Source organism: Solanum lycopersicum, chromosome 12, assembly GCF_036512215.1.
Source record: "Solanum lycopersicum chromosome 12, SLM_r2.1".
NCBI classification, from domain to species: domain Eukaryota; kingdom Viridiplantae; phylum Streptophyta; class Magnoliopsida; order Solanales; family Solanaceae; genus Solanum; species Solanum lycopersicum.
Window position 1 is genome coordinate 49315955 of NC_090811.1, and position 72089 is coordinate 49388043.

The 72089-nt window shown below is 36.5% G+C and overlaps 1 protein-coding gene and 1 long non-coding RNA gene across 3 annotated transcripts; one reads left to right on the forward strand and one right to left on the reverse strand.

Moving 5' to 3' along the window:
• Positions 1-2920: 2920 nt before the first annotated feature.
• LOC101262090 (kinesin-like protein KIN-14P) lies at positions 2921-31440 on the forward strand. Of its 2 annotated transcripts, none has more exons than XM_069292511.1 (21): positions 2921-2999; positions 3965-4106; positions 4200-4357; positions 4440-4550; positions 4928-5204; positions 5401-5528; positions 5644-5727; positions 5808-5885; positions 5971-6063; positions 6162-6191; positions 6826-7620; positions 7709-7790; positions 7917-8012; positions 8101-8280; positions 8370-8476; positions 8559-8737; positions 8947-9111; positions 9234-9487; positions 12415-12578; positions 30151-30271; positions 31224-31440. In XM_069292511.1, the coding sequence occupies exons 2-20, from the start codon at positions 4004-4006 to the stop codon at positions 30268-30270; spliced, it is 3204 nt and encodes a 1067-aa protein (XP_069148612.1). In that variant the 5' UTR covers positions 2921-2999; positions 3965-4003; the 3' UTR covers position 30271; positions 31224-31440. The 2 variants fall into 2 exon arrangements, with proteins under 2 accessions (XP_069148612.1, XP_069148613.1); XM_069292512.1 differs by lacking the exon at positions 2921-2999 and adding an exon at positions 3531-3865.
• On the reverse strand, positions 8588-11360 carry LOC112940466 (uncharacterized). The gene is made up of 2 exons (XR_003244688.2): positions 9745-11360; positions 8588-9357 (listed from the first exon to the last, which is right to left on the reverse strand). It is a non-coding gene; the product is annotated as an uncharacterized lncRNA (long non-coding RNA).
• Positions 31441-72089: the final 40649 nt, after the last annotated feature.

Here is a 72089-nt window from a genome sequence, read left to right on the forward strand (position 1 = left end):
CTCATATGACTCAGCCTTCTATGCCATAACTCTGATGAAGTATCATTCTCCGCCAAATTTACTGAGTCTCTGGACATGGAGCCCTGAAATACATACAAGTTAGACAACTTGTCACCACGGGCCACAACCATCAAACCTCTAGTAAGCTTCCACTGGCCAACACCAAATGTATTAACATAACCCTCATCATCAAGATATCCCACAGAAATCAAATTCAAGCGAACATCTGGAGCATGCTTGACATTATTAAGAACTAGTTTGGAACCATTGTTACTTTCCAAACAAACTGTCCCAATGCCAATAACTTCAACTTCATGATTATTGCCCATTTTCAACGTTCCAAAATTACCTGGAGTATAAGAAGAAAATAATTCCTTCTTTGGCGTGACATGAGAAGTAGCACCAGAATCCACAAACCAGCTAGACTCATCACGAACAAGATTAATGGCATTTTCATCACAAGAAACAAGAAGATCATTATTAGCAACAACAGCAACACAATTTTCATTATCGCCTTCTCTCTTTTGTTGTCTCATATCTCTCTTGTGCTTGTAACAATATTTCATGATATGCCCATTCTTGTGGCAATAGTCACATGTAGTATTCTTGTATTTAGACTTTGACTTGCTTCTACTTTTACCTCTATCATTTTGACCTCTGGACTTGTTTCTCCCCCTATCTTCAGTAACCAAAACATCGGAGTGTGAAGCTGAAGAAGATGAGGATTGAGATCTTCTTCTCATTTCTTCATTCAAGACACCACTCTTAGTATATTCCATGGTTACAACACCACTGGGAGCAGAATTAGTTAAAGAAACTCGAAGAGTTTCCCAAGAGTCTGGCAGAGTATTAAGAAGCCAAAGTCCCTGTATCTCATCATCAAACTTTACACCCATTCCGGACAGCTGGTCAAGAACACCCTGAAAATCATTAATATGATCAGAAATAGGAGTGCCCTCTTTATACCTGATATTCATTAATTGTTTCAATAGGAACAACTTGTTGTTGCCAGTCTTCGAAGCATAAAGTGTCTTGAGTTTGTCCCACAAACTTTTGGCATGTGTCTCATTCACAATATGATTTCTAACATTATCTTCAATCCATTGTCTAATATAGCCACAAACCTGCAGATGCTCAAATTCCCATTCTTCATCATTCAAAGACCGAGGCTTATTAGAAGCAAACACAGGTAAATGCATCTTCTTGACAAATAGAAGATCTTTCATCTTGCCTTTCCAAATATGATAGTTACTACCAGTTAAACACACCATTTTGCTCATATTTGCCTCCATCATTCAAAATGACAATCAACAATAACCAATGCTCTGATACCACTTTGTTGGGAAAGACAAGGCACTAACAAAGAATGCCTGACAGGATAATAGCGGAAGAATACCCAAGTCTATACTTTCCCTTTTCGATTTGAACCAAGAGAAAACAAACAACCACAAGCAATATGATAGTAAGACAGCAAGTAATTCAACCAAACAAATATAACAAGACAATAATAAACCAATCACACAAGACACCAAGATTTACGTGGAAAACCCTTCGATGTGAAGAGTAAAAAACCACGGGACCAAAAACTCCACTATAATCACCAAGATTTACAATATTGTTCTCCAAAATTGGCCACAAAACAAGTGTCAAACAACGAGCAACAACAAAATAAGATTGCACCAAATCTAGAGAATTAAAGGAGCAAAATCACCAATTTCGCAGCTACTATTCACGACAGCAAAACTGAAGCTGCAGGCCACCAAATCCAACTCTGTCAGTTCTTAATCAAAGATTGAGATGAAGTTAATATGCTGTCCAAAAATCAGCTCAATCGGACAAGAAACGAAGCGGGAATCGCAATTTGAAGTTGGCTGTTATGGCTGAAATTTGACTGCGAAAATCTGCTCTTTTTCTCTCTTTTTGGCTGCTAAAAAACTCTCTGTATATCTGAAAATAAGACCCTAAATAGGTTTATATTTGCCTCATAAGAATGGGCTTATGGACAAAAATGGGTTGGTCCAAATTGGGCTTTTATTTATCCACATAGGAAGGAAAAAAAGACCCATAACCCAACAATATATACATACATGCATACATACATACATGTGTGTGTGTGTGTGTGTGTGTTTGTGTGTGTGTGTGTGTATATATATATGTATGTGTGTGTATGTATGTATGTATCATTGTGTAATAAAAATATTTATATTTAATTAAATAATAAATTAAATTATAATTTATTAAAAGGGCAAAAGGGTAATTCAACTTTTCACTATAGAGCTTCCCACTTATATTAATATATGATATATGATATGATATGATATGATGATATGATATGTTGAGCCTTCATGTGTTTAGTTCTTCTTATTTTGAACCCCTATTGGCGAAAATCTTTGTTCTTCCATTGTTTTATTTAATATGTTTTTCTCACTGTTGTTTTGATTATTAATGTCTAAAAATGATATTTATGTGTTTAATTTTGTATTAGATGATTCATTGTTCATGTTGGCTATTTGTTTCAATTAAGTGATTTTATACACATAAATTTATGCTCAATATGGAAAGTGTTGGAAACGATAACATGAATGAGTCCTTGCTTGGATACACGTGCAACGCATGTACCCAAAAACTATTTTTTTTTTAAAAAAAACAAGCCTAAATTAAGGGGAAGTTTATTTATACACACCATTCTTTAAAATAAATTTGGAACTTTTTGGTCACCTTGATTCAATGACTCAATGGCATCGTTTACCTAATTTTAAGATGAGGGATCACATAAGCACAAATAAGAAGTGGAGAAAAAATGGACCTGAGATGTCCTATGTAAACGGAAAACGGTCAGGTATTGAATTAACGGTGCACAACATGCAATAATAACTGAAACTTCCTAATACTTACATCTCACTATCAAATATTCATGACACTATTTTCCAATAATAGCAATAAATAAAGATGTTGTTTTCTGAATAAGAAGCTGCACAATTTAATTTATGCCTTCACAGGTTCTTTTCTGTTTCTCCTCTTCCTTCAGAATATCAGTTGTTTAAAAAAAAAAATCTATTTGTTATTTTAGCTTTATTCATTCATGGGTATCCTAGATTTTTTGTTCTTGATTTCCATATTTGGTACGATTAATTAATTGTGTCACTATCTCATTTAAAAGATTATATTGTTAACAGAACGACAACGCTTGGGCCTATATTATTATATTTTGTTTAGGAGTGAGGGTGAAGCTCCAACGCTTGACCTTGCTCTGGTATCATGTTATTTTGTGACCATCTTATGATAAAAGTGGAGATTCTTTGAGTCTCAACTTTGAAGGGCAAGATTAATATTGACATTATTGTATATTGGGTGTTGAAATTAGTTATTTTAATTGCAATTTGATTAATTACTATAGTACTAAATTCATTAATTATGTACATTTGATAATTATTAATTTTACCATAAGTTGTAATCTTCACTTCAATAAAGTGCACTTTATTTCTTTCTTTTCGCTTCAAGATTAAACCTACTACTTGGGGTAGTTTGGTAGCTGGTATGGATGCGAGTTATGCAAGACCTGATTGTTGCACAAATAATACCACATTTGGTAACTCATTAGGAGATAAGCTATTCATCTATAAAATTAATATGGTGTTTGGTTTGCAGTTTAGAAATCCATACAACTATAATACATGTATAAGTTACGAGCGAATTTGTGTATTTTTGTAGACAGGATAGAAGGTGGAATTAAATATAATACATGAATAACATACATGACTAACCAGCTACCAAACGACCCCTTAGTCTACAAGTGAATACAAGGATTTCTTGCTTTTCGCTTCATTCAGTGATGGTCTAAACATTGATGAAAGATTGCAGTGAGGTATATTTGAGTTGAGCATATAGATGAAACAATCACAGACTGTTTCGCTTGTTATGACCTTCTTGATTTGAGCATTTCTACTTTATATATGTGATGCAGATATCTTCCGAATTGAATGTTGAGCACTAGTTTACCATCATGAACTCTATCCTGGATCGCGTAGCCAAAGATTATGGTAGACGGAACAACTCAAGTGTGTATAGTAGTGGGGACGTCTTTGAGCCTTTGTCAAGTGGTAATGGTGAGGATGAAGGGACAAACCATTTATTCCATATAGGCTGATCAAACTCTTGATCTGGCTAATTCCCCTGACTGTGCTTTATTGTTTCTACAGCTAAGCAACGGGCAAAATTGGTAGAATGGTTTAATAGTGTTCTTCCTCACTTGAGTTTGCCAATAAATGCTTCTGATGAGGATTTACGAGCATTGTTGGTTGATGGTTCTGTCTTATGCCAATTATTGAATAAGTTGAAACCAGGTTCTGTACCTGAGGTAGTTTATAATATTTTGATTTTACAGTATGCTGGAGTAATTATGTCTTTGTTTGTTGATTTAACTCTATCTTTTCTTCTAGTGTGGTGGTACAGTACATTCTCCACAGCTACGTTCAGAAAATATTAGAAGGTTTTTGTCTGCTATGGATGAAATGGGCTTGCCCAGGTTCTACATATCAGACTTGGAACAGGTTCTCATGTCATAACTAACTCATGTAGTTCATTTCTACTTATGATTATAGGAAGTCCTTGTTCTCCCGTTTGGCTATTTGAAGTTAAAACTTGAAAATTTGAGGCTTTAAAGTTGTGTTTGGACATGCATTTTACTTGGGGAAGTCTCAAAAATACAACAGGTCCGAGCCCACTTGAAATTTCATGGTCAAACAAATATTTGAAGATAAAAAAATCTGATCCCGAATATATGGCCAGACGCTAGCTTAACTCTGCAGGCCATTTGAGTTGTATAACTTTTTCCATTTGTAGAAAAGTGTTATCCTGCATTACTTGCATTTAGTTAATTGCCATCTATTTTTCATTTTAGATGTATTAACAATGATGAATTGTCCAGGGTTCCATGAAGATAGTACTGGAAAGCCTTTTAACACTTCGGGCAGAATTTAAGCTGAATGATGGAGGATACAATTCGAGCACAGTATTATCCAGTAAATATGGGGCTGATGCAAGCAGAAGATGGAAAGTGTTGGATGAAAATTCGGGATGTGGTGATGTTTCATACATAGAAGAATTTTCATCAAGAACTCACTCTACCCCATCCCCACGAGAACGGATGAAGACAGGTTCAGATTCAAAATTCCAGCGAGTGTTGAGAAGTCCTGTAGCGACAGGTATTGATGTAATATGCAACATAAAAACATGTCTACAGATTGTATAGCCGTTTGCTATTTTATTTGCAATCATTAATGCTCTTTTGCTCTTCTTGGGTTTTAAGAACTTAAGAAATTGTTAAATTAGGTAAATAACTCTTTGCTCTTGCTACTTCTCCAAACTCCACATGTCATGTCTTCATTCTGAACTTCGTAGAGCCATCAGCCGCTTTAATACACCACGTCGGACATAGGTTCCATGAAGTATTTCAGCTTAAACAAGGGAGCCACTCTGAAATTCCTGCTGCAAGGATTTCGGAAATGATGAGATCTAACAGTTTGAATGTTAGTAAAAAGTTCCACCCTCCCTTTTGTCAATGAAGCTATCTTGCTACTTGCATAAGTTTTATTCATAATTTGAGTTTGTACTTGTTCCACTCATTTCATTCTTTATTTTCAGATTGCCCCAACGCAGTCACTTCTAAGTGTTGTAAATGGGATTCTTGATGAAAGCGTTGAGAGGAAGAATGGAGAGATACCTCAAGTCTGCACTTAATTTGCATATGACTTTTGGAATTTCTATTCTATATGATCTAACATTAATTGGATGTCTAAATCTTTCAGCGTGTAGCGTGCCTATTGAGAAAAGTGGTGCAAGAAATTGAGCGGCGGATATCTACTCAAGCTGAACATCTTAGAGCGGTACAATATGTAACTGACCAGCTGTATTCTCAATTTCTCTTTTCAATGGATTTATTTCATATTATTTTTCTTTCTGTGCCTGCAGCAAAGCAATCTATTCAAGTCTCGTGAAGAGAAATACCAGTCAAGGATCAGAATCATGGAAGACCTTGCAACTGGGACTAGTGAAGAGACACAGGTAGTTATGGACTTCACATTCTAGGAAAAGTTCAAAGTTTGCGATTATTACGCTTCCACAATTACTGCCTTTACACGTCCACCTCTTCTGCATTTCAGATTGTCATGAACCAGCTTCATCAGATTAAGGTAATTTTCCAGTTTTCTTTCCGCCGCATTGCTAGCTCAATGTTCAGTAAGTTCTTCTTTAATTTCGTATGCTTTTACACTTACTATATCACACGAACCAGATATCCTGAAAATTAAACCAGCTATGCTTTATCCTATTTCTTCCTCTCATGATTGAGGACATTATCATTACTTTCTCAGATTAACAGTACTCTCTATTGCTTCTGTATAGAAGTGTCGTGTATAATTTGTTTGTTAATCTTGTCAAGTGAAATCCGTTATTGACTGTGTTGAATGCCTTGAATCCGTTATTGACCTGTCAATTCTGTATGTTGGGCCCAAGCCTGTTAGGGCGTAGCTTAGCAATATATATGTATAGACGCTATGGCAAACCCCATATTGTAATTCTGTTTTTGCCTCTCCATAATAAAACCGCTCCCTCTCTTCCCGTGGACGTAGCCAATTTATTGGTGAACCACGTAAATCTGTTGTCTTGTTTTTCGCGTTTATATTTTCTCGTATTATCTCAAATTCCCCACAACAGACTGCAAAGAATATGATGCTAGAATCTAGGTACTTCCAAAAAATTCAGCTCCATCATTTTTCTCTACAATCTTCAGTTTTACTATTTCTTTGTTTTTGAAATCGCATGCAGAATGAGAAGAGCAAAGCAGAAGAGAAGAAGAAAATTGAGGAGCAGGATGTGTCTATATTGAAAGAGAAGGACGATCAAATTGCCGCATTGAAGCAAGAACTGGAAATGGCTATGAAGTCCTATGAATTGAAAGAGAATGAAGATCATGGTAAAAGAATCACAGCATTGAAGAAAGAGCTGGAAGTAGTTAAGAAATCATATGAATCGAAAGAGAAGGAAGATAATAAAGAAATTACAGCTTTGAAGCAAGAAATGGGAACACTTAAGAAATCATATGAATTGAAACAGAAGGAAGATAATAGTCAAGAAATCACAGCTTTGAAGCAAGAATTGGAAATAGTTAAGAAATCGTATGAATTGAAAGGGAAGGAAGCTAATAGTCAAGAAATCACAGCTTTAAAGCAAGAACTGGAAATAGTTAAGAAATCGTATGAATCGAAAGAGAAGGAAAAACATAAACAAGAAATCACAGCTTTGAAGCAAGAATTAGAAACAGTTAAGAACTCGTATAAATCGAATGAGAAGGAAGATCATAGGCGAGAAATCGCAGATTTGAAGCAAGAAATGGAAATAGCTAAAAGATTGTATGAACAACACACCCTAGAAATGAAAGAAAAGGCTACAAAAGCTCAACAAGAACTTGAGGAGAAGTTGAAGGAGGCCATGAGCCTTTTGACAGAATCAAGAAATAGGATAAAGGAACTTGAGACATTTATTGAATCACAATCTCGCAGTTGGACGAAGAAGGAGCATATTTACCAAATATTTACAGAATTCCATCTGGGCGCACTGCGTGTATGCTTGATCTCATTTCTTCTTTTCAAATTTTTCCTAACATGTCATTTATGTAGAACGTATGACTTGGACCTCCATGATTGTTCAGGAACTGAAATTTTCTTCTCAGTCAATAAGGCAAGAACTGGTGAAAACTCAGCAGAGCTACGGAGAGGAATTCAATCAACTAGGTCATTTCAGCTGCTTGAAGTGTTATACTAATGTTGTTTACTGAAGGCCGTATAAGTATAAGATAGCAAGACAAGTTTTAACATGGACTTATGGATTTTCCTCATGAAATCAAATTTCGATTACAGGTGCAAAAGTTACAGCACTTGGACATGCAGCTGCAAACTACTCTGCACTCCTTGCTGAGAATCGCAAACTGCACAATGAGGTGCAGGAGCTAAAAGGTGTGATAACATAGTGATCTTCATAATTTTGAGGACCGAAAATTAAACACCGTTCTTGTTCATCTACTTACGTTTATTTTCCAATTAGGAAATATCAGAGTATATTGTCGAATTAGGCCATTCCTTCGTGGACAGAAGGAAAAGCAATCAGTTGTTGAATACATTGGAGAAAATGGAGAGCTGATTATTGTAAATCCTTCCAAACAAGGAAAGGAAGGCCGCAGGTCTTTCAAGTTTAATAAGGTCTATAATCCAGCTGCAACACAAGGTTTTCAGATTCTTCCATATTATGAATTCTTATATCTCTATTCTGCATAATGAATTCCAATATATATTCACCTTCCTACTCTTCTACAGCTGATGTATATTCAGATATTCAGCCATTAATACAGTCCGTGCTTGACGGATATAATGTGTGTATATTTGCCTATGGTCAGACTGGATCAGGGAAAACATACACCATGGTAAATGAACTTTGGTATCTAAATTTGTTAAATATGTTAAAGTTGTTTTACTTTCCTGAAGTCAAACTTAATTGACCTACAGACTGGCCCAGACAAAGCAACCGAGGAGAATTGGGGTGTCAATTATCGAGCTTTAAATGATATTTTCAGAATTTCTCAAACGAGAGTGAACACCTTCACATATGAAATTACAGTTCAAATGATGGAAATATATAACGAACAAGTTCGTGACTTACTCTCAAGTGATGGTTCACCAAGGAAATATCCTTTTATATTCTGCATGGTATCTACTTTGTTACTTTCAAACATCAAATGATCGACCAGTCTGAAATCTTCTACAGTTTTGATTCTTCCTTCCTTCCTCTTTGCTGTTACTGCTTTGTCTTGCATTTTCAATTTATTTCCAAAATGACCATCTCAGATTTGCTTATAACATGCATCCGGTTAACTGTTTTCCTTGATTTGCACACACTTGGGATAGTGTCCGCCCCCCAGCCTAACGGATTAGCTGTTCCAGAAGCAAGCATGCATACAGTAAACAAGACCTCTGATGTCTTAAATTTGATGGATATTGGACTAAGAAATCGAGCAAGAGGTTCCACTGCAATGAATGAAAGAAGTAGTCGATCGCACAGGTTCCGTATAACAACTCTACAGAGTTCATCTACATACTTTGAAGTTTGAAGTACATATCTTGTCTTTTTTGTTATGAGTGATTTACTATATCATACTGAGATTAGCTGCAATATGTGCACAGTGTTGTCACTATTCATGTTCGTGGGATGGATATTAAGAGTGGTTCATCCATGCGTAGTAGTCTTCATTTGGTGGACCTTGCTGGAAGTGAAAGAGTCGACCGCTCTGAGGTGACTGGCGATAGACTGAAAGAGGCGCAGCATATAAATAAGTCATTATCTGCCCTTGGAGATGTCATTTATTCTTTGGCACAAAAGAATGCCCATGTCCCATACAGAAACAGCAAGCTGACTCAAGTCCTTCAGACTTCATTAGGTACTCTTTTTTATTTATCCCCTACCTGAATGTTAGTGCTATTCTACAGAATTAATTCATTCCTGAATAAAGTGATCCATGCACAATCAGCAAACAAGTGGGAGCTAGTCTCCGAAGTCTCTGAGACATATCTCACACAGACAGACTGTGGAGGAACAAGAATTTTCACTAGTAGGGGTCAAAATATAAAGAAGTAAATCCTCGAAGAAGTGAAGGGACGTCAGTATGTCAGATATATACACTAAAAATATTTTTACCTGGTCACAAAGTTTAATTTTCTGAGTTAGGGTGTCGATTGAAACCCCTTATGTACATGTGACGCCAGCACTGCAGACAGCATCGATCATCCACTTGCATCTTTAGTATAACGAGTCTAAGCAGCATCCCCTAAAGTGCTAAACACAGTATAACTTTATGCCTTGGCTGGGCTACATATGTCCACACAAGATCTGCAACGTCCAGATCTTCCTTTGCTCCCCCATAAGATGTTAATAACTACTAGTGATGAAGAATAGCAGAATACTCCTTTAGCAGTTAATACCGTATGACCATCCTATCCTTCAAAGAGTTGATTTTCCTCCGGTAAAAACTACTACCCAGTGGAGCTTTATGTCCCTAGATACTATCGTCATTTTTCATATAAATCACATAGACAGCATCTTATCCATAGTGCATTCTTACCCACAACTAGCTTCCAAAGTAACTTCCCCACTGAATCTACATTCCAAGTTCTGCGTTCTTTCACATTTAAGTCCTCTATTCTTTCGTAGACAAACTTTGTCCCAAGAGACGACACATGGTTTCCTCGGTCCTTCTGAGATCCCGCACATATATTCCCTGCACTTTCTATCCACCTATTTCAATATGCTCTGCGGCAAGATAAAGGCAGATCCCCAAAGCTATGTATAGAGAAAAACGCAGCATTCAGAACTTGAAATCTTCCTGCATAGGATAATTGTTTAGCATAAGCAGTACTAAGCATGCTTGTAATCTTGTCAATTAGTTATTGACACACTAACTGTTTACACTTCTTAGAGGATATAGGCAGTGCCAAATATCTTATTGGAAATAGCCCTAGAGTGTAACCAGCAATATATCCTTGATTTGGTCAGTAGATCCCACTATATAGATACTAGACTTCTCAAAATTTGCAATCAAACATATGTAACCAGCAATATATCCTTCATTTGGTCAGAAGATCCAACTATAAAGATGCTAGACGTCTCAAAATTTGCAATCAAACATATGGCTGCACTCAATTGTTCCACTGCTTCCCTCGCCCTTAGCATAGAGTGTTCCTCTCTGTTGCAAAATACCATTAGATCATCAGCAAAAATTGAGTCAGTTTTACAATCTTGCACATGGGGTGATATTCAAGTCAGGCAACTGGTACAATACATTACAACATGAAATTGGTCTATGTTGGCTAGCACTGTCAGGACAGTCAACCTTTGGAATAAGGGCAGTATTAGTAGAGTTAATCAGGACAGTCTTTTGATTGCTTCAGAAACAATTGAGCATGAATCATAAGCAAGTGCATCGGAGGTATTTCAATGAAAAATAGAATATGTTTTGGTTGAGAACCTCCAATATGGTTCCGAAATAGATTTTGGCCACACTAGGTAGTTTCTATCTCCCTGCAATATTATCTTTTACATCTCGGGTACTTATCTGATGACTAGTCTTGCTTATTTAGTACTGAACTATTTGTTGGAATTTTGACCCCCAATTTTTCCTAAGGAATAGGTTTATTCTATATGTTCCTTTGCATATGAGTTACGTTTTGTGAAGCAAATAAAATAATAAAATAATATTTTATCGCGGAAAACCGCAACTCTCAAGGGTAAAAACCATGACCTACACTTCTATAGGATTTAACTCCACTTTACTAAACTTCAAGTCTCAACAAAAGATTACAAAGTTATGTAACCTAAGGAACTATAAACTATAATTCCTAAAGGAATTATAAACTCTAATTCCAAGCTAAGAAATTATAAACTCTAATTTCTAGCTACCCGAAAACACAAAAAACCCCGGTTTTATATCTTCTAATGTTCTTCAAGTTCCACAACTTGTCGAACAACTTCTGCTCACAAGACTCAGATTATAATCAAAACTCTTAATTACAATCTTACAATTTTTTCTCACAAATTGCAATACTCCCAATAAATCTCAAGAGTCTCTCAACCTCTTGATCGTGTTTTGATCTTCTCTCTATGTAAGTGCGCAATTATTCTGAAGCGAGGCGCTATTTATAGATTTGGACTTGAATCCAAAACCTATTTCACCTAGAAATCCTATTTGTGTCTGCTTCCTTTTTCTCATGAAACTTAGAAGCTCACGCGTAGGATTCCTACATTGTGCGGAACTCGTCTTCGCCGCATCTTCAACTCCTTCTTCAACTTTAACTTTGCTGCATCAAATCTTTGTTGAATTGTTGAACTCAACTTTGGACTTTGTTTCCACCCTTTGTCGCTGGAAAATTGTCACTGGAACAAAACCTTGTAGCATTAGGTCTTCTCTTTGTACTTTACATTGAAAGAAAATTCCTTGCGTGATTTTCCTTATTTAGCTTAGGAAAACAGATTTTCCTTATTTAGCTTAGGAAAAAGTCTGCATTCTACATAGTTTTCCTTAGTTAAATAAGAAAACATTATTGAACGCTAACGCTTTGTTTCACTAAAACGTGTAATCCTATTCAAACTTAAATTCGCTGGAACATATTCGATGGAACATGTTGACGTTACCTTTTCGATACAAATTTGCCATCTTTCAAAATACCATGAGTTTAACACTATTTATTTATGATGTTTGAGTACCCTCTAGGATATAAATTTATCCAACATTTGCAATTCTGCAATAAGTTCAAATGGATCGTTATATCCCCGGCTGTTGACACTTGCATATATTTTTATTTTGTTATACAGGTGGTCAAGCAAAGACACTTATGTTTGTACAGCTTAATCCTGAAGTTGGTTCACATTCAGAAACCACCAGCACATTAAAATTTGCTGAAAGAGCATCCAGAGTAGAGCTAGGTGCTGCTCGAAGTAGTAAAGAGGGCAGGGATGTAAGAGATTTAATGGAGCAGGTGTTCTTTTAACTTTAAATGCTTATTAGTAACTGCTAGAACTGACATTATTATATGCTTCCTCGTTAACTAACTTGTAACTATCTCAGTCTAATTATTAAGGTATTGTCTATTTTGGACCTAGACCTGCACAAATTTGTCCCTTCGATTTTAACCCAAAAGGAGCCTCAACAATTTTTTTAACTCATTCTTATAATGTCCTTAACTTTCTACTCCCGATCCACCTAAGGTGTAATGTGTTCCTCAACTTTCTGTTGGGAAAACGCGGACGAGCAAAAAAATATATATGGTAAAAGTAATGGAAATAAAATGAGAAAATAACGACACCAAGAATTTTATGTGGAAACCCTTCTGAATAAGGGAAAAAATCACGGGCCAAGAGGAGCAATTGATATTACTATAGTAAGGAATTTTACACTGTGTAGTCACGAATACAATACTCAAAGTGACTACTACACACTCAAAAGGAACAACACTCTTTTGGTTTCCGTCTTACTAAAATATCGCTCACACTCTATTTTTCTTCACAGACTATTTTCTTATATGGTCTACGAAATACCTCACTTTGCTCTCAAAATGGGTTTTCTCTCTAACTTGGTGTATTCTACAAAGAGCAAGAATGCTCTATTTATAAAAGGATAAAACCATGTCTATGTCACTAATGACATATGTAAATATAGCAAAGTCAAGAATGGTTGCGAATCTTACCAATTTGTCAACCACCAAATCTTTTATTTTCAACTCCAATTACTATTCCTTTTTAACAATTGCTTGTACCAATTGAATAGCTAAAGTTTAATAAAAAATGGGATGGATTCAATAAATCTCCCCCTCTAGTCCTAATTACTGGAAGAAGGTATCTTCAACTTTTTTAGAGAGAGATCATACCCACAAGTTCTTTGCATAACTCAAACTTGTCTTTCGGTATCATCTTGGTCAGCATATCTGCAGGATTTTCTCTTGTGTGAATCTTTTTGACGTGAAATGATTCATTCTCCACATTCTCACGAATCCAATGATATCTGACGTTGATGTGGTTTGTTCTTGCATGGTTCATGGAGTTCTTGCTTAAGTCTATTGCACTCTGGCTGTCACAATAGACAATATACTCCATCTGATACAAACCAAGCTCTTGAAGAAATCGTTTTAGCCATATCATCTCCTTGCCGGCTTCAGTAGCCGCAATACACTCAGCTTCAGTTGTAGATAGTGCAACACACTTTTGCAACTTTGACTATCATGATATAGCTCCCCCTGAAAAAGTAAGCAAATATCCAGTAGTGGATTTTCTGTTAATAAGGTTACCTGCCATATCAGAATCTGTATATCCTTTCAAGATTGGATTTGATGCTCCAAAAAACAAGCATTCATTTGAGCTTCCTATAAGATACCTGAGTATCCACTTCACAGCTTCCCAATGCTCTTTTCACAGATTTTCGAGAAATTTACTGACAACACCAACTGCGTGAGCAATATCAGGTCTAGTGCACACCATTGCATACATTAGACTTCCAACAACGGAGGAATTTGAAACTTTGCCCATGTTCTCTTTTTCCTTCCTAGCTGTAGGACACATCTTCTTGCTCAACTTCATATGACCGGCAAGAGGTATACTAATAGGCTTAGCATTCTTCATATTGAAGTGCTCCAGTACGCGTTCAATGTACTTCTTCTGGGACAAATAAATTTTCCTTTTATCTCTAAGACGAGTAATTCTCATGCCCAAAATTTGCTTGGCATGACCCAAGTCTTTCATTGATAAAGACTTACACAACTCTTTCGTCAGCTCATCAAACTTGGAAGTATTCTTGCCTACAATCAACATATCATCCACATACAACAAAAGGATAATAAAATCATTGTCAGAAAATTTTTGTACAAATACGCAATGATCTGAAGAAGTCTTCTTATAGCCTTGCTCCCCCATAATAGATTCAAACTTTTTGTACCACTGTCTGCGAGCTTTTTTTAGGCCATAGAGACTCTTTTTGAGTTTACATATAAAATTTTCTTTACCATCTAATTTGAAGCCCTCAAGTTGTTCCATATGAATCTCTTCTTCTAGGTCACCGTGAAGGAAAACCTTCTTCACATCCATCTGCTCAATCTCTAAATTAAGACTAGCAGTCAAACCTAGAACTGTGCGAATCGAGGAGATTTTCACAACAGGAGAAAATATTTTGTCAAAGTCAATACCTTTCCTTTGACTAAATCCCTTAACAATCAATCTAGCTTTGTACCTGGACTTCAAGTTGTGTTCTTCAACTTTAACTTTGAACACCCACTTGTTCTTCAAAGCTCTCATTCCCTTGGGAAATTTTACCAACTCATAAGTGTGGTTCTCATGGAAAGACTTCATCTCGTCTTGCATGGCTTCAATTCATTGATTCTTGTGCTCATCTTCCATGGCCTCCTCATAACATTCAGGTTGTCCCCCGCCAGTGAGTAACACATACTCATTGGGTGAATAACGAGAGGAAGGAAACCGCTGTCTTGTGGACCTCCAAAGCAGAATATTTTATTTGTCCACAACTTCATGAGCAACAGGATCATCAATAACAATATCATTGTTATTATCAACATCAACATGTTGATTCGATACATGATTCTGGGTGTCACCATGATTATCAAACCCAACAACATCACGCACACTTGTGTGAGGAACTTCATCATGATGAACTATACTATCAAAACTTGAAGATTCTACCTTCTCCGCTTTGTCAATATCTTAATTTTTTTTCTCCTCCATGAAAATAATATCACGGTTTCTCACAAGTTTCTTTTCAATTGGATCATATATCATGTAGCCAAATTCATCTAGGCCATATCCAATGAAAGTGCATTGTCTTGTCTTGGCATCTAACTTTGACCTCTCATCTTTTGACACATGTACAAAAGCTTTGCAACCAAATACTCTCAAATGGTCATAGGAAACATCCTTTCCATACCAAACACTATGAGGTACATCACTTTGCAAAGGAACAGCAAGAGATAGATTAATAACATGTGCAGCGGTCAATAAAGCCTCACCCAAAAAATGAGTTTGGCAACTTTGCTTCAGAAAGCAAAAATCTAACTCTTTCCATCAAGGTCATGTTCATCCTCTCAGCCGAACCATTAAGCTGAGGAGTCTTGGGAGGAGTCTTCTGGTGTCTAATACCTTGATGCTTGCAGTATTCGTCAAATGATCCACAATATTCACCACAATTATCAGTACGAATAGATTTCACTTTCTTCTCAGTTTCTCTTTCAACTGAAGCATGAAACTGCTTAATGACACCTAACACTTGGTCTTTAGTCTTCAAGACATAGACCCAAAGTTTTCTCGAGCAATCATAAATGAAAGTGACAAAGTAAAGTGCACCACCTAATGTATTTGTATTCATTGGACCACATAAATCAGAGTGCACTAACTCAAGCAACTCTGTCTTTCTCAAAGGAGGGTAGGTTTTAAAGGAAACTCTATTTTGTTTACCAGCCAAGCAGTGCTCACATTTTTCTAATTTAGCACTTTGGAAATTTGACAATAATTTCTTCTTGTCTAGAAAATTAAGTCCTTTCTCGCTAATGTGGCTAAGCCTCTTGTGCCATAATGTTGAAGAACTATCGCTCTCAACCGCATTCACCATATCAACACAAGTAGAGGTTGTAGTCTAGTATAGACCACTACGTTTGTTACCACGAGCCACAACCAAGGAACCGTTAATGAACTTCCATTTTCCATCACCGTTGGTACTAACATATCCTTCATCATCTAAAACACCAACAGAAACTAGGTGCAGACGAACATCAGGAGCATGTTTCACATTGTTCAAAACTAGTTTAGTTCCAACACTAGTTTCCAAACAAATTGTACCAATACCAAGCACCGTAGAAACAGTCTCCTTACCCATACTCAAGGTTTCAAAGTCACCAGGAGTGTAGGAAGAGAAAAAATCCTTCCTTGATGTCATATCATGAGATGCTGCACCAATGTCCACAACCCAGCTTGACTCATCACAAGCAATATTTCATGTTTGCATCAAGAATGGTAAAAGGATCTTCGGTGGTGACTGATACCCTCAAACTTACTTCTCAAATGAGAAGTAAAGCGGTCGTGTCAAGTAAATAACCCAACTAGTGAGGTTGGGATCGTTCCCACGAGGAAATAGTCTAGACTTAACTTCAACTTGTTATTACTATTGTTCGGTTGATGACTTCCTTAGAAAGTAAAAGCATAAAAAGGGGGGTTTGTATTTCCTAATGAGCAAAAATAACTAACAAATTTGAAAGAGACACTTAACAGCTTTTAATGTTGAGTTTTAATCAAGTAATCAAAGTAACTAGGGTTTACGTGTTCCCCACAGGTTCATAACTTGATAATTCTAACTATAACAATTCTTTCCTAGTATCTTGCATGTAAAGTGATAAGTTATGTATTTCTAAATCCTTGGTCCGACATCTAGAAAATCTCACTCCGCACCTTAGTCCGGCTACGTGTGTTGCTTTCCTAACCCTTATCCTTACCTCATATTAAGCATCGTATTCGATATTAGACTAAGTTATTACCTCGTACCAATCAATACTAGCCTATTAGATAGTATACACTAAATCTATGTTAATAATTCTTTTCCTATTATCTACCTCCTTGGTCCGGCAAGTAGCATTAAGGCGAGTTCTAACGTTGATCATCCGTTAAAAAGACTTCTAAGCGAAAGAATTATTAATACATGCAAGACACGATTCTAGAATTGTTATTTTAGCTAGGGTTTATCTCATTATTTGCCTATGGTTCCCACAACCCTAGTTATGGAGTTTAGTTCCTCATAGCTATAAACACAATATTCAAATATGGTAAACAAGAATTCATGTACTTACTTCGATGAGAAAGAATAAAGTTCAAAAATTTGCTTGATTAATCACCAAAAATCACTTGGAAGAATCTCTAACAATCAAGCACTCAAAACACAAAGTCTCACAATATAATGTTTAATATCACAGAGTCTGACCTCAAAAATGAGGTTTTTCGAACTATTTATAAAAAAATAAAAACCTAATTAAACAAGGATTCTAATTACTGGAAATCTGCCAAAACGCGGCTGGGTCGACGGACCACGCGACGGACCGTCGTGGTCATGACGGACCATCGTGGACTCCATCGTCCCATACTTGGTGCAATTCTTCTGCTGCTTTTTTCATTCCCCTCGACGGCAAGTGTGACGGACCGTCATAAGCACAACGGTCCATCGAGGGTCTCGTTTCAAAATACTTCAACTCTTGGAATCTGGGTACTGGGATCACTTCTCTAATCTTCACGATGAACCTGCAGGACGGACCGTCATAGCCATGACGGACCGTCATAATCTTCGTAACCTCACACTTGTCAGACTTCCCCATCTTCCTTCAGCAGCTTCTCTACGCTGCCACCTACGGACCGTCACAAGCACGACGGACCGTCATAAGCTCCGTAGGTGGTCTCTTCTGCAATTTTCGCTCAAAATCTCTGCGTTCAGCTTTGGACAGATTTCCTGCAAAACAAAGAGAAAATTATATTAAACTTAGCACAAACAAGGCTTTCGGACACACTAAACTTAAGGAAAAAGTATTAATTATACCGTGAAACCACGGTATATCAACACCCTCAACTTAAATTCGTTGTTTGTCCTCAAGCAACGCACTATGACTCACTACACAATCTTTGTACAATAGTATTCATGTTTTTATCCCTTGCAATCATTTGGCTATCAATCCCGATTACTCTCATCAAATCTATGTATGCTATCACTATTAGGCTTGAATTTTGTGGGATTCGAACATGACACAGACTCACCACTCACTAACACCTATCCTCTTCAATTTTTCACCGAGAGGCTAACAATTCTGGTATAGCAACTAGTGTCCTCACATTAGAACAAAATCCTCATTTTTCACACAATGATTTCAGTTTGAGTATAAGGATTACATTTCAACACTCGCTCTCAGAACAAAGTCACACTCATTCATAACTATTGCCATAAGCTTGCCCTTATTTTCACTGCCTTAAGTTCGCTATACAACCCTTAGGATCACGATAGGACTTTTTTAGCTTGTAACGTAGGCTCAGAGTCAGGTAGGGTATATTTAGGTATACTTTAGTGACTTTTTTTGCCCTCCTTGACATATCGGCTAAACCTTCCACTTTCTATCACTTTATCTCGCCCAGTTTCTCCTATTCTTTCACCTTGTTGTTTCCCTTCTTTCTTCATTTGTGTAAGTAACTCTTTTCTTTTCTTGTTTGTAATTCTTGAATATTTCTCTTTTTCTTTCCTTTTCTTTCAAAAAGTTCTTGAGTCACTTTACTTTTGTTCTTTCTCTCTCTTTGTTCTTTCAATCCCACTTTCCAGAGCATTCCTCAAAACAGTCACCCCAACTCATGGCTTTTCCATGAGTCAAGGTACACAATACCCAAAGTCGGGTCAGGGCCATAACGAAGGTTGTTTATACATTAGCCACCCTCAACTTATGCTTTTGGCATAGGCTGAGGTGCACATGTCCAAGGAGGGACCAGGGCCAACATATTGTTCCCAGAAAAGATCAGTTGGGATGAGAAAGAAAGGTCAAATTTTAAGCTCAAATTATTTGGATCAAAGAAGGATAACTTTCATTTGGTTTCTTTTATTTAGGCTAGAAATGGCTATATTGAATAAGGGCCTATGATCCTTTCCTAATTGTCTGTTACAACTTACTTTTAGCAGGAATAACCAGGCAAGTTCTAGCTCAATACCAATAGTGGACTATTTAACTTTCCTCACACTCACTTGACATTTCATCACTATACCAGATTATCAGACACCTAGTTTGACTTGAAGATTTAGGGTAATGCAATGGCGTAACTCTATTTCATGTTTAGAGCCACACAATTATCAGTTACTACGCCTAGTCATGCAACATTTTCCAGTTTTATCGGGATATCATTTTAGCCATCATGCTTCAAGGTTAAACTATGTACAAAAGATATAACGTGCCGGTTCAACAGAAAAAGTAATCAGTCTTTTGGGGAAAAAGAACACAGGCAAGAAAACCCCAAAAGAGGATAGTGAGTTGGGCTACTCAGACTTCACCCTAACACTCACTTTCCATTTACCCCACCCCCAACAAAAAAACATGCAATTGTCCCCAATGCATAAAAAAATATCTAAAGATTAGAGGGGTAGGTGAAGCAAACCTGTGGCGCATAGCGCCGTCGATCAACAAGCTGGTGGGTCTGTTTTCCCAGAACCCACATCCTCTGCAATCTAGACACCCTCAGTGATGTCCTCAGCAACAACCGCACCCTCAGTAGTGCCTCCTGCTGTCTCTACAGTGCGGGAGCTAGACGCCCCAGACGCTATCTGCGATGCTCTGATCTGGTGTGCCTCCACCTCAGCAAGTGAGGCTCTCCTCGCGGCCTCCATCTCTCGGCGCTCTTTCTTCCTTGCTCGCGCCTCATCCTCCGATCGACCCCTACGCCTCTTGGCACTCTCTCGAGGGGAAGATGGGGGAATGTCTGGAGTAGGAAACAGGGCCGCTAATACAGTATCCTCAGCCGGCTCGACAGACTCCGACACTCTTGCCCCTAGGATCGTGTCGATGTCTGCACAAAGACTGCCGACTACAACCTGGAGAGTTGACACATCTACCGGAGGGGCTGGTCGAGCTAATACTCTCACTTCAAAGGCATCGAGGCGCTGGTTAACCTCAGCAATCTTCCGCTGCATCTGCCTCTCCATACGCGCCTCAGACTCATCAATAGACTTCTGCATCCACGGCTGGATATGATGCAGAAGAGTGGCCATTTGTGCCTCCAGTTTTTGGACTCGAGCAAGCGGGGCCGGTGTCGGTAGAGGGGCTGTGCTACTACCCGGGATAGACTCGACCGGGGTAGTGTCCGTGGATGCCTGTGTAGCTGTGCGAGCCTGGGCCACCGTATCCGAAAGATCATCAGATAGTGGTGGCAGCTCTGGACGAGGCCCTCGACGTGGGGCAAACTCATTGGCCTCATCTCAGATGAGGCCGACGTCAACGGTACCCGGCGGGGTCCTCAACTGATCTATGTGCCATATGGGCACACCTGTAGACCTGCAAAGGGCAAAGATCATGCACGGAAAGGGGTAGGTGGTGGTGATCTTGAATGCCCTCTCGTGCATGACTGCCTCGAGAAGCCATGCATAGTCCACCTCGAAGCCGGCTATCATCGCCGCCATCAGCACTGCTCGATCCCAGGTGACTATGTTATCAGCAGCTGCGGGGGAAAGGCAGTGACGCACGAGCAGCCACAAGAACTTGGCGATGAACGTGAGGTTGGCCTTCTTGATGGCCCCCTTCGACTCGGTGACCCAATCGGCACCCTCTCCGTCGACTGATAAGTGTAGGGCCATCCACCGCTTGGTGGTCTCCCTCAGTGCTGGCTCTCGCAGGAACTGTCCATCCTTCACTACCTGCCAGCGGTAGTCAAACTCGGCAGTGATGGGGGTCCGAGTAGCATCTACACTCTCGCCGTATAGGAACCGGCAGATGGCGGGCAGGGAAATGTCAACCTGCACGCCCCGGACTAGAACCTGCTCCAATGGGGCCTGTTTCGCGGGAGCAGCCCGCCTGTCAATCTGTGATCGGAGAGTCGCTACGTAGGACGCATAGAACTCTCGGACCATCTCCTCGCTGTATCATCCCAACGGACGGGATGTCCACTCTAGGCGATGCCTGGTGAATATGTTGTGGATCTCCGGCATCGAGGGGAAACTCCCTGTAAGTACCCGTCGCTCCAGGGTGAGTGTTCGAGTCATTACTCCTTTATCGATCAAGAACTTCGCGTCGGAGTAAACCTGAACCTGGCCTTCAACGCACCACCGGTTTGGCTGGTCAGAGGCTGGGGTGGAGACCTGGGCTGGTGCGCCGGATGTAGAGTCTGAACTGTCAGCCTCATCAGACGAGGCCGACGCTGCAGCAGTGGCGGGTGCAGGAACCTCAGCAGATCCTGAAGCTTCCTCGGACCAGGATACTCCGAAGGAGCCAGACGCTCCTTCCTCGTTTATGACCCAGAGGGTGTGCCGGTCAGTGTGCGCTCCTCGTCAGACTGGAGGCAGTGACTACGCCGGACGCCACCATCTTAGGTGTGGCTCTAGGGGCACGTGTAGTACGGGAAGGGGCGGAGGTGCCTGGGGGCATGTATTCAGGGTGCCACTCATCATTAGAGCCGATGACCATGCGGGCAGACGGGGCGACAGACTTAGATCGCCTGCGTGCATAAGTGTGGTCTTGCTTGGGTGCCATAGTTGATAGTACCTGTAAAGGGGCAATATTAGTATGAGTAGTGGCAATCAAAACAGGCAAGATCACATGACATTAAACTTTGAAAAAAGTGTGTTAGTAATATTGAAACTGTATCACACGACGGGACCTATGACGGCTCGTCGTGACTATGACGGACCGTCATGAGGTCCGTCGTGTTATACTTGGTATATGTATATTTAAGGAACCCTGAAGGAGGGGTCTCTGACCATCATGATGGTCAAGCAGGACGGACCGTCGTGGGTATGACGGTCCGTCGTAAGGGTCCGTTGTAGGATACTTAGAAAATGATGGGAGACCCTCAGAAGAGGGTTCTCTGACTATCATGACGGTCGTGCAGGACAGACCGTCGTGGGTGTGACGGTCCGTCGTAAGTGTCCGTCGTTGGACACTTGGAAATTTTTTGGAGACCCTTATCAGAGGGGTCTCTGACCATCATGACGGTCGTGCAGGACGGAACGTCGTAGGTATGATGGTCCGTCATAAGAATCCGTCGTAGGACACTTAGAAAATGATGGGAGACCCTTAGAAGAGGGGTCTCTGACCATCATGACAGTCGTGCAGGACGGACCGTCGTGGGTGTGACGGTCCGTCGTAAGTGTCCGTCGTTGGACACTTGGAAAATTTTTGGAGACCCTTTTTTAGAGGGGTGTCTGACCGTCATGACGGTCGTGCAGGACGGACCGTCGTGAAGACAACGGTCCGTCACAAGCATCGTTGGGGAGGGTGCTAGGGCTTATGCGACGGACCCTACGACGGTCCGTTGTATATACGACGGACCTTCATCAGGGTCTCGTTCTAAATATCAGAGACAGAACTGTAGGTACCCTAAGCAACCCCAATGAACCCACATGGTCTTGTAGTGTTGTGGACCTATATGTGTCTATCCCAACTACATAGGAAACTATTAATGTGAAATCACCTATGTCTAGGGTTATTAACATGGCAAATTCAAACATTTAGAGCCTAGGTCTAGACATAATCATATAAAGGAAATAAGATACGACTAAGAACGAATCTAATACTAACTAATAAATAAAAATACAAGAGAAATGAGTATAAATTTAGAGACACATACCTTGGAAATGGAGAAAACACAAGTGGGGAATGATTCAGGTGGCAAGGTAGATACCAAAAGCAGCAGCACCGACAAGTAAATCATAGTAATAAGGTTTGGGGAGATTGTGGGAGTAATGATCAGTGGGGGAAGTGTGGAAGTGGAAAAGAGAGGGGGGAAGAGAGGAAGTTGGAAGTAATGGGGTGGAATATGGAGGGGTGGGGAGTATAAATGGTCAAATTTTGAAAAGGGGTCCAGCCGGGTTGGGTCGGGTTAATTTCATTAATCGCGTGACGGTTCCCCGATGACGGTCCGTCGCACATGCGACGCCCCATTGTGGTTTCCGTCGTATGTGCCCTAATTTCAAAAATGACAGAAATACGTACCTGGTGTGATGGTGCATACAACGGTCCGTTTCAGTAGCGACGGTCCGTCGTTGTATCCGTCAGTGGCTACTGTGGAGTAGTTTTCTGCAGAATTTCCTGGTGATGTGCCTGCAAATTTAAAACCCATTTATAGAAAAATGCTACCATTATTAAAAAGACGATAAGTATTGGGTTGCCTCCCAACAAGCGCCAGATTTAACGTCGCGGCACGACTGGGGCCACTTGATTACTCAGACTTCATCAAGATGGCATGCCTCTATCACTTTATTCCCCGATGCTTTATGCCAAAAATAGAGTTTTATTCTATCTCTATTCTTCTTAAACTGCACTCCCTCCTTGGCTTTTAACTCAACTGCCCCATGAGGGAATACTTGGGTAATCAAGTAAGGGCCAGTCCATTTGGACTTGAGCCTACCTGGAAGACAAGGCACCCCAGAACTGTCTACAAGTACCAAATCCCCAACCATAAACTCTTGTTTTGCAAATTTTTGTTCAGTCCCCTTCTTCATCTTTTCTTTGTGGGATATGACAGATACAGATTGGAGCTCACCACTCTGCCTCATGGTCCTACAAATGTTGAAGGTTGCTTCTTCATTATTCAACCGAAATGTCATCTGTCCCTTCTCCATGTCAACTAAGGCTCTACCTGTAGCAAGAAATGGCCTCCCAAGAATAATGGGCACCTCGAAATCGACTTCGCAATCAAGAATAACAAAATCTGCTGGAAAGATGAATGACTCCACTTTTACTAGCATATCATGGAGTATCCCTATGGGCTTTTTCACAGTCCGATCGGCCATCAGTAGCCGCATCGCAGTGGGTTTTGGATCCCCCAAACCCAACTTCTTGTAAATTGAGAGGGGCATTAGATTTATGCTTGCCCCCAGATCACATAATGCTTTCGCAAAATGTAATGACCCAACTGTGCAAGGAATAGTGAACGCACCCGGATCTTCTTTCTTTTGTACTAGGGATCTTGTAGCGATAGCACTACAATGCTGCAATCTATCATCATCCTCAAACATGACCGATCTTTTCTTGGTGACCAGATCTTTCATAAATTTGGCATAACCAGGCATTTGTTCTAGAGCTTCTACCAAAGGGACATTGATAGAGAGCTGCTTCAACATTGTTATGAAGCGCCGGTATTTACCATCCTCAGTCTTTTTTACTAATCTCTGAGGGAAGGGTGGTGGTGGTCTAGGCATGGGAATTACCTTGATGGGTACTTCTGCATCTTTTCCATTACTTTCCTCTGCTTCACCACTACCCTTTACCACCTTATCATTATCCTTTCTCACATTTTTCTCGGTAAATGGCATAGGTGGGTCAATGGTTTGCCTACCACCCCGAGTAGTCATTGCCATACAGTGCGCATCATTCTTTGGATTTTGGACAGTGTTGCTAGGAAGAGTGTCCGGTTGCCGTGTGTTCACTGTCGCAGATAATTGGGCCACTTGCAATTCAATTTGTTTAATCGAAATTGCGTGTGTATCAACTTTTTGCCCAATACTAGCTAAATCACCCCCTAATTCTTTAATGTGCTCATCACTAGCATCGAACCTCCTCATCATTTTGTGCAACATATCCTCAACTCGCGCCATACTATCTCCACCATCCCTAGGAGAAACTTCACGATTTTGAGGAGGAACATAGGGTCCACTCCTGTCGTTTCTATTACCATAGTTACTCTTGTTGAAATTGTTGTCGCGGTTGTAGTTACCATCTCGGACATAATGACCCTCACGGTTGTAGTTACCATAGTTCCGACCTTGGTTCCCTTGACCTTGGCGCCAATTATCCTGATTTGAGCCTTGGGCGCTTGGTCGGAAACCCCCCATTTGTTCATTGACTGCATAGGAATCCTCCTCATAGTAACATTCACCGTTAGGGGGTGGTGGTTTAGCCAAGTAGTTGACTGCATTAATCTTTTCTGCACCCCCAGTGACATGTTTTAGTACCAACCCGAGCTCAGTTCTCATCTGAGCCATTTCTTCACGAATATCATCTGTGGCTGGGTTGTGAGTGGACTGCACTGCGAAGGTGTTTCTCCCTGTATCAGACTTCCTAGTACTCCAAGCTTTGTTGTTACGGGAGATTTTCTCTAATTTCTCAGCGATCTCAGCATAAGGGCATTCTTCATAAGATCCACCTGCTATAGGGTCCAACACCACTTTATTGTTATCATCCTGTCCCTATAGAAGTATTCCTTTAGTGACTCATCATCAATACGGTGATTTGGGACACTTCTCAAGAATGAGGTGAATCTATCCCAAGAACTACTAACTGACTCTCCTGGTAGTGCCACAAAGTTATTCACCCTGTCTTTGTGGTTTAATTTCTTAGAGACTGGATAGTAGCGTGCTAAGAAGACATCCCGCAGTTGGTTCCAAGTGAAAATGGAGTTGTATGCGAGCTCAGTAAACCACATAGCAGCCTCTCCCATCAGTGAGAGAGGAAACACTCTGAGACCTATTACATCTAGATCCAAATCAGGCCTCCCCACACAACTTTTACACACTGCCCTTACCTTAGCTATATGGGCATGTGGATCCCCAGAAGGTAGCCCTGAAAACAAACCTTTGGCAGTGAGCATTTGCATCAGACTACTAGTTACCACAAAAGTGTGGCCTGTGGGTAGAGGAGGCAAAACCAGTGGCCCATCCGAATCTGCTATGTTATCATAGCCTCTGTAGTATGCTTGGGGCCGTGGAGCGGGATTCTGTCCCCTCTGTTGATGTTCACCCTGAGCATCGAGTAACATCTAACCATGAACATCAGCCGGAGCTGGGATGTTCTTGTTTGGATCCTCATCATTGATTCCCAAATTACGATTCATGTTTCGCAGTGTACGTTCTAGCTCGTGATCGTAGGGGAACAACGGTTCTCTTCCTCTCCGTGTATTTGGCATACAAGGAGGATAATTCTGAAAAGAAATCAAAAACAATAAAACAAAGTTAAATCAAGAAAATATCAACTAAACTATAGTAAGAAGTTTAAGTTAATCTAAAAGCTAAATTCCCCGGCAACGGCGCCAAAATTTGATACGCTCAAACTTACTTCTCAAATGAGAAGTAAAGCGGTCGTGTCAAATAAATAACCCAACTAGTGAGGTTGGGATCGTTCCCACGAGGAAAATAGTCTAGACTTAACTTAAACTTGTTATTACAATTGTTCGGTTGATGACTTCCTTAGAAAGTAAAAGCATAAAAAGGGGGGTTTGTATTTCCTAATGAGCAAAAATAACTAACGAATTTGAAAGAGACACTTAACAGCTTTTTGAGTTTTAATCAAGTAATAAAAGTAACTAGGGTTTACGTGTTCCCCACAGGTTCATAACTTGATAATTCTAACTATAACAATTCTTTCCTAGTATCTTGCATGTAAAGTGATAAGTTATGTATTTCTAAATCCTTGGTCCGGCATCTAGAAAATCTCACTCCGCACCTTGGTCCGGCTACATGTGTTGCTTTCCTAACCCTTATCCTTACCTCATATTAAGCATCGTATTCGATATTTGACTAAGTTATTACCTCGTACCAATCAATACTAGCCTATTAGATAGTATACACTAAATCTATGTTAATAATTCTTTTCCTATTATCTACCTCCTTGGTCCGGCAAGTAGCATTAAGGCGAGTTCTAACGTTGATCATCCGTTAAAAAGACTTCTAAGCGAAAGAATTATTAATACATGCAAGACACGATTCTAGAATTGTTATTTTAGCTAGGGTTTATCTCATTATTTGCCTATGGTTCCCACAACCCTAGTTATGGAGTTTAGTTCCTCATAGCCATAAACACAATATTCAAATATGGTAAACAAGAATTCATGTACTTACTTCAATGAGAAAGAATAAAGTCCAAAAATTTGCTTGATTAATCACCAAAAATCACTTGGAAGAATCTCTAACAATCAAGCACTCAAAACACAAAGTCTCACAATATAATGTTTAATATCATAGAGTCTGACCTTAAAAATGATGTTTTTTGAACTATTTATAAAAAAATAAAAACCTAATTAAACAAGGATTCTAATTGCTGGAAATCTTCCAAGAACCACGCGACGGACCGTCGTGGACTCCGTCGTCCCATACTTGGTACAATTCTTCTGCTGCTTTCTTCATTCCCCTCGACGGCAAGTGTGACGGACCGTCATAAGCACAACGGTCCGTCGAGGGTCTCGTTTCAAAATACTTCAACTCTTGGAATCTGGGTACTAGGATCACTTCTCTGATCTTCACGACGAACCTGCAGGACAGACCGTCATAGCCATGACGGACCGTCATAATCTTCGTAACCCCACACTTGTCAGACTTCCCCATCTTCCTTCAGCAGCTTCTCTATGCTGCCACCTATGGACCGTCATAAGCTCCGTAGGTGGTCTCTTCTGCAATTTTCGCTCAAAATCTCCGCGTTCAGCTTTGGACAGATTTCCTGCAAAACAAAGAGAAATTTTATTAAACTTAGCACAAACAAGGCTTTCGGACACACTAAACTTAAGGAAAAAGTATTAATTATACCGTGAAACCACGGTATATCAGTGACGGTGGCTAGGCAATTTTCATTCCCATCTTCTTTAGTTTTCTCTTTGTTTTTGTTCTCCCTTTTCAACTTCCTACAGAACTTCTTTGTGTGCCCTTTCATGCCACAATGATAGCACTAAATATCCTAAGTCTGCCTTTAGATTTGCTTCTATTTTGTTCTCTATGCTGAGAACCACGAGTTTTATTTCTCTCCTTGGGGACAGTTATCAGGACATTTGACGAAGAGGAACCTTGAGTTTTTCTTCTCATCTCTTCGTTCAAGACACTACTCATGGCGTAATCCATAGAGGTCACACCATCTGGAGCAGAATTTGACAATGACGTTCTAAATCTTTCCCAAGAATCTAGTAGGGAACAAGTAGAAGCAAGCCTTGAATTTCTTCATCAAATTTGATGCCCATAGCAGATAATTGGTTCATAATCCTCTGAAAATTATTCAGATGGTCTGTCATTGAAGAACCATCATGATACTTCAAACTCAACATCTGCTTTATTAAGAACATTTTGTTGTTTCCAGTCTTTCGAGCATACAAACTTTCAAGATGCTCCCATAGGTTTCGAGCATGTGTTTCCCCAGAAATATGGTTCAACACATTATTGTCGACCCATTGCCTAATGAATCCACAAACCTGTCTATGCAACAAATTCCACTCTTCATCTATTTTATTATCACGCTTTACAGTGGTAAATACTGGTTTATAAAATTCTTAACATAAAGAAGATCTTCCATTTTTCCCTTCCAAATGGCATAATTAATATCATTCAAAGTAACCATTCTACTTGTGTTGGCTTCCATTGTTTTTCCCAAAAAATATAGTTATCGCAAATTAAAGTAAATCTTTTCTGATGTGAAAGTTCAGACTGTGCTGCAACCACAGAGCATACTAAGATAAAACATTGGCTCTGATACCAGTTTGTTGGAAAAACACGGACGAGCACAAAAAAATATATAGTAAAAGTAATGGAAATAAAATGGAAAAATAACGACACCAAGAATTTTATGTGGAAATCCTTCTGAATAAGGGAAAAAACCACTGGCCAAGAGGAGCAATTGATATTATTATAGTAAGGAATTTTATACTGTGTAGTCACGAATACAATACTCAAAGTGACTACTACACACTCAAAAGGAACAACACTTTTTTGGTTTCCGTCTTCCTAAAATATCGCTCACACTCTATTTTTCTTCACAGACTATTTTCTTATATGGTCTATGGAATACCTCACTTTTCTCTCAAAATGGGTTTCTCTCTAACTTGGTGTATTCTACAAATGAGCAAGAATGCCTATTTATAGAAGGATAAAATCATGCCTATGTCACTAATGACATATGTAAATATATCAAAGTCAAGAATGGTTGCAAATCTTACCAATTTGTCAACCACCAAATCTTTTATTTTCAACTCCAATTACTATTCCTTTTTAACAATTGCTTGTACCAATTGAATAGCTAAAGTTGACTAAAAAATGGGATGGATGCAACACTTTCTACTCTCATTCCACCTAAGGTGTAATGTTCTCCTCTTATTCAAAAGTTTACCCGTCTTCATAGGCGGGACATACACTCTTTCTAGGACTCAACATCCTTGTTGAGGTGTTCTCCACCATCCAACTGAGAGAGAGTCCCGATTTAATTCCATGTGGCCTAGGATCAAACTCATACGTTACTTTAACAGATGGAGCTGGGCCGTTACAGATGGTATTAGAGCAGGACTGCCCCTCCTTACAGTGGTGTGGCAAACATCAGTAAGGATGCTAAGTCACAATTGGGCGCATGTGATGCCCATGTTGAAGGACAAACTTCTGAAGAAGAATTGTACATTACACCCAGGCGTAATGGGTGAAGAAAGTTGAGAACTTCATAAGAATGAGTTCAAAATGAATTGTTGAGATGCCATTTGGCTTATGACCCAAGGAAAAATCTGTGCGGGTCTAGCTCCACAGTGGACAATACACTAACAAGTTTGAAGAATCTTTTAGGTCTCTTACTGTGCATAAATTTAATTGCAGTTGCCAATCAGTTGTATATATGATTAGAAGAAGCTTTTAGATGCGCAATCATTTTTATTTTTAGGAGGACATGAGCTTACGAATCATCATCTTCATGTTCATATTTTTGCTATTTTTTCTATTGAAAAGAAACACTAGCAATATAAGATAAGATGAAGTGTTTTTCCTATGACGTTCTGCCTATCTTTTTGTTTGTTGTTTGCAAGAAAACTGAGAAATATGATATGCAGCCTGACTTTACTTTGTAGGGTGTGACTTGGAGTTTCTTGTAATTTTTAATCTTCCAGGTTGGATCTCTCAAGGAAACGATATCTCAGAAAGACAATGAGATTGAGAAACTGCAGCTGATCAAAGATAAAAAATATGCTAATACTGGAGCCGACGGCGAGACAAATAGTACTGATTGAGGTATGGCTCCTCTCCCATATTTTCCTTCTTTTTGAGAATTCCTGATAAAGCCAAAAGTTTTCTGGTAAGTTAAACTACTTAAAAGGAGACTTATGTACCTACTTCCTTGATCCATAGTGATCAATTTAGACTCCGACAGGATACCTATTGCAGCCTGAGTACCGAGAATCAATGCATATATTGTAGAAAAACGGAGTGATATATTAAGTTAGAAATCAACTTGTTTCCCAAGTAAACATTTGTTTGGAAAATATTTTCCTTCGTACCAAACATAGAGGGCCAATTGGACCGTGGACCAGGAGTCCAAATGGGGATGGACCTGATATGGCATCTGGCCTAACTCAACTCCCAAAGCTAGCTCATGAGGGGAGGATTGCCCAAGTCAATATGTGTTTTTGTCCCTTTTCTGATTGTTTTCGAACTTGCATTGTTTTATTACCGTGTTTGTGGGCCTGTGGCCTTGAACTTGAACTAACTGGAGTTCCACAATTGTGCATAATATCCGATGATTGTATTTCAATGGACACATAAACTAATCTCTATGTTGTAAGCTATTTTTGTCCCTGAAGGAGCCAAAAAAAGCAGTGGACATAGATAAGTAAAATCATATCATCTTATTGTGTTTGCAATTAATTATATATATATGCCAGAGAGATTCCTCTTTTTTAATCAAGTACATTATAATACCCACACATTATACATTTCTACACTTTATCGAAACATGATTATCATCTGTAATAATGTAATTAACTACATAGAATCTAGAAAGCGCAAAAAAGTTTGAACTAAACAAATTGGGTAGAGATAAAACTCGGAAATTACATGTTATTGGGAAAAAACTTTATCAATTTATCATCACATTTATGATTAAGATGAATCCCACTTTGATTAGCTTGTATTTTTGAATAGTTTAAATTGATTGACTAGCATATCATATGATCTATTTATGCAGATAACTGAAAAATCTTTGAGGGAGCAGAGACACTTAAGTTCAATTATTATTGATAAGTTTCTTGTATTTTTCTACTAGTGAGTAAAGCTTGTATGAAATTTGTAACATTCAAGTGTTGTATTACTAGTAAATTAGTAACAAAGATATACGGAGAGAATAATGTTGAATAATGTGTATTAGTAATAATGTTAGTATTAGTTATCCAGATATTATAATTTATGTATTGTTTGATTTGTTGTATTGAAAATAACTTGCATTGAATGATTTTTTTTAAAAAAAATATTTTTTAACAAAAATATTCTCTATAAAATACGGTGGAAAGAAAGTATAAATGGTTTCTAGGAACAATTGTATCTTTAACCATGCTAATACAGACATTGAATGCCTTACAATATAAACACTATTGATTTTCATGTAGTGACTATGCATATTTTAATATCAAATAAAGTATATAATCAACGCAAGCTAGTTTAAAATTATATAAAATAAAATACTAATAATACAAAAAAAAAGTAATGCCATCAGTTTTAAAATACTGAGTTAGTCAAAACATTCTATATATAATATAAAGCTTGGAAAATGCACAAGTATTCCCTTAGACTATGATCGAAATTTGTGAGACAAACCTTAACTAAACTAAAGCTCGGTCTTATTACCCCAAAATTCATTTTCTTTTTTAATTTTGTGCACCTTTTGTCTTACGTGGCACACTTTGTGACTCCACGCAATTGAGGCGCATGAGAGATGTTTGAATGTCATGTAGGCCAAAAGGTGCATGCAATTACAAAAAAAAAAAATCAGGGCGCCCCCCCAATCTATATTCGAATTCCCAACTTCACACTCATACTTTACGGGGGTCCTATCACCTCCCTGAATTTTATAAAACTGAAATTATTACCTCCTCGAACGCTTAGCTGACAAATTGAGTGTATCTCACTCTCTTTGAGAGAGTGAGCAAAAAAATTTAATATTAACACTTTATTTTAATAACTATTTTTAAGAATATATGTTTTTTTAGAAATTTATTTATTGTCTTCTTCTCCATAACAATAAAGATCAAATTCCTCCACCATTCACCATCTCTAAACCATCATTGCCACCATCATTTTCACCGGATTCACCATGATTGCTTTCGCACGAGCTTTAAAATTCTGAAGTAAGAAATTTTTATAAACCATTCAAATCAATTAAAAGTAAAATGAGATCTATTTATATCACCTAAAAATGAGATTGGATCATATTTGGAAAAAAAATCAATTTAGGTTTACATCAAACCCAATTGAACTCTCAAATAAGATTTCTTTCTTATTTTATAGATATTTTAATTATCAATCTCAAATCTCAAGCAACCAATTAGAAGTTTCTTCCTCATTTTTTCGGAGAGGATCTGCACTTGTTGTTCCTCTCTATTTCGCTACCCTCACTTTTTTAGTTTTCTTCTCTCCATTGCTACCAGTGAAAAGCTATCATTGTTGCTTCCTCTGACGAAACATCACCATTGTGGTTGCCTCCGATGAAACGCCATCATTGTCACTGCCTCCGACGAAACGCCACTACTGCCTCCGATACGCAACCATTGTCGTTGCCTCTGGCGAAACTCAAAATATCAGCAAAAACCTTCTCACACCTCCTCTCATCTCTCTCTTGTTCCTCATAATCTAATTTAATGGACTTTGGTGTTTAAAGTAATGGTGAAGTTACTTTAGAAATTTGAAGGAATTGAGAAAAAAATTGTTTTAGGATTTGAAGAAATTGGAAGAGTATAGGAAAAAGAGAAAGGAATTATACTATTTCAGTTTTAGACAGTTCAGAGGGGTGATAAGACTCCCGTAAAATTAAGATGTGTAGTTGGAAATTCGGTTATAGATTGGGGGGCTTTTGTCCATTTTCTCCGTGATAAAATCTTAATATAGTTAAGGTGTGTTTCTGAGATTTCAATCATAATCCGTGGAATAATTGTGCCTTTCCCTATAAAGTTAGATAAAGAAAAATGACGTGACATTTCGCTTTAGCCAAAGAACCTATTTATCTTTTTTTCCCTCACCTTTGAGAATTTTTATTATTTATTTATTTATTTATTATTATTGTACAAAAATAAATGTGTCAATTACTACTCAATTTATTCATATCCTTTAATATAAAAACTTGATTGTCTTTATTTCCTTTACTCTCATGAATTTTGATCATCATAACTCTCTATTCATATTAATAGTCGTGTTCATGATATTTTTCGATATTTCGTATTATATCCTATAAATAAAGGCATTAGAAAATTTTGTTATAAAAAATGATAAATTTATGTGTTGTAGAGCTATGGATTAACTAGGTGAAGTCTACTTATCTTTTTTTGCCAAGAATCACAATTTTTTATAGCTTTATAAAATAGAATTTTACAGCTTATATTGCTTTAAGATTTTACTCATATGAAATTTGATTATTCTATTTCATGTAGTTTTTATCTTCTCTTTGATATATGGTAAACGGATCGAATTTCATTCTAACATGCTCCCGTAAAGTTAATGGGGGCAATGTATAATTATTTTTCTTTCTTTTTATTTACATGTAAATCATTATTAGTTGAATTTTATTGTAAGAACTTGACAATAGTTTCATGGTAAGCAAATTTTATATAAAGTGCTCAATTTTAAATTGTCACTTATTATGTCGATGTTGTGATTTGACTTACAAGAATAAGATCAAAGTTATTGAATGATGATTGTGGCTTCTGACTCAAAAATATTGTATATTCATTTTTATTTTTTTTGAATATTTTAATGATTAAGATAGTAAGAATGATGTATTTTATATATATATATATATATATATATATATATATATATATATATATATATATATATATATATATATATATATATTCAGACATACGCCTAAACTGAACTATAGTTTTATTACTCCCAAAGCTAATTTAAAATGAAGTATATATATATTCAGACATACGCCTAAACTGAACTATAGTTTTATTACCCCCAAAGCTAATTTAAAATGAAGTAAATACACCACAAACACTAACTATCATAGAGAGTATGCACACTCTCTTGAAGTGATGAGTGCACAAATTAGACACATGTCATTTTTAATTGACAACTTTATAATTAGTTAGTACACATATTTATGTATAATAAAACTTATCTATATTTAATTGTTATTATCTTTTCACTTTTAATTATTTTTAATAAATTGTGTGTATTGAAAAAAATAAATCTAAAAGTGTCCTTTACATTTAATGTTTTAGTATGTCTATGTTTTATTTGATTTTCTTCACTTCTTTCCATATCCATTAAGAATTACCTTATTTCAAATATAACACATTTGAAATCAAATCAAAATAAAAGACAAAGAAAATAAAATCAATATAAGATAAAAGAGAAAAAATGAATTTCAGTAAAAAAAAAATATTTTCAATACAAGGTAAAAATGTGTATTAACTTAATTTAAATACAAGATAAAAAATAGGATTTTTAAAAAAAATATTATTTCTATAAAAAATTATGAAATATTTTTAAAAAAATTAAGAATATTATTTAACTTTTTAAAAATATATATTTACACACATGGCGGGGAAGTGTGTGCACAAAATCAACTTCGGTGGTTGAAGGTATCACATCATCATAAAAAGGAGCACAAAAATACGAATAAAATAAATTAATGGGAGTATTAAATTTTTTATTAAATTTAAGTGTGTCATTTGAATTTCGATAATAGATTATGGGTAACTTATGCATTATCAAACAAAAAAATCCCCCTTCACGGTAAACAAGGAGGAGGTTATATAGAAAGGGGAAATTGGGATTAGATATTTGAGGGGAAAAGGGCAAACTCAAAATTCCGAATTGATTCTCAATTTGAATTTTTTCCCTCCCAGGACAAGGCAAGCTGGATTGTGCTGGAAATCAACCCCAAATCCCTTAAATCGGGAGGATGCAGGGATCGGATGTCTCAGATTCATTCGCTCATCCTTGAGGTTCAACGTGACTTAATCTTGAAGCTGCAAGGATGCTTCTCCAGCCTGTCATCGCTGAGCCTTTTACTGCATAGCACAGTGTTCAGATTTGGAAAGAGACATTGGGACAAAGAGCAGAGAACCAACACTCAGTCGAGCGTTGAGGTCGCTCACGCGACTGCTCTGGCATTTTCTGCCTGTTTGTGCGTGAAAAGAAGGATAGAAATCGGGGGTCGTCTGGTACACGCCCTGTTGTTGTCGTCATCGTGAAGGACGCTGTGTGTTGGGTCGAACAGTTGGGCTAGGTCCGCGGGGTTATTTAAAAATGGGCTGGATGACTGAATACAAAAAAGGATTAATTACCTGAATATACAACTTAAGTTTACATATTCTCCATATTTCCCTTATTTTTTTAAAAAATACTAAAATTCCTATTTTTTAATAAGTCTAATTTAACAGATACATTATTAAATTAGAATCCTAATAAATCCTAACCAATTATATCTTATCCCTAATTTTACTCTTTATTTTCCCCAAATAAAGAACCCATTTACACCACTCCCAAAATTAATGCGTCAATTTCTCAACGGTTCATCTTCTCAATTTTGAAAATCAAAATTTGTGCTCTCCATCCGTCAGCCTTCGTCTAATCTGTCTGCCATTTTTGTCTACTTTGTCAGCCTTTGAAAATTAAAATTGTGCTCTCCGTCCGTCCATCTTCGTCTAATCTGTCCTCCATTTTTGTCTACTCTGTCCGCCTTAAAAAATCAAATCGCCAATTTCGTCTACTCTGTCCGTCATTTTCGTCCAATATTCTTGAAAGGTATTGTGTTCTTCTTCGATTCTCTCTTTTCATTCTTCTATTTTTCTAATATTTCATGGATCATCTGTCATTTAGTATTGGGATTACTCAAATAATCACTTCAAACTCTAAACAAATCTATATTTTTGAAGATCCGAAATTGGTTGAAAACAAGTCTAAGAGCTTGCATAATTGGTTTGCATTGTGTTGTTACAATTATGTATCAAGCACAATTTATGTTTCATGTATCATGTTAAAGTTTGTCGTTTATATAAAGTATCAAGTAGACAGACTTATAACTATAGTTACACGTATGTATCAAGTACAACTTTGCATTTTTTGTATCATGTTAGTATCAAGTAGACAGTCTTATAACTGTAGTTAAACTTATGTATCAAGTACAACTTTGCATTTTTTGTATCATGTTAGGCTATAAAGTGTCTGTTAAGTATCATTTTGACTGACGTATGATATGTTGTTAGAATTATGTATCAAGTTTATTTTTGCATTTTATGTATCATATTAACAACTTTGCATTTTTTGTATCATGTTAGTATCAACTAGACAGACTTATAACTGTAGTTACCTTTATGTATCAAGTACAACTTTACATTTTTTGTATCATGTTAGGCTATAAAGTGTGTGTTAAGTATCATTTTGACTGACTTATGATATGTTGTTAGAACAGATTGGGCAGCATTGGATGCATATAAAGACAAGAAAACTGGAGAACTTTTGGGTCCACAACATTCGTTTAATGTGGAGTTTGCTTAAGACAACATGCAACAAATAAGTGATAGCCTGTGAGTATTGTTTATTATTTTATTTTATTTTTTGTATCTATTCATCCTTATAATTATTCTTATTGTTTTTGTAGTGATTGTGGACTATTCGTAGTTGTATATGCAGAATTCTGAGTGACAAAATCAACATGTCATGTAATAGTTTTAAGAGTAGCTATCTTCGCAAAAGATATGCGATACTTTTATTGAAGTATGGTCTCGACAAGATGAATGCTGGATATGTTAGCAATAGTGATGACCCTTCAAGAATGAAGAATGTATTAAACCCATCATCTGAAGATGAAATTGTTAATGTAGGCTAGTTAGTTTTCAATGTTTAATTTTTTTGTTGTTTTTTGGAGTTAAACAAGATGTTTGGAGTATTTATTAACATAATGTCACGACCCAAACCGGGTTGCGACTGGCACCTACACTTACCCTCCTATGTGAGCGAACCAACCAATCTAACCTTAACATTTCAATATAATATCAATAGAAAGTAATGCGGAAGACTTAAACTCATTAAATAAAGACCAATTCATGAACTTCTAAAATTCAACATCTATTATTCCCCAAAATCTGGAAGTCATCATCACAAGAACATCTACGATCAAACGACTAAACTAAGAATATTCTAAAAGCTAAAAATACATAAGAAGCTAGTCCATGCCGGAAGTTCAAGGCATCAAGACTTGAAGAAGAAGATCCAGTCCAAGCTAGAAGCATTAGCTCACCCTGAATTTCCGATGTAGTAAGACTGACTTGAATTACTGTTGAGTTGAATACGATGGCACGTTTGCTGCACTCCATAAATAAACAAGAAGAGAACATAAAAGTAGGGGTCAGTACAAAACACGGGAACTGAGTAGATATCATCGGCCAACTCAAAATAGAAATCAATATTTACTAAGTAATATCATAAAATCAACTATGATACTCAACATGTAGCAAAAACAAATACTATATCATTAACAATTACCGTCAAGTTCACACATGAGGACTCAAGCCTCGATACCATACTCATTTGGGAATCATGTTCATTAGATTGAGTATATTAACATCTTTCAATATTCATTATCTTTATTTCTCTTGTGTCGGTACGTGACACTCCGCTCCCTCAATATTCATTAATCCTCTTGTGTCGGTACGTGACACTCCGATCCCCTAAATCTATGTGTCGGTTCGTGACACCCGATCCCCTAATACTACGTGTCGATTCGTGACACCTAATCCCCTAATTCTACGTGTCGGTTCGTGACACCCGATCCCCTAATTCTACGTGTCGGTTCGTGACACCTGATCCCCTGATACTACGTGTCGATTCGTGACACCCGATCCCCTAATTCTACGTGTCGGTTCGTGACACCCGATCCCCTAATTCTACGTGTCGGTTCGTGACACCCGATCCCCTAATCTCCTTCCATCAATTCATCAAGCCTTCTTTCTTACCAAGGCATCATCAATCTCATTACTTTAGTTCATCAAGCCTTCTCCCTTACCAAGGCATCATCATTAAAAAGAGATTAGGTTTTTATCAAGATTTGGGATTCAATAACTTCATCATGCTTAATATAATCACAATTATATAATCACGTTCATGCATGCATACAATTAAGCACATAGCAGGGTTTACAATACTACCAATACATATCATTCTCTATTAAGAGTTTACTATGAAAGCATGAAAACCATAACCTACCTCCACCAAAGAATTGCGATCAACAAGCTATCTTCTCAAAATCCTTGCTATCCCCTTCGTTTCTCTCTCTCTCTACTCGTTCTCTTTCTTTTTCTGTCTCTCTTTGTCCTTTCTTATTTTTCTTATTCCAACCCTCTTTCTTTTACCCTAATTAGTATATAATTAAGAATAAAAGATGTCAATAATGCCCCACTAATTAACTTAAGGTTACCTCTTTTAACCCCCAAGTAATTAGACTTATTAACATTAACCCACTAACTTTATAATTAAGGCAAGAATAGTCAAAAAAGTCCCTTAAAACGTATCAAGAAATCCGACCCAGACTGGGATTGCACAACCTGCGATGGCCCGTCGTGCCTGCGACGGTCCGTCCTGTAGGTCGTCGTAAGGGTCAGAGACTCAAGCTCCACTGAATAATCTGTGACGGTCCGTCCTGCCATTCCATTACGAAGTTCAGAGAGTCGATTTTCAGTACCCAATTTCAGATTTTCTAAGTGTTTTAAAACGAGACCCTGCGACGGTTCGTCGTGCCCATGACGGTCCATCGTGGGGTCCGTCACCTCAGCCTGTTTTTCCAGAAATAAAATCTTCTGCTCAAAACGACTAAACAGGTCGTTACAATAGATACCAATTTACCCATCGTTCGTCCCCGAATGATCACAAGAAGGAAAACAAGGGCGAAAAGGAGTACCTGAATCTGTAAACAGATATGGGTATTTTTCTCGCATATCCGCCTCCTTCTCCCAAGTGGCTTCTTCAACGGGTCGATTCTTCCATTGAACTTTGATGGATGCAATCTCCCTTGATCTCAACTTGCGAATTTCTCTATCTAGAATGGCAACAGGTTCCTCCTCATAAGACAAATTCTCATCAAGCAAAACTGAATCCCAACGGATAATGTAATTTCCATCCCCATGATATCTTTTCAACATAGACACATGGAATACCGGATGCACTCTGGACAGCCCTGGAGGCAAGGCTAACTCATAAGCCACCTCCCCTACTCGCTTAAGTACTTCAAATGGACCAACATACCTTGGGCTAAGTTTACCTCGCTTACCAAACCGCATCACCCCTTTCATCGGCGAAACCTTTAACAAGACTTGTTCACCCTCCATGAACTCCAAGTCTCTAACCTTTCGATCTGCATACTCTTTTTGTCTACTTTGCACCGCTAGAAGCTTTTCTTGAATAGATTTCACCTTCTCCATCGAATCCCTTAAGAGATCCGTACCCCAAGGTCTAACCTCGAACGCCTCAAACCAACTAATGGGGGACCTACATCTCCTGCCATACAATGCTTCAAATGGAGCCATATCAATGCTCGAGTGATAGCTATTATTGTATGAAAATTTCGCTAAGGGTAAGAAACTATCCCAATGGCCACCAAACTCTATCACATATGCGCGGAGCATATCCTCTAACACTTGAATCGTTCGCTCAGACTGACCATCGGTCTGAGGATGGAACGCTGTACTAAGGTCCAACCTAGTATCCAATTCCGCATGCAGTGTTTTCCAAAACTTAGAAGTAAACTGCTTACCTCTATCTGATATAATGGAGAGTGGAACCCCATGCAATCGCACCACTTCCGAGATGTAAAGTTTGGCTAACTTCTCTGCATTGTAAGTCACCTTGACCGGAATGAAATGAGCAGACTTAGTTAACCTATCAACAATTACCCAAATAGAATCAAACTTTCCTAATGTCTTGGGAAGACCAACCACAAAGTCCATTGCAATTCTCTCCCACTTCCATTCAGGAATGGGCATTCTCTGAAGTGTTCCTCCGAGCCTCTGGTGTTCATACTTTACTGGTTGACAGTTTGGACATTTGGCAATAAAATCCACAATGTCACGCTTCATTCTACTCCACCAAAAGTGTTGCTTTAGGTCACGGTACATCTTGGTTGCACCCGGATGTATCAAAAACCTTGAACTATGAGCCTCTGTCAGAATGGTGTTGATCAAATCATCGACGCGGGGTACACATACCCTTCCCTTGATCCTCAAAGCACCTCCCTCATCGATTTGTGCTTCCTTAGCCTCTCCTCGCAACACTTTATCTCGGATCCGGATCAATTTTTCATCATTAAACTGCTTTCCCTTAATCTTGTCAAGGAAGGAAGATCTTGCCTTCACACAAGCTAAAAATCCTCCCTTCTCATTTACTTCTAATCTCATAAGGTCGTTAGCCAGAATTTGAACTTCTCTAGCCAATGGACGTCTAGAAGCTTGCAAGTGAGCTAGACTTCCCATGCTTCCCGCCTTTCTACTTAAAGCATCCGCTACAACATTCGCCTTTCCCGTATGATACAGGATAGTGATATCGTAGTCCTTTAGTAGCTCTATCCATCTCCTTTGTCTCAAGTTCAAATCCTTCTGAGTAAAGACATACTGAAGGCTACGATGATCAGTGTAGACCTCACACTTAACCTCATATAAATAGTGTCTCCATTGCTTTAATGCAAACACTACCGCAGCCAATTCCAAATCATGAGTTAGATAGTTACGTTCATGCACTTTTAATTGTCTTGAAGCATAAGCAATCACATTCTTCTCTTGCATTAGCACTGCACCCAAACCCGAATAGGATGCATCACAATAGACAATGAAATTTTTACCCTCCACTAGCAAGGTGAGAATTGGTGCAGTAGTTAACAGAGTCTTGAGCTTCTGAAAGCTTTCCTCACACTCGTCCGACCATACAAATGGAACATTCTGCTTAGTCAAGTTTGTCAGTTGGGAAGCAATAGAAGAGAATCCCTTGACAAATCGGCGGTAGTAGCTAGCTAACCCAACAAAACTCCTTATTTCTGACACATCAGTAGGTCTTACCCAATTCTTCACTGTCTCGATTTTAGAAGGATCGACCATCACTCCATTCTTAGAAACCACGTGCCCCAAGAAGGACACTGCATCTAGCCAAAACTCACACTTAGAGAACTTGGCATAAAGCTTTTTCTCCCTCAACATTTCCAATACCATTCTCAAATGCTCTTCATGTTCCTTCTTGCTCTTTGAGTATACCAATATATCATCAATAAATACGATCATGAAGAGGTCCAAATATGGCTTAAAAATCCCGTTCATCAAGCTCATGAACGCAGCAGGGGCATTCGTAAGACCAAAAGACATCACTACAAATTCGTAATACCCATACCTCGTTCGAAAAGCAGTCTTTGGCATATCCATTGCCCGTATTTTCAATTGATGATAACCGGATCTCAAGTCAATCTTAGAGAAGACACAAGCACCTTGTAACTGATCGAACAAGTCATCAATGCGGGGAAGAGGATACTTGTTCTTTATGGTTACCTTGTTTAGTTGTTTGTAGTATATACACATTCGAAAACTCCCATCCTTCTTCTTTACAAACAAAACCGGAGCACCCCAAGGAGATGCACTTGGTCTAATGAAGCCTTTGCTCAACAACTCTTGAAGTTGAGCTTTTAACTCTCTTAACTCCGCGGGAGCCATTCTATAAGGAGGTATAGAAATGGGGCGAGTACCCGGTTCAAGGTCAATACATAAATCAATATCCCTATCTGGTGGCATACCAGGAAGATCTGCAGGGAACACATCCAGAAACTCACGAACCACCGAAACTGACTCAATCGAAGGTACTTGGGTAGTGTCATCCTTAAGATGTGCCAAGAAAGCTAAACACCCTTTACTAATCATTTTCTTAGCACGAAGAAAGGAGGTGATACGCACCGGATTGGAAGTGTAGTCACCCTCCCACGCTAATGGATCTGTCCCAGGCTTGGCTAACGTCACCGTTTTAGCATTACAATCCAAGATCGCAAATTGCGGAGAAAGCCAAGTCATACCCAGAATTACATCAAAATCATCCATTTCTAAGATAACCAAATCTACATAAGTGTTGCTCCCCACGAAGTTCACCAAACAGGACCTATATACCTTTTCAACTACCACAGACTCACCCACCGGAGTAGAAACACGAATAGGCATATCAAGTAATTCACAATGTAAATTTAGACCATTAGCAAATGAGGAAGATACATAAGAAAATGTGGATCCAGGATCAAACAATACAGAAGCCATGCAATCACAAACCAGAAGATTACCTGTGATGACAGCATCAGATGCCTCCGCTTCAGACCGCCCAGGGAAAGCGTAACAATGGGCCCTATCGTTTGTCTGTCTGTTGCCCCTACCATGTTGTGATGTAGTGGTTCCAGTTTGCCCATCACCTCGGCCATTTTGGTGACCACCATTACCTCGACCACCACGTCCTCCAGAATAATGGCCTCTACCATGACCACCTCTACCTCTAGCTATTGGGGGTCTATAACTCTGTTTTGGACAATTCCTCCTGATATGTCCAGTCTACCCACATCCATAACACTCTCTGGAGTCAAGCATAGGTCTCTCAGAGAAGTGTTGACCAGTCTGAGGTGGACCCCCAACTACAGTCTATAGTGAAGACTGAATGGGTCGACCTAAGTAACCTCCGGAACCTTGTCCTCTAGAGTAAGAACCATTAAACTCACCTCCCTTTCGAAACCTCTTTGATGTCGATGCCATGGTGAATTCATTTGGCTTCACTCCTTCCACATCTACCACGAAATCTACCACCTCTTGGAAGGATTTTGCAGTAGCCACTATCTGTAAGGCTGAAATCCGCAACTCTGACCTCAACCCCTTCACAAAACGGCGAATCCGCTCTTGTGGACTGAAACATAGTTGGGTGGCATACCGGGATAAAGCACGAAACTTAGCCTCATATGCATTGACTGACATCCTACCTTGCTCTAGGCTCAAGAACTCATCCCTTTTCCTATCCCTCAAAGTCCGGGGGATATACTTCTCCATAAACAAGCTAGAGAATGAGGCCCAAGTCATAGGTGGTGCCTCCGTTGGTTGACACTCAATATGTGACCGCCACCACATTTTGGAATTCCCTTGAAACTGATAACTCACGAACTCAACACCAAACTGTTCTACTATACCCATCTTGTGTAGTAGCTCATGACAGTCAACCAAAAAATTGTAAGCATCCTCAGATTCAGCACCTTTGAAGACTGGAGGTTTCAATTTCAAGAACTTACTGAAAAGTTCATGCTGATCACTTGTCATTATGGGCCCAGTAGTCAGACGTGGAAACGTGTCTATGTCCAATGAGGCATCCATACGAGGAGCCATAGTGGCTGCATGTTGTACCTCTGAAACCGGAGGTGTTGGTGAAGAAAACACTGGAGGTGCCTGACCCTGATCAGACAACCCACTAAGATAAGCGAGAACCTGATTGATCATCTCTGGGGTAGGTTGGGGTGGCAATTCCTCATTTTGCACTTGTTCATTCTCCCCTTCCTCACCCTCTCTTACTACTTCCTCAGTCGGTGGAGGAGTCACTGCCCTAGTATCAGATGGGCTAGGTGCTCGTCCTATTCCCCTAGAGGACGTCCTCCCACGACCTCTACCACGGCCTCTTGCCGCTGCTCTTCCTCGAGCTACAGCCCCAGTGGCTGGCTCAGACGCACCCTGTCCCGCTGGTGCTGGTGTTGGTGCTGGCGTAGTCGTTGCTCTAGTTCTAACCATCTGCGAAATAGAGTGAAGATGGTCAGATACCAATTTGTATCACCTAGATACCAATTGGATCCAAGTAATAGCACGAAAGAAAGAAAGAATGGAATTTTCCTAAAGTCTTGTAGCCTCTCAAAGAAAAGTAAAGGCGTCCCCCTACCATTCTTTAAGACTCTACTAGACTCGTTCTTGTGTGATGAGACCAACGAACCTAATGCTCTGATACCAAGTTTGTCACGACCCAAACCGGGTTGCGACTGGCACCCACACTTACCCTCCCATGTGAGCGAACCAACCAATCTAACCTTAAAATTTCAATATAATATCAACAGAAAGTAATGCGGAAGACTTAAACTCATTAAATAAAGACCAATTCATTAACTTCTAAAATTCAACATCTATTATTCCCCAAAATCTGGAAGTCATCATCACAAGAACATCTACGATCAAACGACTAAACTAAGAATATTCTAAAAGCTAAAAATACATAAGAAGCTAGTCCATGACGGAAGTTCAAGGCATCAAGACTTGAAGAAGAAGATCCAGTCCAAGCTAGAAGCATTAGCTCACCCTGAATTTCCGATGTAGTAAGACTGGCTTGAATTACTGTTGAGTTGAAGACGATGGCACGTTTGTTGCACTCCACAAATAAACAAGAAGAGAACATAAAAGTAGGGGTCAGTACAAAACACGGGTACTGAGTAGATATCATCGGCCAACTCAAAATAGAAATCAATATATACCAAGTAATATCATAAAATCAACTATGATACTCAACATGTAGCAACAACAAATACTATATCATTAACAATTACCGTCAAGTTCACACATGAGGACTCAAGCCTCGATACCATACTCATTTGGGAATCATGTTCATTATATTGAGTATATTAACATCTTTCAAGATTCATTATCTTTATTTCTCTTGTGTCGGTACGTGACACTCCGCTCCCTCAATATTCATTAATCCTCTTGTGTCGGTACGTGACACTCCGATCCCCTAAATCTATGTGTCGGTTCGTGACACCCGATCCCCTAATACTACGTGTCGGTTCGTGACACCCGATCCCCTAATTCTACGTGTCGATTCGTGACACCCGATCCCCTAATTCTACGTGTCGGTTCGTGACACCCGATCCCCTAATACTACGTGTCGGTTCGTGACACCCGATCCCCTAATTCTACGTGTCGGTTCGTGACACCCGATCCCCTAATTCTACGTGTCGGTTCGTGACACCCGATCCCCTAATCTCCTTCCATTAATTCATCAAGCCTTCTTTCTTACCAAGGCATCATCAATCTCATTACTTTAGTTCATCAAGCCTTCTCCCTTACCAAGGCATCATCATTAAAAAGAGATTAGGTTTTTATCAAGATTTGGGATTCAATAACTTCATCATGCTTAATATAATCACAATTATATAATCACATTCATGCATGCATACAATTAAGCACATAGCAGGGTTTACAATACTACCAATACATATCATTCTCTATTAAGAGTTTACTATGAAAGCATGAAAACCATAACCTACCTCCACCGAAGAATTGCGATCAACAAGCTATCTTCTCAAAATCCTTGCTATCCCCTTCGTTTCTCTCTCTCTCTACTCGTTCTCTTTCTTTTTCTGTTTGTCTTTGTCCTTTCTTATTTTTCTTATTCCAACCCTCTTTCTTTTACCATAATTAGTATATAATTAAGAATAAAAGATGGCAATAATGCCCCACTAATTAACTTAAGGTTACCTCTTTTAACCCCAAAGTAATTAGACTTATTAACATTAACCCACTAACTTTATAATTAAGGCAAGAATAGTCAAAAACGTCCCTTAAAATGTATCAAGAAATCCGACCCAGACTAGGATTGCGCAACCTGCGACGGCCCGTCGTGCCTGCGACGGTCCGTCCTGCAGGTCGTCGCAAGGGTCAGAGACTCAATTTCCACTGAATAATCTGTGACGGTCCGTCACGCCTGTGACGGTCCGTCCTGCCATTCCGTTACGAAGTTCATAGAGTCGATTTTCAGTACCCAATTTCAGATTTTCTAAGTGTTTTAAAACGAGACCCTGCGACGGTCCGTCGTGCCCATGACGGTCCGTCGTGGGGTCCGTCGCCTCAGCCTGTTTTTTCAGAAATAAAATTTGCTGCTCAAAACGACTAAACAGGTCGTTACACATAACAACACATATTGTTAAATTATGAAAGTGTTTTGATTTTTAAAATTATTTATTCTATTACTTTAATTTTATTTTTATTACCGTTATGAATTCAGGAATTATGTATACTGTTATTGGGACATGAATGTCATTATTGTATCAAAACTATAATAATAATTACATTAATGTAATTATTGTTGTAAAAAAACACTTATTATATATACGTAAATATATTGCATGATACAAAAAAAGAAAATTATATACGTAATTTTATTTTGTATATGATACATGAAATATCAAAATATATAATATCACAAACAGTGATACTAGTTATTACACTAGATACACGCCAGTTTTTTTTTAAAAAAAAATTAATATCTTTTGTACAAATAAGATATATTCAGTACTATGATTTATATATATTACGAACAATTATTTGTCCTTCAAAATATGAAATTTTTTTAAGTATCTACACACATGATACTATATTACTAAATTAAATTAAATTAGAACTGACAATAATTTGGGTGAAATATCCGCAATTAATATTGATTAAAGTAAGTTTGAACAAAGATTATAAAATAAAGTATTTGATATATAAATATAATATAAAATTTAAATAGTGTTTAACAAAAAAAAAATTAGTCTGCCAAAAAAAAAGGGAAGATCACTAATGAAAAATTATAATTTAATTTAGAGTTTTATATTGGATAAAACTGATTTTGAAACACACAAGTTAATGCTTTTTTTTATGGGATTAATAACTGTAGCATATTAAAAGTAGGAATTAATTCAAATTTCAGTTTTTAATCCCCCAAATCACTCAACAAACGGATAAAATAGCATAATATAGAATGTATCCGACTGTTTTATTATGTATCAGAAACTTCTTAAAAATAAGAAATTTTTTGTAAATTGAAAAAAAGTAGGGATAGAAGGTAATTTATATTTTACACTATGTGATTTACATAATTTTTACTAAAAAAAAGTGGGCTGCAATAATGTGTATTAGAATTGTTGGTGGGTTTCTATTGAAAGCAAATTGAAACACTGGAACAAGCCCAAATTTGGTCTTTTAAAGGATCTAAGTCTGGATTAATGAGCGTAAATTAATTTATTGAGCTTCTTAAACTTAACGAGATAAAATAATTAGCGTAATTATAAAATAATTAATTCAAAAGTGTAAATTATTATATAACTAAACTTATATGAGTCAATATCTCAAAATGTTACTCAACTTTACACATTTATTTAATAAAGTCATTAAACTTTGTTTTGTATCAATAAAGTCACTTAACTTAGACTTTTGTGTCAATAAAATAACTCAATTTATACTTTTATATCAATAAAATCACTCGAATACATTTATCATTAAAAAAATATAATTGTCACGACAAAATAAATTATTATATAATGATCATAATTAAAATAATAAATAAATATTTTAAATTACTATTTCATTATAGAATAAAATAGCAAAAGATAAATAACATATTTTCTAAAATGGGGATTAAGAGAGATCCCAGACCAATTACCCATTATAAGATGATAACAACAATTTTAATTATTTTTTATTGTATTCACATTCTGATTAGTACACGCACAAAAGAGATGTATGATGGACTAAATGAGAGAAAATTTAAAATTTCACATTCTGATTAGTACACGCACAAAAGTTTGAGATGTGTGATGGACTAAATGAGAGAAAATTTAAAATAACTGTAACACAGTGATTTTGTTTGATGGACTAAATGAGAGAAAATTTAAAATAACTGTAACACAGTGATTTTGTTTGAGTATTTCCTATTCCTGTTGAGAAATAATAGTAGGCAACGGGAGAGAATTTTTTTTGAAAAAAATATATTTAAAATTAAATTAAAAACAAGTATATGAAAGTTAAATTTGTATCTTAATATTCATAATTGTCATTCGCCTTTATTATTTTATTTTATAATGAAATAATAATTTTGAGCTTTCTATATATTTTTTATAATTCGTACATCTAAACTTCTTAGATAACATAGTTAAAATTACAAAATATAAAATTAAGATCAGATAAACAGATTAAATATAAATAGAATAACACCTTTTGTTTTCCAAGAATTAAGTATACTAATCTATAACAGTATAAAGTTAAATTGAATTAGATCAAGTTAATATTATAAATTTAATTTATTTATATATATATATATATATAGGCCAAAGTCATATGCGGCCACTCAAACTTGTCCCGATTATTCATTTAGACACCTCAACTAGACGTACTACCTATTGAACACTTCAACCATTCTGAATTTGAACCATTTGAACATTTTTTCGAGAATAAACAAAAAAAGAGGGTGTGTGAAATACACTTGCGCTGACATGTCAATTTGACCAATTAAATAATGACATGTGTTATTTTTTAATCCAAAAAATTATTTAAACATTATATTATAAAGTAAAAAAATTTAAGAAATTATTTTAAAGTAAAAAAAATGAAAAAAAAAACAAAACTTAAACACCACTTCCCTGCCCCTTCAACCGGAACAAAAAATACATTTCCTCTAACTCCATTAATGGTGACCCTCCCCTCCCCTCCTTGTACAGTTCCATCTTTAACCCAACAATTTTTTTTCATCAGCTTTTTTATTAATTATAACTTTTTGCTTCATCTCGTTTTTTAGGTAGAGAAAGATGGGCCAAAAAATCTCTCCAAAAAAATTTATAAATGAAAGAAAATGTTAAGAATTTTAAAACCATTAGAATGGTGGGGGAAGAAGATAAACACTAAGACTAAGAACTTTGAAATCATTAGAATGGTGGGGAAAGAAGATAACCATTGGTGTATGGGTATGAGGGTTGGGTTGAGGTTGATAGGAATAGGGAAGAAGAAGAACTGTTCTTCTTCTTTTTTGTTAATTTTTTTTAAAAAAAAATTAACTTAGGGGTATAAAGGGTATAAATTAAGAAAAAAAATGAAAAATATTATTTTTAATAAATTCACGCGCTCAAGGAAAGTGAAATACATGTTTTTGCCATGTCAGCATTTTGTTTCTAATAGGAATGACTTTTGAACAAATAAAGTGTTCAATTGGCACAAGGATTAGTTGAAGTGTCTAAATGAATTATGCGGACAACTTCGAGCGGCTGGAGATGACTTAGGCCATATATATATATATATATATATATATATATATGTATGTATGTATGTATGTATGTATGTGTAATTTTTAGATAATATATATGTTTTATGTAATTATGTATACAACTTTTAGATGATATATATGTTTCACGTAATTATGTATGCAATTACTTTATTTTATGATCATTCGAAATTCGTCTCAAAAAGATTTTGTTTTGTTTAAATATTCTACTATTATGTTTAGGAGTTAATATCTCAAAAGATCACTCAACTTTGAAAATTTATCTAATAAAGTCATTGAACTTTGTTTTATATCAATAAAAGTACCTAACTTATACTTTCATATCAATAAAATCACTCACCTAAATTTATCATTAAAATAAACTGACATAATAATATATAATAATATATATATATATATATATATATATATATATATATATATATATATATATATATATATATATATATATATATATATATACACACACACATACTAGAATGGTCTTAAGTTCATGATGAAAATATTAGTGAACATGCATAATACTTCCTCCATTTCAAAAAGAATGTCCCTATTTCCTTTTTAGTTTGTTTCAAAAAGAATGACCCCATTTTTTTTGGCAACACTTTAACTTTAACTTTCCACATGACATGTTTAAGAACACAAGATTAAAGGACATTTTGATACATTTGACATATCTTTAATTTAAAACCACAAGATTAAAAAGTTCTTTTTTTTAAACTCTGTTCCAAGTCAAACTAGGTCATCCTTTTTTTAACGGAGGGAGTAATTGTTAGAGGGATATTATCTAAGATTTTATTAATCATTTATTTATGCGAAAATGCACAAGTAGCCCCCTAAACTATGATCGAAATCCCATAGACATTCCTTAACTATATTAAGGTCCTATTACCCTCTTGAACTTTTTTTTTGGTAATTTTGTGCACCTTTTTGCCGTACATGCATTCAAATATCTCCCATGCGCCTCAATTGTGTGGAGTCAGGGAGTGTGCCACGTAGGTGTATAAAATTACAAAAAAATAAGTTCGGGAGGGGGGGGGGATAATAAGGCCTTTGTTTAGTTAAGATGTATCTCTGGAATTTTGGTCATTGTCATTTTCCTTTCTTCATTAATAATACATGCATTTCTAGCCATTTAAATGAACTACATATATATTAACAAAAGTGATTAATTTTTGCAGATTCTCAGAAATGGCTTATTTTTGGGATCTTGGCTCACTTACATCCATTGCAAGATTGCAAGTCAAATATTGTCGAAGAGAACAACATACTTTATGTATCTTTTGTTCAAATTTGATCCAAATGTATATGATTATCTTTTAATTATTGATAATTCAGTTGTCACATATGTCAATCATCAAACTGAGGTACGACAAAATGTCTGGAGAGTTGGTTTGCCTAATGGTCAAAAAATGTTTGATGAATGGATGGAAATAGAACTGGTTAGTTTTTTAATGATAAAGGGAAGGAAAACTCTTAACTGAAGGAGTAGAGTTTCGGCCAAATTGAAGAAGACAAAATTCATTTTTTGCTACGCCAAAATGTGAGTCTCTCTCATTTGGACCATGTTATAGAATCCGTGTCAGATCTTTCAAAATGTACTATTTCGAAAGATTCATTATACACATGACAACTCATTTTTTTCCAACATTGACAAGAAACATGGGAGAGCTGATGTTATATTGATATTAAGTGAATGCGGTCTTAATTTCATATATAGTTTCCAAATTTTATTTCTTAACTGATGAACTTGAAAGCGTTTCATGCCGTCATAATATATTTAGTTTAAAATATTGAGTGCTAAAAATATTTTCTAAAAAGTCTTAATTCAGTTTATTAATATTATTTAAATTTATGATTTTTGTAATTTTAAATTGTCTAAGAGTCTTCTATCTTCTGATGATATTTCATATATAGGTGATTTTTTTTAAGAACGAGAAGTTTGAATTTAGTGTGTATATATAGATAGGTTTTCTTTTGTACGTCAAATATATATATATATACATACATACATACATATATATATATATATATATATATATATATATATATATATATATATATATATATATATATATATATATATATATATATATATATATATACTTTTATATTTTTAGAACTTATAAGTTTTTCATATATATCATATAGTAGAAATTTTCACAAGTCAACACAGGATGTTCTTTAATATTTTAACCTACTTTAGGCAGAATAAAAGGAGGAAGAAACGAATTACTTTATTGAATTAGAAAGACCCTCCTCTAATTACGAATGGATTCGATCCATTAGATTGACTCTTTTCTTTCTTCTTTAGATTGCACGAGTTTTTATGTTTATGTAAGTTTCACGAGAGACAAACGTTGTACTCATGTCTAGTTGAGTTCACAAACTATAACACTTCAAAAATACAAGACGTATTCTAGAGTCTAACATAATAGTCATAAAGTGTAGACATTATTTTAAGGTCCACTTTGATGAATATAAGTCATTTAGGAAGTCTAGAAACCAAATCTTCCGAAAACGTCCATGACGTACGGAAACTAGTTCAAGGAGGTACTAGCGTGTCTTAGCCTATTCGACTAACTTTTAGAAGTCCGAAAATGATGAAAAATGGCGGAAGGGTGTTTAACATGTGTTTAAGTTGATCTATAATCGAAACGTCTGGATACGAATCCCCAAGGACCAACCAAGGGCCCTTGAGGAGGACCCTTTCATTTAGGGTCAAAAGCACTGCCTGGGCAGTGTGCAACCACGAAGGGAGGCAACAGAATATGTGTGGATCGACGGGGCGTCGATGACATCCATCGACCAACAATTAGCCAAATCCCTGAAGGACCTGTTTTGGCAGGTCTCTGAACTCATCGATGGATGAGCAGCACAGAAGGGGGGCAGGTCGTCGACTCACAGATAGACCGTTGGACGAGGTCTCATTTGTGAGGGCTGAGATTTTCTGCACATTTTAAGTTAGCTCCAATTAATTAATTAAGGGGTTAGGTCGTTATTTAGAGGTTAAAGGATCCTAATTAAGTTAATAAACACCCCATATAAAGACCCCAACCCCACTAAACTAACCTTAGCTCTCCTAACTCACAAACCCAAACTCTCTTCCTTTTATCTTTTTTCTCTCTCTAGTGAAGAACTCCATTCAAGTCCAAGCTAGGGGAGGGTTTAAGGTCTGTAAAGATTCAAGTTTCACCATTAATCATCATTAATTAGCAAGGTATAGGATCTCTTTCGCCTTTGCGACCTTTTTCCTCAAATGATCCATCAAATTGATTTGAAAGGTTGAGCTTTCAAATGGGTTTCATCCAATCTCAAAAATTATGTTATGAATTGATTTGTTTATCATTTATTTTCGATATTATGAATATATTAACATGTCATTTAACTCAATTATGATATATCTTGATGGTTTGATCTAGTTTGTAGATGATGACCTTTACCCCTTAACCCTAGGTGATGATCTTAATATGAATTGTATTATATTGGTTCAATTGACATTGTTATTGGTTGAATTACTACTAGATGATGTTATTGTATAAATCATGAATAAATTAGGGTGAATTATTGTCCTATCATGCTAGTTCTTGAGAAGTGATCTAGGTTATGAAGTATGTTGTGAATTGACCTAAGTAGTATCTTATGTTAGTCTATGAACTAGTGATGAATTGTGATATAGTGATTCAATTGGCTTTGTTGTAATTTTTTTAATGGTCATATTATGATACTCCAAATTGGGTTTAGTAAGGGTTGATGGTAAGACCTTGAGGATGAATTATGAAGGAGACTTGATAAGTCTTGTGATCCCTATCCTTTATTTTAAATTATGGTTAATTGTGATTAAGTCATGATGTTGTATTGAAGTATGTCTTAAATTAGGATGGATAGGGTGGTATGATGTTGAATTAAAATGTCTTGACTATGATTTGTGAGGTGTTGGCTTAATATGTAAATGTTATAAGGATGGTGAATGATTTACCAATGTGCCTTATCATGATATGGAATTGTTAATGTGCTAACATCACCTATATGAATTGTAATGAAAGGACTATGCTCATGCAATTATTGTTGAGATATGATGATGATGATGATGATTATATAACGGTTAGACCCTATGACCTACAATAAGCTATGATGATTAATAAATACATTAAAGACATTTCAAAAAGAGACTCTAGCCTAGCACCGAGTGAACTAGAGTGAGGAGTTTCCCATCCCACATTGGAAAGTTAGGATCACTAATGTACTCTTGAGATTGGACGCTACAATGCATGTAGCATAAAGAGGGTCCCAACTATATCTCCTAATTCTTGAACTATGTTTTTCCCATAGGAATACTAGTTAGTGGATCCACATAGTTGCTATGTTCATGTTTTGGTACTACCTAGGCAAGTAGTCAACCTTTTTTTGGTGTAAGGTCCATGACACTGGATTCCACATTAGCTCATGTGGTCTATGTCGGTTAGGGAATGATGTTTCCAAAAGGTAAAATGAATTAAAGGAATGAAATCTAACTAGGATGACCTAAGGGTTTAGCTTAGTCTAGGTAGGGGTATGGAACTCCACCTAAACATTCCACTAGTTAGTCTTGAAGGGAGTCTTAGGAGGAAGTTCTTAAGTATGAATATGCTTATAATTCTACATGATATGAATATGGTGAACTTGCACATTGATGATACTATATGTTGATTGGTGTCACTTATGAATATGTGTTGGTCTATATTGTTAAAGTACGATGCTATGTACTCTTAATTGTTAAGATATGTGAAGTGAAATGTTGGTCATGATTCTCGTTGAGTTACTTGATTCAGTAAGGATTCTGGGGCTTTGCTTGGTCATTGCACTTGTTGACTTGGTAGGTGTTTATGAGTGATTGTCTTACTTTAGTTATGATGAAATGCACTCTTATTCATGCGTGTGGTTATTAATGACTTGATGATAGAATACTTGACTATGGATTCAATTACATGATATACATGTTGACTTGACTAGTGTTGAGGTTGTTGGTCTTGTGATGTAAATGCTTATAACTTTATGAATATGCTTTATTGATTGGATATAGTCTTGTTGAATGTTCATAAATGTTTTCAAAGTAAATTGCATATTTGATGAAATGTCCCTTTTGGCATGTTTTCATGATGTGTGTGCATGTAGTCTCATACTTAATACAAGTGGTATACTAAGTATTTGGAGTTCCGGTCGTTGAAGTGCTTTTGGAGACGACTTGAAGAAGGCTTGGATCTCTTATTCATCCCAGTAGGGTTGGTCCTTACTTTCAGAGGGCAATGCCAATATCAATCTATGAAGTTGTTTTAGTATTAAGACTACTCTTATGTTTCTTTCCATTCATTTGAGTACTAAACATTGTATGACCTATATGTGGTCTTATTACATTGCTGTATGGGTTATGCCCAAATTCTTACACTATTATTAGATGGTTATGAGATGAGACAACTATTATGACTATTTAATATTAAATTCTATATATCTATGTGCAATAAAAGTAGAAGACTATGTAATCTTTCGAGTAGATTTAATGAAAATTTTAAATTTCCGCTAAACTTGACCTATGAATGTAATGATGTAAGATAAAAGGCTAGTCTTAGTCCTCTAAGAGAACGACGATGCTGGTTACGTCTAGGAGGTACTCCCGGATATGACAAACATGGTATTAGAGCATAAGGTTAAATATCTTTAAGTCGATGTCTCTCTCTACCATGTCTATGTAAGTTCGTATTCATAATTGTGAAGCATTCCACACTCATGGATAGGAACCTATGTGATGTTTAGGAATCTCACTTTCTTGGAAGTCCAATATTGTGCCTCTAGAGTTTAGCTCTATGTGCTTTTGGATCTAATCCTTTTAATATGGTTATAGGCAATAAATACTCGAAGGAATGCGGCACGAAGACTTCAAGAAGAGATTGCCAATGTGGGAGTTCCTCCACGTGGTGATGAAGTTCCTCCTCTTTAGGAAGATGTTAATGATGACCAAGCTCCGATTGATCCTCCTGCTTTGACAGATTGTGCCATAAGGGATGCTCTTTTCCAAATGGTCCTAGACATTACTACCTAAGAACAAGCCGCCACTACTAAGCCCAAGCCATGATGGCCCAAGCTAATCAGGAGGCTGTACCCCGAGACATCAACAAGTTGATACCATGGCCTCCCGTCTAAGGAATTTCACTAGGATCAATCTTCCTACTTTCTATGTGTCCAAGGTTGAAGAAGATCCCCAGGAGTTCATTGATGAAATATACAATATACTCTATGTTATGGGCTTGTCTACTAGTGAGAAGGACGATTTAGCCACCTACCAACTCAAAGATGTGGCCCAAACATGGTATGTCCAATGACAATAGATCGTTAAGGGGTGGACCAGTGACGTGGGAAGTTTTCAAGAAGGATTTTCTTAAAAGGTTCTTTCCTAGGGATAGGAGGGAAGCCAAAGTGGTGTAGTTCATCAATCTTCCACTAGGAGGTATAAGTGTTCTTAAATACTCGTTGAAATTCACTCAACTGTCAAGATATGTTCCTTCTTTGGTTTCCGACCCTAGAGATGAAATGAACCACTTTGTGACGTGAGTGTCGGATGACTTGCAAGAATAGTGTCATTCGGCTATGCTACATAACAATATGACCATTTCTTGTCTCATGGTTCATGCTCAACAAGTGGAAGAGGCAAGGGAAAAAAGGAAGAGTAGAGATGCCAAGAGGGCAAGATCTTTGGATGGTGGCTCTTAAAAGAGAAGGCTTGAGATTCAATACAAGACTAGGTTCAAGAAGAGGGTGCCTAATCAATTCCTTCCAAGTTCCCTAAGGCTCATAATGATTGGGTGTCTAACCCTAAGCCTAAAAATGTAAAGAGTACTAGTTCACCAATTGAGAAGCCAACTTGTTGAAGTGTGGCAAGAAGTATTATGGTGATTGTCTTAAGGGATAATTGTTTTGGTTGTGGTAAAAGTGGGAACAAGGTTAGGGATTTCCCTAATGTGTGGGGTGAAGACAACAGTAGTGTTCAAGTTCAAGCAAGTGGTTCAAATGAGGTACCAAAGAAAAATCGATTTTATGCTCTTCGCTCTAGGGGTGAGCAAGAGACTTCTCCCGACGTAGTGACCAGTATGTTGAAAGTATTCTCTATTGATGTATATGCCTTAATTGATCGCGGTGCTACCTTATCATTTGTTATTCTTCTAGTAGTTAAAAAGTTTAACGTTTTGCCCGATATATTGCATGAACCTTTTATAGTGTCTACCTCGGCGGGGGAGTCAGTTGTTACAAAAAGGGTGTCTATAAATTATCCTATAATGTTTCCAATAGAGTTTCTTATGTTGAATTACTAGAAATCAATATGCTTCATTTTGATGTCATTTTGGGTATGGACTGGTTGCATGTTTTCTTTGCCTCTATAGATTGTAGAACGAGGTTGGTGAAGTTAAACTTTCCAAATGAGCTCGTTCTAGAGTGGAGGGGAGGGAGGGAATTCTATTCCTAAAGGTCGTATCATCTTTTGTTTAAAATTATGCAAAATGATCGCTAAAGGGTGTTTATACCATATAGTAAGAGTCCAAGATTTAGACTCCGAAATTCATCCCATTAAGTCGGTCCCCATAGTGAGGGAGTTTAGGTATTTCCTAATGATCTTCCCGATATTCCTCCCAAACGGGAAATTAATTTGGTATCAACTTGTTACCGGATACAACTCCCATTTCAATTCCTCCTTATCGGATGACTCCGACCGAACTGAAAAAGAGTTTAACACTCGGTCAAAGTTAAACTAGACAAAGGCTTCATTAAACCTAGTGTTTCTCTATGGGATGCTCCAGTGTTATTTGTGAAGAACAAGGATGGGTCCCTTTGAATGTGCATTAATTACCACCAACTCAATAAAGTCACTATTAATAACAAGTATCCTTTCCCTTTGATTGACGACTTATTTGATCAACTCCAAGGGGCAATCGAATTTTCTAAAATTGACTTGAGTTCGGTGTATCATCAACTTAGGGTGAGAGGTGAGGATATACCAAAGACCACATTTCGGACTAAATATGGTCAATATGAGTTCTTAATAATGTCCTTTGGTCTCACTAGTGCCCCGACAAGATTTATTGATCTTATGAATAGAGTATTTTGAAACTACCTAGCTTTATTTGTCATTGTCTTCATTGATGATATCTTGGTATATTCAAAAGATGAGGGTGAACATATGGACCATTTGAGGGTGGTGTTACAAGTGCTAAAGGAGAACCAATTGTTTGCCAAGTATAACAAATGTGAGTTTTGGTTGAGGTCGGTGGCGTTTCTTGGTCATATTATTTTTAGTGAGCGAGTTGAGGTTGATCCAAGGAAAACTGATGTGGTGAAAAATTGGCCTAGACCATCGACTCCAAACGATATTAGGAGTTTCTTGGGTCTAGCGGGTTATTGTTGGAGGTTTATGGATAGTTTCTTCAGCTATAAACTAGTGATGAATTGTGATATAGTGATTCAATTGGCTTTGTTGTAATGTTGGTTATGGTTATATGATGATACTACTAATTGGGTTGAGTATGGTTGATGGTAAGACCTTGATGATGAATTATGAAGGAGACTTGGTAAGTCTTGTGATCCCTACAACTTACTTCAAATTATGGTTAATTGTGATTAAGCTATGACGTTGTATTGGAGTAGGCCTTATATTACTATTGATAGGGTGGTGTGATTTTGAATTGAAATGTCTTGATTATTATTCGTGAGGTGTTGGCTTAAGATGTAAATGTTATAAGGATGGCGAATGATTTATCAATGTTCCTTATCATGATATGGAAGGTTAATATGTTAACCTCATCGATATGAATTTTAATGAAAGGATTATACTCATGAAATTCTTATTGAGCTATGATGATGATGATGATTATACAAGGGTTAGAATGTATGACCTACAATAAGCTATGATGATTAATAAAGTATTAAAGACATTTCGAAAAGGTAGTCTAGCTTAGCACCAAGTGAACTAGAGTGAGGAGTGTCCCTTTCCACATAGGAAAGGTAGGATCACTAATGTGCTCTTTTGATTGAAGACTACAATGCATGTAGGATAAAGAGGATCCCAATTATATCTCATAGTTCTTGAAATATGTTGCCCCCATAGGAATACTAGCTAGTGGATCCACGTAGTTGCTATCTTCACGTTTTGGTACTACCTTGGCAAATTGTCCGCCTTTTGTCAGTGTAAGGTTCCATGATACCGGATTCCACATTAGCACATGTGGTCTATGTCAACTAGGGCGAGATGTTCCCAAAAGGGAAAATGAATTAAATAAATGAACTCTAACTAGGATAACCTAAGGGGTTTAGCTTAGTGTAGGTATGGTTATGGGACTCTACCTAAACATTGCAGTAGTTAGCCTTTAAGGAAGTCTTAGGAGGATGTTCTTAAGTATAAATATGCTTATAATAATACATGATATGAATATAGTGAACTTGCACATTGTTGATACTATATATTTATTTGTGTCACTTATGAATATGTGTTGGTATATATTGTTAAAGTGTGATGCTATGTACTCTTAAATATTATGATATGTGACGTGGGATGTTGGTCATGATTCTTGTTGACTTACTTGATCGAGTAGGGTTATGAGGCTTTGCTTGATCATTGCACTTGTTGACTTGATAGGTGTTCTTGGGTGATTAACTTACTTTAGTTATGATGAAATGCACTCTTATACATGCTTGTGGTTATTTATAACTTGATGATATAGTACTTGACTATGTATTCAATTACATGATATGCATGTTGACTTGACTACTGTTGAGGTTGTTAATCTTGTGATTTATATGCTTATGACTTTATGAATATGTTTTATTGATTAGATATAGTCTTGTTTGAATGTGCATAAAGGTTTTCAAAGTAAATTTCATACTTTATGAAATGTTCCTTTTAGCATGTTTTCATGATGTGTGTGCATATGGTCTCATACTTAGTACAAGTGGTGTTAACCCCATTTTTTCCTTTTCCCCATTATTTTAGGTTCCGGTCTTTGAAGTTCTTTTGGAGACGACTTGAAGAAGGCTTGGATCTCTTATTCATCCATGTAGGGTAGGTCCTAACTTTCCAAGAGCAATGTCAATATCAAGATCTGAAGTTGTTTTAGTATTAAGACTACTCTTATGTGTCTTTACTTTCATTTGAGAACTAAACATTGTATGACCTATATGTGTTTTATTAATTTGATATATGGGCTATGCCCAAGGTCTTACACTAGTATTAGATGGTTATGAGATGAGACAATTATTATGACTAGGTTATGTTATATTCGAGATATCTATGTGCAATAAAAGTAGAACACTAAGTAATCTTCCTATACGAAGGGTCTATGTATACTCAATATTTATACTATGTGTATGTAGATGTCTATGTAAACCTCCAAGTAGAAGTAATGAAAAGTTTTAAATTTCCGCTAAATTTGACCTATGGATGTAATAATGTAAGATAAGAGGCTAATCTTAGTCCTCAAAGAGGATGACAACGTCGGTTACGTCTAGGGGGTATTCCCGGATGTGACACAAACCATGTCGCCAGTCCCTCCAGAAGTGAGAAGTGAATAATGAACCTCGATAAAAAAAAATGGAAACAGACACTTCATGTAGACGAACTATCTGATTGGTAATAGTGTTGAAACAACATTTTCGTCACGTACTTCACTTAAACTGAGGGGTGAAATTGGCAGATTTGGTCAACATGTGAACAACCACCCAAACAGAGTCACAGCCACCTACGACGGTAGGCAGGCCCATGTTGGGTATGTAGAAAGAATTAATGTGAAATGGAGGGAAGATGAAAATAGAGAAACTTATAGAGTTGGGAACTTGAAAAGTCCTCTTATGCTTTAGTGAAAAGGCATTTGTCCCTCATCGGCGGTGAAAATAAAAATAGCAGACTTTATATATAGAAACAATCCTATTAATTGTTAAAAGAGTTGGAAAAAGGGACCCCCCTCATGCCATCATCGTCACCCGACTTACGCTACGAATACGATTTTTGAAAAATGATCGAGAGATTATACTTTGGACACACATTTTAAATTAATTAGTTAACCAAAATGTTTCAAATTTTTGGTTGATTAACCCGACCCGACTTTGATCCGCGTGACCTATGTTATTTAAAATCATTTCTTTTTTATTTAAATTTTCCTTAATTTGAAAATGACTGTTATGAAAGGTTACAACTTTTAGGTTCAACCAGGACCGTTTGAAAGGTTGAAAACTTTTATTAATGGTCATGTGGATTCTGAAAGGATTGTAATCTTTTGAAACTTTTTCCTCTTGCTTATAAATACCATTCATCTTCATATTTTTTCCTTACGAATTTTTCTGATTTCTTCTTCTTCTTCTGCATAAAGTTTCTTCATGCACTTTACTGTTGTTGAGTGGTTCGCTGATTTCAGATTTTTTTGGGCATCAATACGCTAGTGATTGAGATCATATTATCATGGGAGGAAATATTTCAAATCAAACATCGGATACTAGAGGCAAATAATTTCCTTCAAGGGACATTGGCATTCACTGGGCATGATAGTTTTTTGTTCTTATTTTCCAGATTTTTGTACATTTAAAAATTTTAGTTTTTTTGAACTATTTTTTGTTCATGTCTCTTACTGGTTCATTAAACTTTGGTAACTTCGTATTTCTTCAATGTTTTGTTGGAATAACTAATTTTGTTTTTTTTCAAACACAGATTACCAACAATCTTAAGGAAATTATTATTTTATTTTAATTTGTGTTTTAGGTGGAGACAAAAACCTTCGTGATTTTATACTCCTTTAAGTCTGCAATTTTAAGTTATTGCTTACTAAGATTGCATCGATTTTTGTTTATCACGAATAGAAAATAACAATCTTACACTGGTTGTTGCTGCACCAACCCGAATTGTTGTACCACAAGTAGATAAATTGGGTAAATTCTTTGGTGTGAATTCTACAGAAATTTGCCAACGAAGAAACTCCAGTGTTGGCTGCTGAAATGTCAGATAGAGAAAAATTCGTGATTATTGAAGCATGGAAACATGGAGATTTCTTATGTAAGGGCTATATTTTGTGTTTTAGAGGATGACTTATATAATGTCTATAGTGCAATGAAAACTTCAAAAGAGTTGTGGGATGCACTTGAGAATAAATATAAGACAGAAGATGGATGCTTGAAAAAGTTTGTGGTCGCAATGTTTATAGACAATAAAATTGTAGAAAGTAAAAATGTTGGCTCAATGGGGGAGGGACTTCAAATTATTTTGAATGATCTGATTAGTGAAGATATGGTAGTAAATGAAGCTTTTCAAGTGACTGCAATGATCGAGAAGTTACCTCCTCTGTGGAACAAGTTCAAGAATTATCTAAAGCACAAGCTTAAGGAAATAAAGTTTGAAGATATTGTATCCGGCTCAAGATTGAGGAAGATAATAAAACAGGCGAAAAGAACTCTCATAATAGTTTGACAATAATTAGAGTTAATATTGTTGAAGAAGCTCCTACCAAAGACAAAGAAAAAAAGAAGTCCAACCAACAGAAGTCAAAATAGGCCAAGAAAAAATTCAAGGTCAACTATTACAATTGTGTGAAGGTTGGTCATAAGTCTTCTAACTATTGAGCTCCAAGAAAGGACAAAGACAAAGTAAAAGGCAAAAGTCAAGAAAATATCATGGAAGAGATAAAAAGTACAAATGACTTATGTGAAATGATCTTAGTGTAAGTTAGTTGGAAATCTCAAGGAGTGGTTTCTCGACTCAGGTGCTACTCAACATATTTGCTTTGCGAAAGAAGCCTTTGCAACATACACTCGTGCTGAGTACGATGAAGATTTTTTCATGGGAAACACAACAACATCAAGGATTGCAAGAACTAAGAAAGTAACGTTGAAATTGACATCTGGCAAGGTGTTGACTTTGAACAGTGTTTTGCATGTCCCTAATATTAGAAAAAATTTAGTTTTTGTTGAATTACTAGTTAAGAACGGGTTTATGTGTGTCCTAGTTAGTGATAGAACTTTAATAAGTAAGAATGAGACGTTCATAGAAAAGCGTTACCTCAATCAGGGTCTTCTCAAACTGAATGTAATGATTGTTGACAATATTAATAAGAGTTCTTCTATTTACTTATAGAGTCAAATTATTTATGGCATGCCCTTTTAGGACATGTAAATTACAAAGCCTTGCGAAAAATAATTAGTTTAGAAGTATCGCCTAATTTTAAATATGATAATTGAAATGTGAAATTTGTGTGGAAAGTAAGTTTGTTAAACATTCTTACAAGTCCGTTGAAAGAAATTCAAAACCTTTACACTTAATTCACATAGATATATGCGATATGAAGTCGACACCATCTCTTGGTGGGAAAAAGTATTTTATAACTTTGATAGCACTCGATTTTGTTATGTATATTTGCTTAATAATAAGGATGAAACAATTGATGCATTTAAGTAATAAAAAATGAAGTGGATAACCAATTGAATCTAAAGATAAAAATAATTCAAAGTGATAAGACTGGATAATACAAATCTCCTTTTGCAGAAATATGTTTGGAATATTGTATTATTTATCATTTTGCTGCACCATATACATCACAGTCAAATGGTTTGGCAGAACGGAAGACAGAACATTAAAAGAAACGATGAATGTCTTAATGATCAATTCTGGTTCACTTTAAAACCTTTAGGGGGAAAGCAATCCTTACGGCTAATAAGATACTCAATTGCGTACCCCATAGAAAAACACAATCAAATCAACATGAGTTATGGAAAAGAAGAAAACCCAACTTGAAATATTTCAAAGTGGGGGGGGGGGTGTCTAGCAAAGTTAGAGGTTGCTTTACCCAAAAGGGTTAAAATTGGACCAAAAATGGTAGATTGTGTATTTATTTGATATGCTGTGAATAATAAGGCCTCCCAATTTTTAGTTCACAATCTGATAATCTTGAGATTCATGTTAATACGATAGTTGAGTCAGATAATGCAGAGTTCCTTGAATTTATCCGTATAAAATTGAATGTGAGTTGACAAGTGAAAGACCTAAACGACCACGGAAAGAATCAACTGAAAATACACTACTTAGTGAGGATCCTAGGCGTAGCACTCGCCAACAGAAATTCACTGCTTTCGAACCAGATTTTGTGAAACTATTGATTGAAAATAAGCCTCAAACATTTAAAGCAGTTATGTCTTCATCTAAGTAAACTTATTGGAATGAACATGTCAGTAGTGATATTGAATCAATTTTAAGTAATCATACTCTGGAATTTGATGATCTTCAAAAAGTCTTAGTTAAAGCAAGGATGGAAGGATCAGGAAATGGAAAAGCCTTTGGATAATATTCCTCCAGGAAATAAACCTTTAAGATCAAAGTGGATCTTTAAAAAGAAAATGAAAGCGCATGGAACTATTGACGTATAAAAGGCTAGATTTGTAGTCAAATGATACAGACAAAAAAAGGTTTGGACTATTTTGACACATACTCTCCAATAACAAGGATAACATAAATTAGGATGTTAGTAACACTAGTGGCAGTGTATGATTTTAAAATCTACATAATGGATATAAAGATAGACTTCTTAAATAGAGAGTTGGAGGAAGACATTTACATGGAACAACTTGAAGGGTGTGTAGTTTCTTGTAAAGAAGAAAAAATGTGCAGACTTGTGAAGTCCCTTTATGGGCTCAAGCAAGCACTCAAACAATGACATGCTAAATTTGACCAAAGAATATTGGCAAATGGGTTCAAGATTAACAAATGTGTTAGTGTGTTAGTAGTAAAAATATTTTGAATTATGAAGACATTGTTTGTTTGTATGTTGATGAAATGTTAATGATGAGTAAAGACATTGACGATATAAATGCTACTAAGCGCATGTTGTCCAACAAGTTTGATAAAAAGGACTTAAGAGTTGCTGATTTGATCTTAGTGATCAAGATATCAAAACTCCTCAGGGAATAGCATTATCTCAATCTTATTGTATTGAAAGAGTATTGGATAAGTTGAAATACTTAAATTTCAATTTTTTCAAAACTCCTATTGATTTAAGCTTTACATTTCAAAAGAATGAAGGTGAAAGTGACTGTCAATGGAATATGTTAGGTTGTTGAAAATTTTGATGTATATTATGAATTGTACTCGACCAGATATAGCATGTGATATTAGCAAACTAAGTCGATTCACTACTAATTAGAATCAAACTCACTAGATGGCAATGAAACGTGTGTCGGGATTTTTGAAACGTACACAACACTATGCTTTGCGTTATAATAAATATTATGGTGTGATTAAAGAATATAGTGATGCAAATCGGACCACTGGTTCAAATGAAGTAAAATCCAAAAATGGTTATGTGTTTACACTTGGTGGAGGAGTATTCTCTTGGAAATTGTCCAAACAGACATGTATCGCTTACTCCACAATGGAATCTGAGTTAATTGTTTTAGATAAGGCTGGTCAAAAAGCTGAATGGCTCCGAAATTTCCTAGAGGATATTTCATTTTGTCCCAAATGTGTGGGACCTATTTACATATATTCCAATAGTCAAGCAATAATAGGTAGGGAAGGAAACGTCATGTACAGGCGTAAGTCTCGTCATATAGACGGAGACATAACACTATAAAAAACTTCTCTATAGTGGAATTATCACAGTTGCCTATGTGAAATCAAGTGATAATGTGTTAGATCCACTAACGAAAGGCCTGGTGAGAGAGGCAGTTGAAATATCATCTAAGGTAGTGGGTTTACGACTTAGGACAAGTACACATGGAGGTAAATCTATCTGGAAGACTGGATATCCCAAGAGATACATTTGAAGAGAAAAACAAAGTTGTTACTAACGGTTCAACACTGTTAATCAACTCAATCAATTCTCATGATGAAGACAATGTTTAGGAACAAGGTTAAGAATTTAAGACTTATTAATGAGTTAATAAAGCTTAGAGTTTTTAATGATTTGTTAAGTTTGGTAGATTTTATCCAATAGTGTATCTACGAGATGACACAGTTATAAATCACCTATGTAAGTGTGAAGTTAAGCCATTTCAGCGAGAATTCCAAGTCAAAAGTCTATTCTCTATACACTCATGAAACCAGGAGGTGTTTATGGGTGAAAGGAACTCAATCGTAAGAATCATAAACAGTAAGGGTTAATTGTGCGACTTATGGTTGTCTAGGTATACACCAAAGCTCGACGGATCAAAGATATTGCATCTACCGACATATGTTCATTATGGAAAGTCAAAGAGGAAACCTACTTATCCATATGTAATTAATCCTTGCCTGTAAAGTACACATTTGTCTGTACATTCCTATGTTATAACCATTCCCCATTAATGTGGGGGTTTTTTTTGGGTATGTACGAAGAATTAATGGGAAATGGAGGGAATATGAAAATTTGGGAACTTGAAGAGTTGGAAACTTGAAAAGTCCTCTTATGCTTTAGTGAAAAGATATTTGTCCCTCATTGGTCGTCATCGCTCACTTTGCTTCGGTTGTGGCTTTGGATTTGATCGATTGAAAGATTATTTTTTGGACAATGTTTATTTTAATTAATTTATTTAATTAATTTAATTAAATTAAATAGCCAAAACGTTTTCAATTAATTATTTGATAACATAAATTTTTTTAATTATTTAGTTAAGAATAACCGAAACATTTCAACTTTTAATTGATTGACCCGACCCGACTCGCATCCTCGCGACCCATTTTATTTAAAATATTTTACATTTTTATTTAAATTTCCCACTGTTTGGAAATGAGTGTTCTGAAAGGTTGCAACTTTGACAAACAGTCAGGACCATTTAAAAGGTTGCAAACTTTCATTAATGGTCGTGTGGATTCTGAAAGGGTTGCAACCTTTCGGAACCTGTTCCTCTTGCCTATAAATACCATTCATTCTTTAGAATTTTTCTGATTTCTTCTTCTTCTTCTGCACAATGTTTCTTCATGTACTTTACTAATGTTGAGTGGTTCGCTTACACCACAGTTTAGGGTATCAATACGCTGGTGATTGATATCATTCTATCCTCGGAGGACATATTCTAGATTAAACCTCGGATTCTAGTAGGAAATAATTTCCTTAAGGGGACACTCTGCATTCGGTGGGCTTGATGTTTTGTAGAGCCACAAGTCTCCTAAGTATGCAATCTTCCCTTTGTTTTAGGATACATTGTTGTTGTGTTGAGTGTATTAGCGGGCTTTTCTTTGGGTGGTATGATAGTCACACCACAAGGTTCTCAAACTAGGGTGGAGGCTCAGACCCCAGAGTAGTGCAGAATCCAGTTATTTAGGATATGGTGGGTCCCTTACCAGCAATTTGTGGTCACGTGCACCTTTAGTTGTTCTAACCGATAGTGATGGTATAAGAAATTTTGAAAGATGGACACATCCTAGTTTTAGGGTTGGAAGAGCATGGACACTCACAAGTTTCTGACCACATGCTGAGACTATCTAGAGATTGTTGGGTTAGCTGACTCACATGTAGTTTGGTATGCTACACTCCAGCTTTGTGGGCTAGTGAGAGAGTGGTGGAGAGTTTATTGAGGGACTTTTCCAACTGGATCTCCTCCATTGACTTGGGAGATATTTTCAAGTGTCATTCATGATCATTTTGTCCCATGGAGTGTGAAAGAGGAGAGTCATTTGAGGCTTGAGAGTCTGAGTGTAATGACCCAGAAGTGTTTTTTGGAATTGCTTATGAAAATATCATTTTACCCCTCTAGATTATTACCCCCGAGTAATTTCCAATTGGTTTGTGAAATTGGTTAGAGTTTTGAGTAAAATATTGTGAATTGTGGAAATTTTAGAGTTTTGAATGGATAAAGTTGTTAAAAGGTTATTTTCAATGTCTTTTGGACATTTGAGTCTTAAAATGGAATTATATTGATTTCATCAGTCTCGTAATGTAGAAAGCCTAAGAGATTCTACCTAAGAGAGTGGTCGAATTCAGATTCAGAGTCTTTTTGTGAAAATTGGGGTCCTAAGTTGATTATTGTTGTGGTTTAAGCCGTTGGGTTGAATTTAGTCAACATTGAGGATTCATATGCTTGGATCTAATTTCTGATAAAACCATTGGATTTCGGGGATGATTTTAGACATAGGGAAGGTCTTGGTTGAATTTTAAGAGGTTTCAAGCTTAGTTTGGTCTTTTTAGGCATTATGTTAGATTTTTATGACTTATATGGGATTTGGATCAAGGATACCTATACAAATTCTTGTTTTGATTATTCCATTGAGTTTGGAACATCGAGCTTAGTTAGGTAGCAAATTTGGTTTGTGTGTACTAGACTACTAGGTTTCGAATTAATATTGAGGGTACATACAGAAATATTTGTGTTGGGTGAATTTTTTGGTGTCTGTATTCCTCATGTTTCAAAAGTTTTTTCTTTCGCGAGAATTTTCTTATAGAAGACTGGCTCACACTCGCGAGAGGTCAAGTGGTAAGACCCTCGCATTTGTGAAGGCCAGCTTGCTTTTGCGACCTCTGAGTTAGCGAAGGTCGTCTAACAAAAGCAAGAAGTCCCACTTATCTGGGTCCAGTTTTACAAACCAAGGTTGCAATCGCGATGATGTATATATAAACGACCTTGAATTTGAGAAAGCCATACCTGGGAGGGTTTTTGGTCTAAAATTTTGAGGTTTCTCCCCCATTTTTTAGTTTTTGATCTTTGAGGACTCGGTTGAGGCGATTTGAAGGAGAAATATTTGCGTAACGATTTTTGAATTTAAATATTCTTTTACCCATTATTAAGAACGATCTTTAAGTGATCAAAATAAGGTGTTTGAAAAGTAAAATTGGGTGTTCTTCAAAAAGCCAAGAGCTTTGATAAATTAATGATTGTGAGCTACACATGGCAATGGAGCGGGGCAAGCTTAGACTTAAGCGGGGTGGAGAGGGTTTAGGAATAAGTTGCTATGGGTTGGGGACGGACGGGGTGGGTAAAAACTAAATATTATAAGTCCAAAGCGGGTGCGGGGCGAGGTGGGTTTGAAAAAACCCAGGCCATTTATCTTTTTGAATTCTCATTTCCGTGTCTTTGTGGAGTCCCCAAATGAGAAACTTACTAATAAATCAACATTTTTATGTTTTGAGTTTAAATTCTTTGTATGCCAAGCGTGATATTATTATTAAAAAACATACAGTTGATGAGGTAATAAATAGGATTAAATGGGTGATTATATCACCGTACTGTTGTTGAGATAATAAATAGGATAAAATGGGTGATTATATTACTACGAATAAGTAATTACTTAAGTGTGTTCGGTATGAAGGAAGATATTTTCCATGGAAAATGTTTTCCTAGAAAATAAGTAGATTTATGACGTATTTTCTCATGTTTGGTTGGTTAGTAGAAAATATGTTTTAGAAAATGATGTTTAGTGTTTTATTTATGAATGAAAAATATTTTTGAGAAATATCATTTATTATTACTGGAGTAGAAAATAATTTTTGAAAATGAAAATATTATTTAAAAAAAATTATTTTTTTTGAGGGGGGAGGGGCTGGTAGGGGGTCTGGTGGGATAGGGGTGTAAAAATAAAAATATAAAGTTTAAAATAATTTTTAAAAATAAATTATTTTTTTTGGGTGGGGGTGGGCGGTTGGCGGGTGGAGGAGGTAGGGGTGAAAAAACAAAAAATTGAAGTTGAAAATATTTTTTAAAAACAAAAACAAAAATTTATTTTTGGAGGTGGGTTGGGTGTTGGGGGCGGGGGTCGAAGTAAAGGTGAAAAAATAAAAATTTGAAATCGAAAATATTTTTTTAAAAATAACCTTAATTTTTTTTTTGGGGGGGGGGGGGGGGGGGGGGAAGGGGAGGGAGAAGGAGTTGATAGGAGCGGGAGGGGCCTACTATGGTCGTAGGGGGTGAGGGTGGAGGCTAGGGGTCAAAAAAATAATATTGAAAATAAAACAAACTGAAAATTTATTTTCGGAGGTAAGGTGGGGTGGGGGTGGATTGGGTGGGAAGGTCGAGGGTAGGGGTGAAAAAATTAAAATTTGAAGTCAAAAATATTTTTAAAAAAACAAACTTATTATTTTAGAAACTGATGTGTTTTTTTAAAAAAAAAAAGTGATTTGAAGTTGGATGAGAGTTTTGGAAAATGTTTTCCTTAACTTTTGAAAAGAAGTTATTTTCCTTAATTGTGTGATTTGATTTGGAAAAATATTTTTCAAAGCTTTTGTGCCAACCAAAAATTAGAAAATCAAAAAATATTTTCCAGAAAATATTTTCGTTCGTACCAAACACACCCTTAATCTTAAGAGATCAAATGAATAGTTAAAACAATACAATTAGATTCATTTATTTCAATTTATAAAGGACCATATACATGTTTGTAATTTTATTCAAGGACAAAATATCAACCTCCACACTTAAAAGAACAAATTCAGTTAAAAAATTGTGCAAATAAATCAATTGAAATAGAATTTAGTAGAAATTGAATATTTTTATTCACAGTTAAAAATATTATACAAGGCTAATAACATAATCATTGTAACTTAATGTTGTAAATTTTTAGTTAGAAAAAGAGAAAAAACATAAAGTCAACATTGAAGTTGTCTCGAATTTTCAAAAAGATACTTTAACTTTGTAACCGTACCCCATTAAATAATTTTGAATAGATATAATTATATCATTTTTGCCCTTTTGATATAGAAAGTGGTGTGCACTCTCTCAAAGAGAGTGAACAACCTATAATAAATAATATAATCTTATTTTTTATAAATATTTTATTATAACATATTTTTTTTTCATGTTATTTAACTTGTTTTTTTTCTTTCTCTTTCTTCTTTCTTCTGCAAAAATCCATTCTCATCTCCATCCATTAAAGCTTCTTACTTTCAATCTCATCATTGTTATCACAACTTCATCATCCTTTTTTATTACTAATAATTTTACTCTTTTTAATTTTAAAATTTTATTTAAATATTTTCTTAAATTTCAAACAATTTATAAACCCATTAGATTTCAAGATGATTAGGACGTATCACATAGTTTTTTTATCCGATTTCAATTAAGTTCTTTCAACTTTTGAGAATTAATTGATTCTTTTAAAATTATCATTTCTAATTTTGAATTTATATGAAAATGATTAATTTATGATACCTTCTAAATTTTCTTATAAAAATAATAATTTTTCTATCAATAATCCAATAAAGTCTAAAAATAATATGAATTTTATAAAGAATTTTACCAGAAAAAGAAAAAGAAAAAGAAAAAGAAAATAAAAAAAAGGGAGTAGGGATAAATTTGACATGGGGCGTAGAAGGTGAAGAATAAAATAACAATAGAGGAATGAATCACTTGAATGTGGGAGGTGGGAGTTGATGTGAAATTTAAGGTAAATAAAAATTAAAAGTCAAAAAGTAAGAGAGACTAAAATAAAGTTTTTTTTTTTAAAAAAAAAGATAAAGCAAAAACATAAGATAAAAAAACTATATTTTAAATTAAATTAACATATATCATATAATGATTGGTGTTTGAACATACTTGCTTATTAAAACTTGGAGCTGATCGAAAAATGGTATAATAATATATGTTCAAAATTGTTTAATGGGATAATAGGACAGTTGCAAAGTTAAGGTGTCTTTTTGCAAATCCAAAACAACATCAATGGTGACTTTATGTCTTTTCTCGTATAAAAATAAAGAGAAAAAGCTCTTCAGTGGGGTGGGGTGAGTCTAGCCAGGTGGGTTGAAATTTTAATAATTTCTAGGTGAGGTGGGGTGGGGTGGGTTAAATTTTTTGTGGGTTAAGTTCAATCAGCCCCGCGACCTATCCGCCCTAGCCCATCCCATCCACCCTATCGTCGTTCCTATTGCAAGCTTATTTCAACTTCTTTTTCGAAATGATTTTCAACAATGACTTACAAATATTTTGGTAATGTATCGAAGTAATGATTTCTATATTCAAACCTCATTTTTTGAGTCACATCTTGAGTTCATTTGACCCTAATTTTGAATTTCTCGATACATGTGTTGGTTTGAAAAATCTCATTGTGATTACTTGTTTGAGTAGATTGTGTTAATTTGGGTATCGTTCTTAAGGAAAAATTTCAAGTCCCTGGTGATTTTGATTGATTAAGGCAAGTGAACCTCCAAAACCATGTTAAAGCTTGTAGAATCTTGTATTATCTTCATTCTGGGTTTATGGAAGTAATGGAAATGAGGTGATGGATTAAATTTCTCATGTTAGAATAACCTTAACGATATGAAGGATATTAAAAAAAAGGCAACGTGTTAATAATGACGCAATGCGTATTGTGATTGCCTTGAGTTTTGATTAATTAATATAAATTGGTGATTGAGATATACTTTGATAGTTTTGTTGTGAATGTGAATTGCTTAAAATTTTCATTTCCTCGTAATTGTGTGAATTTGTCTATCTTGCATTGGTTTTGAGACACTGAAATTAGGCATGCTGCTATATGGATGCCGAGGTCTGTTTAAATAAGCGATATTGATACCGACGTCTATTTCTATAGGTGGTTTCATGTTGAGGTTTGTTTCAACAAGGGGTATTGTGAATTGTATATTGTAAATTATTAGGTTAAGTTGATTTATGTGAACGTTGTATGTAGTTGATATGGTTCATCCGGGGTGAAAGGATTGCTCATATTCTAATTTAGCTTTACCGTGTGTTTAGTAGGTTGTTTTTTGAGTACCATGGTGTTTGGTACTCACACATTGCTTCTACACTTATGTAAGTTCCATCCCGGATCGATGTGATTACTTTTATCCGAGACTTATCGATGAGACTTAAAAGGTAG

Coding starts and splice junctions, on each gene's coding strand:
- LOC101262090 (XM_069292511.1), top strand. CDS start 4,004: ATGAACTCTATCCTGGATCGCGTAGCCAAAGATTATGGTAGACGGAAC. Junction 4,107..4,199: donor GCCTTTGTCAAGTGGTAATG/GTGAGGATGAAG, acceptor TTGTTTCTACAG/CTAAGCAACGGGCAAAATTG. Junction 8,281..8,369: donor TAATCCAGCTGCAACACAAG/GTTTTCAGATTC, acceptor ACTCTTCTACAG/CTGATGTATATTCAGATATT.